The sequence below is a fragment of the Carcharhinus amblyrhynchos genome, unplaced genomic scaffold (genome assembly GCF_965287045.1).
Source record: "Carcharhinus amblyrhynchos unplaced genomic scaffold, sCarAmb.v2.hapA chromosome_249, whole genome shotgun sequence".
Classification (NCBI taxonomy): Eukaryota; Metazoa; Chordata; class Chondrichthyes; order Carcharhiniformes; family Carcharhinidae; genus Carcharhinus; species Carcharhinus amblyrhynchos.
In genome coordinates, this window is record NW_027649989.1 from 157,719 (window position 1) to 229,807 (window position 72,089).

General features: G+C 48.7%; 1 protein-coding gene across 1 annotated transcript; it reads left to right on the forward strand.

Moving 5' to 3' along the window:
- The first annotated feature begins 21,990 nt into the window (after positions 1–21,990).
- On the forward strand, positions 21,991–58,013 carry LOC145338926 (uncharacterized). The gene is made up of 7 exons (XM_080183324.1): positions 21,991–22,079; positions 22,161–22,234; positions 47,874–48,142; positions 49,506–49,781; positions 50,149–50,424; positions 50,931–51,206; positions 57,825–58,013. Exons 3-7 carry the CDS (start codon positions 48,017–48,019, stop codon positions 58,011–58,013), a joined length of 1,143 nt encoding a protein of 380 aa, XP_080039450.1. The 5' UTR covers positions 21,991–22,079; positions 22,161–22,234; positions 47,874–48,016.
- Positions 58,014–72,089: the final 14,076 nt, after the last annotated feature.

Here is a 72,089-nt window from a genome sequence, read left to right on the forward strand (position 1 = left end):
GTGGCCCCCGTGTGACCACTTGCCGGTAGCTCCTGTCAATCACCTCATTTTCCCTAACAGGACGAAGGTCCTCGAGCTGTGGTTCCAGTTCCCTAACACGGTCCCTTAGGAACCGCAGCTCCACACACCCGGCACAGATATGGACGTCTGGGAGGCCAGGAGCCTCCAGAGCTTCCCACATCCAACACTGGGAACAACCGACTGGCCTCACACTCATAATTGCCCTTTTTATAAGGAACACGGGAAAAAGTAATGAAGAATTAAACTTACCTTGCCTCACCCTTATCACCTAAGCCCGTTGAAGCAAAGCCCTTACAGCTCACACTCTGCTCCCTGCTCACTCCGCTGCCCGCTCTATACTGAGGCCTTCCTTTTATATTTTGCCCGCTTGAAAAATCCCTTCCCAGCACACCCCACGTACCACTCAAATTTTAAATTAACTTTTGAAAAACAGAAATCCCGCGAAAAATTTACAGAACAGTCAGTCGCTCACCTCTCTCGCGCGCTAGTTTCTTGTGTGCTATACAGACAAAGCATACCGTTCATAGAGTACAGAGGGGAGAAGGAGAGGGTGCAGAATGTAGTGTTACAGTCACAGCGAGGGTGTAGAGAAAGATCAGCTTAATATAAGGTAGGTCCATTCTTAACTATAGTGTCGGCATGGCGGGGAGACCCAGGACAGGTTGTTGGTGATCTGGACACCGAAAACTTGAAGCTCTCTCGATCATTTCCACATCGTCCCCGTTGATGGAGACAGGGGCATGTTCTCCTTTACGCTTCCTGAAGTCGATGACAATCTCCTGGGTTTTGTTGATACTGAGGGGGAGATTATTGTCACTACACCAGTTCACCAGATTCTCGATCTCATTCCTGTACATTGCCACGTGTACTGGGATACAGTAAATGGTCAAATGGTTCCTTTCTTTCACACTGCTGCATTTGTTCATCTTGGAAGATGCTGCCTTTTCCAGAACAGCAGCAACCAGAGTTCTTGCCTTAACCCTTTCAGGGACAATGTCTTCTGAAAGTTAATGTTTATTCATAAATAGTCACTAATAAGGCTTACATTAACACTGCAATGAAGTTACTGTGAAAATCCCCTCGTCGCCACACTCCGGCGCCTGTTCGGGTTACACTGAGGGAGAATTTAGCACGGCCCAATCCACCCTAACCAGCACGTCTTTCAGACTGTGGGAGGAAACCGGAGGAAACCCGTGCAGACATGGGGAGAATGTGCAGACTCCACACAGACAGTGACCCGAGCCGGGAATCGAACCCGGCTCCCTGGTGCTGTGAGGCAGCAGTACTAACCCAATTTGACAATCCCAGTGGGTGAGTGATACCTGAGGTTCAGCGGCCCCTGAACACTGGAAGTATTGGACCGATTCCAATCCAAAATTCCTGTGAATCCATCAGCTCCAGTTCCATAAGGGAGCTCGTGTCCCACAGCAGCACCCAACACTGGGGACCCTCCAAAAACATCATAGACAGAGCCGCACCGTGGGAGGGTCAGGGCTGAGGGGGGTCAGTGACAGATTGAGGGGGGGTCAGTGTCAGATTGAGGGGGGGGTCAGTGTCAGATTGAGGGGGGGGTCAGTGTCAGATTGACAGGGGGGGGGTCTGTGTCAGATTGAGAGGGTGGTCAGTGTCAGATTGAGGGGGGGTCAGTGACAGATTGAGGGGGGGGTGTGAGAAACACAGCTCACAGTTAAACAATTTAGTCAAGTCAAGTTCTGAAGGAGCAAGATTTTATTTGACGTTCTTGCAAGACCGGGTGTCTAGTGAAATAGGCACACCTCACATAGATTTACAGCACATTTTATACCTTTTTACAAGCATTGTGATAGCTTTGCAACGTGATGTTCTCTCCTAATTGGTGGTCCCTGTCCCATCTATGTGTTGACATTTTCCTATTGGCTCAAGGTGTCTTAAGTTCCTATCACCTCTACTCCCATCTAACAATGTCTCCTGTTATCACAAGAGTGCATTAGCAAACTCATCCATCTTAGAACATAGAACATAGAACATAGAACATTACAGCGCAGAACAGGCCCTTCGGCCCACGATGTTGCGCCGACCAGTTACAAAAACAATGACCCACTAGCCTATACCAATCCCTTTTCGTCCATAAACCTATCCAGAGATCTCTTAAACGCCCCCAAACTAGACGCATTTACAACTGCAGCAGGCAGGGCATTCCAATCCCTCACCACCCGCTGGGTAAAGAACCTACCCCTGACATCCGTCCTGTAGCTACCCCCCCTTAATTTAAAGCCATGCCCCCGCGTGCTAGCTTTCTCCATCCGAGGAAAAAGGCTATCACTATCCACCCTATCTAAACCTCTAATCATCTTATATGTTTCAATAAGATCCCCTCTTAGCCGCCTTCTTTCCAACGAAAACAACCCTAAATCCCTCAGTCTCTCCTCATAGGACCTCCCCACCATACCAGGCAACATCCTAGTAAACCTCCTCTGCACCCTCTCCAACGCCTCCACATCCTTCTTGTAATGCGGGGACCAGAACTGCACACAGTACTCCAAGTGCGGCCGCACTAGAGTAGTGTACAGTTGCAACATTACACTGCGACTCCTAAATTCAATCCCCCTACCAATAAACGCCAAGACACCGTACGCCTTCTTAACAACCTTATCTACTTGATTCCCAACTTTCAGGGATCTATGTACACACACACCTAGATCCCTCTGTTCATCCACACTATTCAAAGTCCTCCCGTTAGCCCTATACTCGACACATCTGTTGCTCCTACCAAAGTGAATTACCTCACACTTCTCCGCATTAAATTCCATCCGCCACCTCTCGGCCCAGCTCTGCAACCTATCTAAGTCTCCCTGCAGACTATGACACCCTTCCTCACAATCTTATCCAATACTGTTACATGTCCAGTTCAGATTGGTAGTAATCAATCCTTTGCCAACTTAATCACTGCTGTCCCAACTATCTCAGTGACCCCTTCCCCCTTTTATGTTTAGTTGTATAAACAACACATCTTGCAGACCATTTGCTTTTTATAACGTGGGCCTCTTACATTCCTGCAGGATGTGGTGTATGCTTCACTGCCCATCACATCTCTGATGTTATCTCTACATTACAGGCAGTCCTTTTATTATCCCTAAGTATTGCTGTGTTAGCAGCATCGAACCTTATGTCCTATGTTTGTGACTAAACTCACAGTTGTTTCCATAAAGTGGGTTATCAATATGCCTAACAATATCCAATCTATTTGACTTCAAGCTATTTCTCTATGCTCTACAAATATATGTGTTAACAACATCTTTACCTATTGCTCACAATTCCCCCCTTTTCTTTTTAATTTGTTGTTGACACATCCATCCATCCTCATATTTCAAATTCCTGGAGCATTTGTTCTGCTATCTTAGTTACTTCATCATCCAGTTCATTTCCAATTTTCAATAAATTCATTCTCTCTCCGTGATCTACCATAGTCATTTTCTTTGTTAGTGTTGTTTCAATAAGCCTTTGGACCAATCCCCTTACACAGGGGATTATGCAACATCCCACGGTTATCAATATTCCTGCCATTATTATTAAGGAGGTTAGTACTGACACCACCATTCCTTTCCATTTTCCAAACCAGGACTCTAACCAGTCAGTGAATACGTTGTTTACCCCAGAGTTTTTTTGCTATTTCCTCTGCTAAGGTTGTTAGTCCTCGTAAGGCTCGGGTTATAGAGCCATCAGGGGCCGTATTATTTGGGATAAAGGTACAACACTTTCCCCCCAACATTACACATACACCTCCTTTTTCTGCTAACGTCATATCTAAGGCTATCCTATTTTCCCACGCCATTCTACTAGTGGCGTCTAGTTGTTCCGCTAACCCCTTGACAGCATCCCTGGTATAGTTAATGAATCTCTGTTGGTTATAATATATATAATTTATCCAATCCACATTCTTATTTATTGTCACCCACCAAAACAAGGATTCAAACCCAGCTGTAATCTGATTCCGAGCTTTAAATTCATCGGGGACTCCCCGAGGCACTCCTATGGGATCTAGATATATCTTTTCATCAAAAGAAATTCCTATCACTGATCTCTTGTTTTTCCTGATCCTTTTTGATTCTTCAAATGCCAAGGTAAATGGTATAGCCAATTGGACAATTGCACATGTACCTTTCCACTGGGGGGGTAGAGTTGGCCTCAGTACCCTTCCTCCACAATACCACCATATATCTGCTCTGGGGATTTTCAATGATGAATAGTTCCCTCCCATTCCGTTCTCTGTAATGCTCCTGATCTCTGAGCATGATTCTAACTCCCCCATATTATGAGTTAACTCTGCCCCTTGTCGGTTCACACATGAAGTGTGATTCACAATAGCAGTGAGAAACTGAGGGGGAGTTTTTAAGTTCTCTGCTTCCACGGGAGGGAACATCAGGGATAGGGATGTGCAGTTCGGATTGCCCCATGCTTCCTTTTCTTGATACAGGGCTAACATGCACTCCACACCTCTTCTGTCGCGTTTCCATCCCAGAGGGAAGGGTACTATTTGGGCCACTGGCCTCCCAGACGCACAGGCATAGCAATTGCTTTTATTTAAGCTTTTTACAATGTATTTGACCCATTCTACCCAGACATTGGTCTCCTCATACCCAGTCTCTATTTCAAGGGTTTGTTTCAGGTTATTTATTTCTACCATTTTTACTGCCCTTGGGTCGTTTTGGGGAACCTTATCATTCCGGTCAGGTGTTTTCAAATTTTTATCCACATAGATTCGGAAACAACATTTCAATTTGCTATCTTTTCCTCCCTCCTTCACCCTAATTCCAAATACTGCCTGGTGCAATTGGTAGTCTCTGGTCCAGTTAACCGTAAGGAAGGGTCCACCAGCTATGGAGTACCGGGAGAGGTTCTTAGGATATAGAACTGGACCGTTTATTTTTTTTTTCGGTCCATTTGGTCCCTTTTATTGTTTTATATATATAGGATTGCATTTTTTTTCTAAACATTCTGATCTGGACTGCATATATTTCTGATGAAGGGATATTATGGAAGGAAGTCTACCCCAAGGATACTTTCCATCAGTATAAAATTGTAAGGATTCCACCAAATATTTTCGCTGGCTCACCAGATCTCCACACACTACCAAAGAACATAGGTCAGTTTCTACCACCTGTGTTGTAGGGAGATCCAGAATCGTAATTGAGCTTATAATATTTTTCCTTTCCTTTTCTAACTTATCTGAATTATATCCCATACTTGTAAGTACTCTCTGGGACAAGAGGAAGGAAAGCATTATCCAGGTTACCCCTTCCATTCTATCCCTTTCTCGTTACCTTTTAGGAGAGAACTTATTCAAAACAGTTTCTTTCCCGCGCTCACGCCGCTACTAGAAATTGATTATTTAGAGTCTTTTAAATTTCAGCTTTAAAGGTTCTTCAGTCAGTTTGACCTTCCACGTGTTGGAATTATCTGGAGGTTTTACCAGTCCTTTTGATTCTAGTATGATGTGTCCACCCCTTTTCAGCAGTCCTGATTACTGTTTCAGTTGTTAGGAGTGCTTGATATGGTTCCTCCCATTCCAGTTGCAGCTTAGTTTCTTTCCATGACTTTACCAGGACCCAATCTCCCGGTCGAATTGTATGTACCGTGAAGTCGAAGGCTGGAGTCTGCGACAATAATCCTTGTTTCCTAAGGGAAGATATCGAGGAGGACAGGCCCAGTATATATTTCTTTACAAATTGATCATTCATTTCAGGAACCGGTAACTCCCCGACTGCTCCCATATAAGGCAGTCCAAATAGCATTTCATAGGGGGATAAACCCAAATCCTTTCGAGGAGGTGTACAAATACGCAAAAGCGCTATTGGTAAGCACTTAGTCCAAGGGAGTTTCGTTTCTATTATCAGCTTAGATCCTCTGTCCACTCTAAAACATTAGGTTCTTCTTCTAACAGTTTCAAATATAGTTGCTTAGTTTTCTGTGCATACCCTTCGATCCACAATCTACAGTATCCTACTAATCCCAAGAACCTCCTAAGTTCTTTTTTAGTCCGTAGTATATTTAGATCTAGGATTCCTTGTATTCTTTCTGGATCTATTCTTCTCCTTCCCTCACTGATTAGGTGTCCAAGGTATTTAACTTCCTTCTCTACGTACTGCAGCTTTTTCTTTGACACCCTTAATCCCTGTTGTCCCAGAAAATTCAATAAGCTATTTGTAGCTTCTATTACCTTTTCCTTTCCTCCTCCTGTTACTAGTAGGTCATCTACATATTGTAGTAACGTGATTTCATCAGGCTTTTTAAATCTTTCTAACACCTGCTCTAAGACTTGACCGAAAAGATTTAGGGACTCTGTGAACCCCTGTGGGAGCACTGTCCACCTGAACTGCTGTTCCCGTCCTGTGATAGGATTTTCCCACTCAAAAGCAAATAAGTCTCGACTTTCTTCCGCCAGTGGGCATATCCAAAATGCATCTTTTAGGTCTACTACACTGAACCATCCACGATCAGGAGGAATCTTGCTTAATAAAGTATAAGGATTAGGGACAACGGGGTGTCGCGTCTGCACTATCTGATTCAGGGCTCTTAGGTCCTGTACCATCAGGCTTCTTTACAGGCAATATAGGGGTATTATAAGGGGACATGCAGGGTTCCAGCAGTCCATCTCCAACCAATCCTTCAATTACTGGCTGTAATCCTTTTTTTCCCTTGCAAAGATATAGGGTATTGCTTAACACACACCGTCTCTCCTTCTTTTTTTAAATTTATTTGCAGAGGAGGAACGTCTACTCCCCCTCGGTTTCCCTCCCCTGCCCAGACTATCGGGTCTATTTGCTGTTCCTGTTCGTCTGTTAATATTGCCATGGTTACTGTTAATTGGTTCTTTTCTACTCCAATTGCCAAACCCAATTTAATTATTAAGTCTCTGCCTAATAAATTACTGCCAACTTCTGGTTTGTATAAGAGTTGACCCTCTATCCGCTCAGTCTGATATTTAAGCATAATCGGTTCAAACATGGGGACTGTAAAACCTTCCCCTTTCACTCCTGATACCATTAATTTCTTATCGATTAACTTTATTCCTCTCGGTATAAAATCCAGAGAGGATCTAGTGGACCCCGTATCCACCAGAAACACCGCATCTCCTTGTTGGGGACCCACCTGCAGATTTATCAAGGATTCCCGGGGGTAGGAACCCCTGACCTCCCTAATCTTCATCCATACTCATGAGAGGCACTACCCTCTCTTCTCTTTGTAATTCAGGGCACTGTCTTCTAAAATGTCCAACCATTCCACAGTGATAACACCCCTTTTGGGTTTTTTTTTGTGTTACCCCACCTTTTAGTGCCCCACCTTTTCTACTTCCGCGCACCTTCCGTTCAACATACTGATACCCTCGTGTCCTTTCCTCAGTTAGGGGATTTACCCTCTTTCTCACAATCTCATCTACGGTCGCTACCATTATCTTTGCCTTCTGTTTCTCTGTCTCATTATCTCTCTTCACAAATACCTTCTGTGCTTCTCTTAACAATTCATCAAGTGGCTTCTCACTCCACCCTTCTATTTTCTGAATTTTTTTTTATCCCCACTCCACTTCTTAGTGGAAGTGACTACTTGTTCAATTAGTCCAGCTAACTGATGTATTAACAATACTGCTATTTTCTTTGTTTGTTTTTTCTTTTCTAACTCTCTAATCTGTGATTCTGACGTTTCAATTCTCTCTTTGTCGTCAGCCCAATTTTTTTTCTTACCCAAGACTGAGATGTGTTCAATTAATCCAGTTTAAACCTGTTTAATTAATTCAAACTAAGAGAATTCCAATTATCTTAGTTCCGTCTTTTTTCCAATCATTTCCATTGTTGATCTAGTGGGTGAAATGGATCCCACCCCTAGGTCGCTCTTATCACAGTCCGGTGATACCTATCAGGGGTGATCAGTCCCCTCCGTACCACCGCTTACACTCGTGGGCTTACACCCTTAAGCTCACACTATTAAGCCGACTTTCCCTTCTACTCCGGCGATCTCTCAGACAGATTCTTTCTTACTCTCATCTGAACATCACATCCCAGGTATCCTTTTCTAGCCTTTACACTCACTTCAAACTTCTGAGCTTCGCATAGGGGGCTACCCCTCTTAACAACTGGTCTAAGGCTGGGTGTAAAGACAGACACCTCCTTATCTGCACGTGCTCAGCTCAGACCTCTCACACACTCTCACACTCTTTCATCACAGATGTGCACCTACTGTACTTTGATTCACTCCCTTAAATTCGGTAATCTATTCCGGAGTTCCGGTTGTGGCCATTCAACCGGACCCGTAAACAGATCCCAGGTTTCAGCACCAATTCTTGTAGGTAAAGATACCTCTGAGACTAATTGTGAGTCAAAGTACAGCAGTTTAATTAACTAAAGCCTGATTCAGAAAATCCAAAATAAGATTTATTTTTATCACCTTTAAATATCCTCACTAAATCAAGACCCTTGCACCTTCTTACAATTCTGGTACAATAAAACAAAACATCACTTGGAACACAGATGCACAAAGAAATACTGAAAGCATTCTAATGTGCAATCTATATGTTTAATTATTTCTACAGCTCTGCCTTTGTAACCAACACAGGCAAGTACAAAATCAAATCTACTGTGTGCCTAAATGGTTAACTCTCCTCACAACTTTAAGATGCAATGTAATGCCACCTTTCCCACTTGGCAGAATTCAAATCTCTGTCCGATCCCTACATAATTTAGTAAACTTAAAGCAATTCACTTTGATTGGCTATATCTATTACATCACCTGAGGGTCTCAATTACACAGTTACACCCTCTCTCTCTCTCTGTACCATACAGAGTCAGCCTGCTTGTCTCTTTTTAACCCTTTACTGGTGGGAGCTCACTGGCCTCTAATAAATTTGACCTGTTTGATTTGGGTGCCTCACGTCGTGACAAATCCCCTTCTCTCTCAAACAGTCATATAGTCATGCACAATTCCAAATACATAACCGCTATTAGCGTTCACCCCGCACCTCAGTAAAAGCCCATGTCAGGGTTCCCAGTTCCACTGACATACTTCTCTCTACTCTTTCTGCTCCCTCATCACATAACCTCCCCCGCAGCCCCGAAATTAACATTATCCAGCAACTTGCATAGTCAATTCCTTTCTGGGACACCGGCTGCTTCTATCTCACATATTCATTAAGAATATGACAAACCCAATCCTCCTCCGATCCGTACTTTGGCCAGAAGACAGACGGACTCCGGATTGCTTCTTTCACCCAAACAAGACAACAATATCCTCTCATTGTCGTCTTGTTTTTATCCCTAGTACAAGTACTAGTGCCCAAACCTTCCAACATCCTTCCCAACGGACTTTCTGGAGGGATGTTACCTGGGGCCCCAATCCTGACACCTTTCCCGGGGGACTTCTTCCAACTACCCCCATTTTTCCATGGTTTACCGACCACGACCCGGTCGCCAAGGCAATACTTAAAAGTCACTTTTCTTACCTTGGTCCGTGCACAGCGTTGCCCGACCACACGACGGTGCCTATCGTATCCCACTTACTCGTTCAGAACAACTTTCCTAGGATTCTTAACAGTCAGTGGCAGAGAGGCCCACCGATGAGCACCTGGGACCGTTCAATTTGGAACGGGACGCGTCTTCCCAGTTGCCACCGGCAACCCCCCTACCAGGGATGTTAGGATCCCGGACGAGCCCCCAATTGTGAGAAACACAGCTCACAGTTAAACAATTTAGTCAAGTCAAGTTCTGAAGGAGCAAGATTTTATTTGACGTTCTTGCAAGACCGGGTGTCTAGCGAAATAGGCACACCTCACATAGATTTACAGCACATTTTATACCTTTTTACAAGCATTGTAATGGCTTTGCAACGTGATGTTCTCTCCTAATTGGTGGTCCCTGTCCCATCTATGTGTTGACATTCTCCTATTGGCTCGAGGTGCCCTAAGTTCCTATCACCTCTACTCCCATCTAACAATGTCTCCTGTTATCACAAGAGTGCATTAGCAAACTCATCCATCTTATCCAACACTGTTACATGTCCAGTTCAGATTGGCAGTAATCAATCCTTTGCCAACTTAATCACTGCTGTCCCGACTATCTCAGTGACCCCTTCCCCCTTTTATGCTTAGTTGTATAAACAACACATCTTGCAGACCATTTGCTTTTTATAACATGGGCCTCTTACATTCCTGCAGGATGTGGTGTATGCTTCACTGCCCATCACATCTCTGATGTTATCTCTACATTACAGGCAGTCTTTTTATTATCCCTAATTATTGCTGTGTTAGCAGCATCGAACCTTATGTCCTATGTTTGTGACTAAACTCACAGTTGTTTCCATAAAGTGGGTTATCAATATGCCTAACTATATCCAATCTATTTAACTTCAAGCTATTTCTCTATGCTCTGCAAATATATGTGTTAACAACATCTTTACCTATTGCTCACACTGCCTCTCTCTGTTTGTACAGTTTAATATGTTTAAACACTGAGAGCTCTTGCTCTTGTTGGGAATATCAGTGCGGTTTATAAATTCCCAAACACTGAACCCAAACTAAACTGTCCCTTAAAACAGGACTGTTTGTCTCTGTCTCTCTCTGTGTCCCTGTCTCTGTGTAAAAAACAGACACACACTGCCCCACACACACACCCTGAACCAGTAACTGTACCCCACACACACTGTCCCACACACACACACACACCCTGAACCAGTAACTGTACCCCACACACACTGTCCCACACACACACACACCCTGAACCAGTAACTGTACCCCACACACACTGTCCCACACACACACACACCCTGAACCAGTAACTGTACCCCACACACACTGCCCCACACACACACACACCCTGAACCAGTAACTGTACCCCACACACACTGCCCCCCACACACACACCCTGAACCAGTAACTGTACCCCACACACACTGCCCCACACACACACACACCCTGAACCAGTAACTGTACCCCACACACACTGCCCCACACACACACACACCCTGAACCAGTAACTGTACCCCACACACACTGCCCCCCACACACACACCCTGAACCAGTAACTGTACCCCACACACACTGTCCCACACACACACACACCCTGAACCAGTAACTGTACCCCACACACACTGCCCCACACACACACACACCCTGTACCAGTAACTGTACCCCACACACACTGCCCCCCACACACACACACACACCCTGAACCAGTAACTGTACCCCACACACACTGCCCCACACACACACCCTGAACCAGTAACTGTACCCCACATACACACCCTGAACCAGTAACTGTACCCCACACACACTGCCCCACACACACACACACCCTGAACCAGTAACTGTACCCCACACACACTGCCACACACACACACACACACACCCTGAACCAGTAACTGAACCCCACACACACACACACACCCTGAACCAGTAACTGTACCCCACACACACTGCCCCACCCCACACACACACACCCTGAACCAGTAACTGTACCCCACACACACTGCCCCACACACACACACACACACCCTGAACCAGTAACTGAACCCCACACACACACACACACCCTGAACCAGTAACTGTACCCCACATACACACCCTGAACCAGTAACTGTACCCCACACACACTGCCCCACACACACACACCCTGAACCAGTAACTGAACCCCACACACACACACACACACCCTGAACCAGTAACTGTACCCCACACACACTGCCCCACACACACACACCCTGAACCAGTAACTGTAGCCAAACACACTGCCCCACACACACACAGACTGCCCCCCCCGACACACACACATACTGTACATCCCCACACACACACACACGCACACACTGACCCCCAACACACACACTGCCCCTCCCACCACACACAGACAGACACACACATACACACACACACACCCTGAATCAGTAACTGTCCCCCACACACACTGCCCCACACACACACCCTGAATCAGTAACTGTCCCCCACACACACTGTCCCACACACACACACCCTGAACCAGTAACTGTACCCCACACGCTCTTCCATGTCCAATTCCCCCTCATGGGGGCTAGTTTAGAATTCTAGTGTCAGGTTGATTGAAGTTTTAGTTTGACTATAATAACTAGACTAGATTCAGGTGATTATAAAGTGCCTGATATATATAGTGAGAATTCACAATGTGCCTGGAACAAAATATACAAAGGTATTATAAACTGTGAAGTTATTATAAACTGCAAAGGTATTAGAAACTGTAAAGTTATTAGAAACTGCATGACCACACATTAACCAAGTATTCTAAGTTTCAATTGTATCTTCATTGTCTGTGTCTTGTGCACCTTGGAGAACTTTGTTCTGAATGCAGCATGATGGGGAAACAGAGTGGGAGACAGACCAAATTCTTTTAATACAATGGGGCACAGAAAGGCAGCTTCTCTTCTCTGTTTCTGGATACACGACAGCAAGGGTAAATCATAGGCCTGTTATTGAAGGGGGTAAATTCGTTGCTGGGTAGTGAGGCTGGAGCAATCTCTCCAGCTGCTAAAGGAGGCCCAGGTTCCAGTGAAAGAGTGACTCCTTTCACCAATTAAAAATTACAGATGTTAATAATGGCCTTGGTGACTGGATAAGGTTCCCCAGGGTAAAGGGGACAGAACCTACATGGGCAAGAAGCTAATAATCTCCCATTCCTGTTGGCAGATGGAACGTTGTTGGCTACGGTAATAATGTTGAATATTGTGGTTGGGTCTCTGGTCTGATTGACGAGACTGTCTTGGATATTGAAATGTTCAGAATAATACAATGATTTTACCGAGCAATATTATACCCTCAGAGACTGTGTCTCTCTCTCCTGATGTATCCATTATCAAATAAATTCCTTTGTGTTCTTTAATTATAAACTATCTTTCACTGTCTATGTATTGGTTGATAGCTGAGAACATTCCTCTTCAACCCCTAAGCTACAGGTCATTGGCACAGTAAGTAGTCTCACAACACCAGGTTATACCATGGCTACACATCTTTGGAGACGAAGGGACAATTTAGCATGGCCAATCCACCCTAACCTACACATCTTTGGACACTAAGGGACAATTTAGCATGGCCAATCCACCCTAACCTACATATCTTTGGACACTAAGGGACAATTTAGCAAGGCCAATCCACCCTAACCTACAAACCTTTGGACACTAAGAGACAATTTAACATTTACAACAGGAATTTACAACAGATATCACTGTCAGTACAGGGCAGAAATTCAGAACAGATTACTTGAGTTTCTTTGGGACATTCTTTCCCCTCTCATTGCCCCAGAAGCTGTAAATCTCCATCCCACATACTCTCCCTCCATCCTCACTCTGCTGTATCTAATATTCACCCTCCCAATTCTTCTGGCTGATTGACAGCTTCCTGTCTTGGACACACAGAGAGGTGAAAATCTCCACGCAGACAGATATATGTCAATGTGAATAAAAATAAATGTGTTTTACGGATAGGATTGTCAGAGTTGGTTCAGATACAGGGGGGTTGTGATTGGTCCTGATGTTGAACTTGCTGCCTGTGAGGGTAGTCACAGTAAGAAGTCTCACACACCAGGTTAAAGTCCAACAGGTTTATTTGTCACAAAGGCCACTAGCTTTCGGAACTGTCTGTCGCTCCACATTGTGAGGGGAGTCGAGCAGAGGTGGTCAGTGATCTGTAAATCAGATTGGATGGTGCTGCAGGGTTACAGAATGGGAGCCATTCCAGACTGACAGAATTGATGGACAGAGAGTCAGCAGGGAGCACAGTTGTTCAGATGGACTCCCCCTGGGCTGTAATGATTCTGACTGCAATTTTCTAACCTCATTACAGCACTATATTACAAACTGAGGAAATAATCATCAATATACTTTAATCACAGAACCATCCAATATTGGTCACATATCCACACTGGTCATATTTCTGCCCTCGGAGTTTAAAACACAGCAAGAGGCCCTTCTGCCCACGGTCTTTGTGCTAGCTCTCAATCTGTTCTCATCCCACCTTCCACCACTCCACACATCGACCCCACTGTCCACCCACTCCACACATCGACCCCATTGTCCACCCACTCCACACATCGACCCCATTGTCCATCCACTCCACACATCGACCCCATTGTCCATCCACTCCACACATCGACCATATTGTCCGTCCACTCCATACATCGACCCCATTGTCCGTCCACTCCACACATCGACCCCCATTGTCCGTCCACTCCACACATCGACCCCCCATTATCCGTCCACTCCACGTATCGGCCGACAGCCGCAGCTCTCGTCCGCCATCTAGCGCCCATCGGCTGTACCGCGCTCCGCCATTGAAGCGGCTGCAGCTCTGCGCCTTCCCCGGACCGTGAGCATTCAGATTGGGGTCGGTGATGGGGTTGGGCTCGGGGTTGGGGGGTGTCTTCCCCGGGAGAGGGGGTTTCAGATTCGGGTGGGTGAGGGTGTTGGAGGGAGGGGGCCGAGTTGCCCAGCTGCCCCCCCGCCTCTCTCTCCCTCCCCCCGGCAGCAGCTCTCAGGTTGGGGTCGGTGACCAGTCTCTGAGCCCAAGGCGCAGAGCTGCTGCCGGAGCGCGGTACAGCCGATGGGCGCTAGATGGCGGACGAGAGCTGCGGCTGTCGGCCGATACGTGGAGTGGACGGACAACGGGGGTCGATGTGTGGAGTGGACGGACAATGGGGTCGATGTGTGGAGTGGACGGACAATCCAGCTGCTCAGAGGGTTCAATCATTCACAAAGATGTGTAGGTTAGGGGGGATTGGCCGGTGCTAAATTGTCCCTTAGTGTCCAAAGATGTGTAGGTTAGGGGAGATTGGCCATGCTAAATTGTCCCTTAGTGTCCAAAGATGTGCAGGTTAGGGTGGATTGGCTGTGCTAAATTGTCCCTTAGTGTCCAAAGATGTGCAGGTTAGGGTGGATTGGCCATGCTAAATTGTCCCTTAGTGTCCAAAGATGTGCAGGTTAGGTGGATTGGCCATGCTAAATTGTCCCTTAGTGTCCAAAGATGTGTAGGTTAGGGTGGATTGGCCATGCTAAATTGTCCCTTAGTGTCCAAAGATGTGTAGGTTAGGGTGGATTGGCCGTGCTAAATTGTCCCTTAGTGTCCAAAGATGTGCAGGTTAGGGTGGATTGGCTGTGCTAAATTGTCCCTTAGTGTCCAAAGATGTGTAGGTTAGGGTGGATTGGCCGTGCTAAATTGTCCCTTAGTGTCCAAAGATGTGCAGGTTAGGGTGGATTGGCTGTGCTAAATTGTCCCTTAGTGTCCAAAGATGTGCAGGTTAGGGTGGATTGGCCATGCTAAATTGTCCCTTAGTGTCCAAAGATGTGCAGGTTAGGTGGATTGGCCATGCTAAATTGCCCCTTAGTGTCCAAAGATGTGTAGGTTAGGGTGGATTGGCCATGCTAAATTGCCCCTTAGTGGCCAAAGATGTGTAGGTTAGGGTGGATTGGCCGTGCTAAATTGTCCCTTAGTGTCCAAAGATGTGTAGTTAGGGTGGATTGGCCATGCTAAATTGTCCCTTAGTGTCCAAAGATGTGTAGGTTAGGGTGGATTGGCCATGCTAAATTGCCCCTTAGTGTCCAAAGATGTGTAGGTTAGGGTGGATTGGCCATGCTAAATTGTCCCTTAGTGTCCAAAGATGTGTAGGTTAGGGTGGATTGGCCATGCTAAATTGTCCCTTAGTGTCCAAAGATGTGTAGGTTAGGGTGGATTGGCCATGCTAAATTGTCCCTTAGTGTCCAAAGATGTGTAGGTTAGGGTGGATTGGCCATGCTAAATTGTCCCTTAGTGTCCAAAGATGTGTAGGTTAGGGGGGGATTGGCCATGCTAAATTGTCCCTTAGTGTCCAAAGATGTGTAGGTTAGGGTGGATTGGCCGTGCTAAATTGCCCCTTAGTGTCCAAAGATGTGTAGGTTAGGGTGGATTGGCCATGCTAAATTGTCCCTTAGTGTCCAAAGATGTGTAGGTTAGGGGGGGATTGGCCATGCTAAATTGTCCCTTAGTGTCCAAAGATGTGTAGGTTAGGGTGGATTGGCCATGCTAAATTGTCCCTTAGTGTCCAAAGATGTGTAGGTTAGGGTGGATTGGCCATGCTAAATTGTCCCTTAGTGTCCAAAGATGTGTAGGTTAGGGGGGGATTGGCCATGCTAAATTGTCCCTTAGTGTCCAAAGATGTGTAGGTTAGGGTGGATTGGCCATGCTAAATTGTCCCTTAGTGTCCAAAGATGTGTAGGTTAGGGTGGATTGGCCATGCTAAATTGTCCCTTAGTGTCCAAAGATGTGTAGGTTAGGGGGGGATTGGCCATGCTAAATTGTCCCTTAGTGTCCAAAGATGTGTAGGTTAGGGTGGATTGGCCATGCTAAATTGTCCCTTAGTGTCCAAAGATGTGTAGGTTAGGGTGGATTGGCCATGCTAAATTGTCCCTTAGTGTCCAAAGATGTGTAGGTTAGGGGGGGATTGGCCATGCTAAATTGTCCCTTAGTGTCCAAAGATGTGTAGGTTAGGGTGGATTGGCCATGCTAAATTGTCCCTTAGTGTCCAAAGATGTGTAGGTTAGGGTGGATTGGCCATGCTAAATTGTCCCTTAGTGTCCAAAGATGTGTAGGTTAGGGTGGATTGGCCATGCTAAATTGTCCCTTAGTGTCCAAAGATGTGTAGGTTAGGGTGGATTGGCCGTGCTACATTGCCCCGTGGGGTCCAAAGATGTACAGGTGAGGGGGATTACATAGAACATAGAACATTACAGCGCAGAACAGGCCCTTCGGCCCACGATGTTGCGCCGACCAGTTACAAAAACAATGACCCACTAGCCTATACCAATCCCTTTTCGTCCATAAACCTATCCAGAGATCTCTTAAACGCCCCCAAACTAGACGCATTTACAACTGAGGGATTTAGGGTTGTTTTCGTTGGAAAGAAGGCGGCTAAGAGGGGATCTTATTGAAACATATAAGATGATTAGAGGTTTAGATAGGGTGGATAGTGATAGCCTTTTTCCTCGGATGGAGAAAGCTAGCACGAGGGGGCATGGCTTTAAATTAAGGGGGGGTAGCTACAGGACGGATGTCAGGGGTAGGTTCTTTACCCAGCGGGTGGTGAGGGATTGGAATGCCCTGCCTGCTGCAGTTGTAAATGCGTCTAGTTTGGGGGCGTTTAAGAGATCTCTGGATAGGTTTATGGACGAAAAGGGATTGGTATAGGCTAGTGGGTCATTGTTTTTGTAACTGGTCGGCGCAACATCGTGGGCCGAAGGGCTTGTTCTGCGCTGTAATGTTCTATGTTCTATGTTCTATATCACAAAAAGCAGAAGCCCCAGTACAGAGCCCTGTGGAACACCAGTAGTCACAGACCTCCAATCAGAAAAAAAAATACCCCTCCACTGCTACTCTCTGTCTTCTATGGCCAAGCCAGTTCTATATCCATCTAGCTAGTTCACCTTTGATCCCGTGAGGTTTAACCTTTTGCACCAGCCTGCCATGAGGGGCCTTGACAAATGCTTTACTAAAATCCATATAGACGAAACCCACAGCCCTTCGTTTGTTAATCATTTTTGTCACCTCCTCAAAAAACTCAATCGAATTTGTGAGGCATGTCCTCGCTCATACAAAACCATGTTGTCTATCGCTAATGAGACTATTCAGTTCTAAATGTGTATAGATCCTATCTCTAAGAACCTTCTCCAACAATTTTCCTATCACAGACGTCAAGCTCACTGGCCTAAAAATTCCCGGGTTATCCTTGCTACGCTTCTTAACTAACGGGACCACATTCGCTGTCCTGCAATCCCCTGGGACCTCACCTGTGTCCAATGCGGAAATAAAGATATTTGTTAGAGGCTCAGCAATTCAATATCTTGTCTCTCAGTAATCTCGGACAAATGTCATCTGGCACTGAGGATTTGTCTACCATCATGCTTCCTAAAACGCTTAACACTCCCTCCCTTATAATGGTGATTTGTTCTAACAGGTCTACACATCCCTCAGACACTACCAATCAACGTATCCCTCTCCTTTGTGAATACTGATGCAAAATATTCCTTTCGGATCTCACCTACTTCCTTGTATTCTAAGCATAATTCCCCTCCTTTGTTCTGGAGAGGTCCAACTCTTTGTCTGACAACCCTCTTGTCCTGAATGTATGTTTCAAATGCTTTGAGATTCTCCTTAATCCTGTCTGCCATGGACATTTTGTGACCCTTTTTGCCCTTCTAAATCCCTGTTTCAGTTCATTTCCACTTTCTCTGTATTCCTCCAGTGCTTCAGTTGTTTTAGTTGCCTGGACCTTATGTATGCCTCTCTTTTTCTGTCATTAAATCCACAATTTTTCTGGTCATCTGTGGTTTTCGGTTCCTACCTTTCCTGTCCTTCCTTTTTATAGGCACACATCAACTGCTCCTTAAAACACTACCATATTCCAGATGTGGATTTACCCTCGAACAGCCTCTCCCAATTAACAGCCAACAAATCCTGCCCAATCCGGCAGTCGTTAGTCTTCCCCAATTCAACAGCTTACCCAAAGGACAACATTCATCCTTTTCCATGATTATCCGAACGTTTACAGAATTGTGGTCACTGTTCGCCACGTTCTCCCACAAAAATTTGATGATCTGACCCGGCTCGTTCCCCAGTACTAGGTCCAGTTTAGCCCCCCTCTCTAGTTGGGCTATCAACATATTGTTCCAAAAAAGCTTCCTGGACATATTTTACGAATTTCTCCCCATTTGGACCCCCCCGCCCTAAGGGATTTCCAGTCGATGTGAGAGAAATTAAAGTCTCCCATTACAACAAATCTATTTTTTCCACACTTGTGCAGAATCTCCTTAATTATTCATTCTTCAACTTCTCATGGGCTGTTGGGAGGCCTGTAGTACACCGCCAGCATTGTAACTGCACCCTTCCTGTTTCTGAGCTCTATCCACAGTATCTTGTTGCATGATCTTTCCAAATTATCCATCCCCTGTACCACTGTAATGTGCTCCCTAACCAGTATTGCTACTCCCATCTCTTCTAGTCCCTCCTCCGTCTCGCCTAAAATACTTATATCCCAAAATATTCAGCTGCCAGTCCTGTCCTTCTTTTAACCAAGTCTCTATCACTGAATCTACATCCAAGTTCTGCGCATACATTAAGGTTCTAAGTTCATCTATCTTGCCTGTTACGCTCCTTGCGTTTAAGCAGATGCATTCCATTCCTCCAGACCCACTGAGTTCATCCTCTCTAGCTTGCTCTTCTTCTTAAGTACCCTTGTCTTTGCCCCATGCTCGTCCCCAGTCTCTACGATTCCCATTCCCTGCCACATTAGTTTAAACCCACCTGAACCACACCAGCAAACCTCCCAGCCAGGACACTGGTGTCCCTCCAGTTCAGGTGCAACCCATCCTTCTTGTACAGGTCCCATCCTCCCTGGAAATGTTTCCAGTGATCCACGAAGCTGAAACCCTCCCTTCTGCACCAGTTCTTTTGCCACATGTTCAGCTGCACGTCACGGGAAGGAATCCAGAGATTGCTACTCTAGAGGTCCTGTTTATTCGCCTTTGACCTACCTCTGTAAATTTCTCTCCAAGGACATCCCTGCTCGTTCTCCTACATCATTTGCTCCGCTGTGGACAATGACGTCTGGCTGATTACCCTCCTCGTTTAGGATGTTTTCTATCCGCTCAGAAACATACAGGAGCATGGCACCAGAAAGGCAGGCTGGAGTCGCATTCGCAACCACAGAACCACCTGTCTGTGCCTCTAACTATTGAGTCCCACAGTAATATGGTTCTCCTATTCTCCCTCTTCTCCTTCTGAGCCACAGAGCCCGACTCCATGCGAGAGATCTGGTGACCATAGCTTACCCATGGAAGGTCATCTCCCATCCCCGCACAGTATCCAAAACGACATGTTTATTTTGTAGGTGAACAACCACGGGGATCCCTGCACTGACTGCTTCCTCCCCTCCCCTCTCCTGACTGTCACCCAGCTAGCTTCATTTTTAGGTGTTACCACTTCCCGATAACTGTTATCTATCACCCCCTCTGCCTCGCGATTAATCCAAAGTTCATCCAGGTCCAGTTCCAATTCCCTAAGGCGGTGTTTGAGGAGCTGGAGGTGGGTGCACCTCCCGCAGGTGAAGTCACCAGGGTCACTAATGGTGTCCCTTATCTCCACATCCTGCTGGAGGAGCAGTGAACTGCCCAAAGTGCCATCCTCTCCACCCAAACTCACAACAAGAAGAGTTAGAAAAAGAAAAAGAAAGGAAAATCTGACCTTTTCTCAACACCGAGTGTTTGTTTTAGGTTGGAGGAGGAGGGAGGCTGGGAGACAGTCCGTGTTCAGTGTCTCGGGTTTCCTCACCGTTCAAATTTTGGGTAAAACAAAATTACCCAGGTCTCCCCAAGACGGATTTCCGGTTTCCTGCTGCTCTGAAACAAAAGCTCTGAAAAACCAAGTTAACATCGAAAACTCAGCTTACCTTCCAGCTCTCTTCTCCATAATCGCTCCCTCTCTGCCTGCTCCTCAGGAAGAATGTGCAGACTCTGCACAGACAATGACCCAAGCCAGGAATTGAACCTAGGTATCTGACGTTATGAGGCAGCAGTGCTAAGCACTGTGGCATCTCGTCTATAGTGATACTTTTGGGTAAAGACATTCCAGAAGTACCTGCATGTGAGGCAGCCACATTGGAGCGGCAGAGAGCAGCTGATTGTGGAAGAGGACATTCTCCTAATGGGGTTCTAGAGTGTCATCCTGAGCCAGCTTCACCATCCCATCTTGGCTGAATTTTACTATGGCCACCCAGGAGTGACAAACTGAAAATCCTTCAAAGTTGCCATGTGTGGTGGCTAGGTGTGGATACAGATTATTGCTTGTGGATCAGTGTTGACAATATCAATAAGGGCCGAACGATTACCAGTCACTGCACTTCACACTTGAGAATGACCAGGCTGGCCACAGACGTGGCTGCACATGGACCATTCAAGGGGTCAATATTCCTGATAATGGTAGATGCTGATTCAATGGCCATACACAGGGTGAGTAAATCAAACACAAGGACAAGAGTGGAGAAACTTCAAGCCTCTTTCTTCACACCCGGCATCCGACAGGTGTTGGTTTCTGAAAATGGGCCACCCTTCATCAGCCAGGAATTTGTGCATTAGATGAAGTTAAACAGAATTTGGCACGTTAGGACAGAGCCATATTACCCATCATCCTACAGCCTGGGAGAGACAGCGGCCCACAGTAAAAGCAGGTTCAAAAACAAAGGAAAAGCCCACAGCCTCCTTGGACTCCAAACCATCCAGATTCATCTCCAATTACCGGAAGACACCGCCCTACCCCACCCCCCTCATTCAACGACCGAAATAGCCCCAGCAGAGTTGCTCATGGGAAGATGACTCCGCCCAAGGTTGAATCTGTTCTTCCCGAGGATGGGAGGTTGGCAAGGCATCAAGACATCCAGTGCTGATCCTACCAGCCGGGAGAGGCACTTAAAATCAGTTGATAGGTTATTAGTAAATAACCACATGGATCCAGTGTCATGATTATGAAGTGCGTTCGAGTCCGGAACATGGTCAGTTCCATATCAAGTCCGCTTGGGAGATACCCAATCATTTCCAAGCCATGAAGTCCCAAGCCGTGCCTGACAAATCAATTTCCAGCACACCAGGATCCTTGGAAGGAATTCCAAGCACTCCAGCTACGGCTCTGCATCTCCGCAGTGGGAATCTCGGAGGCTGAAATGTACACAGCGGTCTTAAAACTCTCAACCACATTGTCTCCCGATAAAGGGAACTCGGGACACAACATTCATGGTGGAAGAGATGAGCTCCACTCACTTCCAAGGCTGAGCAGGAGGAACCAGAGCCAGCATTGAAACTCCAAAGAAAAGGCTTCCAAGGGGCTCACCCCTCGGCGGTTACTCAGACCTAGAGAGGGAGGGGTACAATGACTTCAAACAGGTTCGTGAGTTGGATATGCGCAAATATAAACTACCAAACTGACGCCTGTTGACTCTGCCCCACTTAGGGAACTCTACAGAGTGCAAGCTGCAGAGAGTGAAGGACTGAGAGTTTGGGTAAGTGTGGGAGTTTAGGGAAGTAGGTGGAGATGTGTTGCCTTATCTTCTGTCCCTTACTATGCCATCTCTTCCGAACAGATCCAGCGTGGGCAGGTATCAGCCAGACATTACAGTTCAGAAAGTGACATGGGACCAATGGAAGCAGCTGATTGGTGAGTAAGTTTTTGGAAGGAACACTGACAGAACATTGAGTATCTCCTGCTGACGTCATACCTTCTGGAAGGGCTCCCTATATTGATAAAGTTCCGGGTGGCACGGTAGCACTACTGCTTCACAGCTCCAGGGTCCTGGGTTCAATTCCTGGCTCGGGTCACTGTCTGTGTGGAGTTTGTACATTCTCCTCGTGTCCGCGTGGGTTTCCTCTGGGTAAGAAGAATTGTTTGATAGAAGGAGTACAGTGGATGTTTACCAGGCTGATTGCTGGAATGGTAAGTCTGTGATGTGAAGAGAGACTCAGCCTGTTAGGGCTTTATTGATTGGAGTTTATTAGGGTGACACATATAATACTGGAACAGTTTTAGATCGGGTAGATTCGGAAAGAATGTCTCCGATGCTCAGGACTGGGGGACATAGTTTCAGGATAAACATCATCCACATTACAGGAAGGATGTAGAGGCTTTGGAGAGGGTGCAGAGGAGGTTTACCAGGATGTTGCCTGGTATGGAGGGGAGATCCTATGAGGAGAGACTGAGAGATTTGGGGTTGTTTTCGCTGGAAAGAAGGTGGCTAAGAGGGGACCTTATTGAAACATATAAGATGATTAGAGGTTTAGACAGGGTGGATAGTGATAGCCTTTTTCCTAGGATGGAGAAAGCTAGCACGAGGGGGCACGGCTTTAAATTAAGGGGGGGTAGTTATAGGACTGATGTCAGGGGTAGGTTCTTTACCCAGAGGGTGGTGAGGGACTGGAATGCCCTGCCAGCTGCAGTTGTAAATGCGCCTAGTTTGGGGGCATTTAAGAGATCTGTGGATAGGTTTATGGACGAAATGGGATTGGTTTAGATTAGTGGGTTAGTGTTGTTTTTTTTTTAAAAAGCTGGTCGGCGCAACATCGTGGGCCGAAGGGCCTGTTCTGCGCTGTAATGTTCTATGTTCTATCAACCTTTTAGAACAGAGGTGAGGAGACATTTCTTCACCCAGATAATCTTTGGACTTCACGACTATCGAAAGTAGCTAAGGCCAAAGTCTTTAGTGATTTCAAAAAGAAATTACATCTAGCTCTTGCGGCTAAAGTAATCACGGGAGGAAGGGATGATCAGAATATTGAATTTGATGATCAGACATGATCAAAATGAATGTCGGAGCAGGTTCGAAAGTTCGAACAGCCTGCTCCTGCTTTTCCTATATTTCAATGCTTCTAAGATTGTGAATCTGATTGGGCCTGAACGTGGTGCAGGTCTGAACCTGAAAATGTTGATTGTTTGGACATGTTGGCTGAGCGATTTTGGTGCGGATATGTATCTGGAGATGTTTTGAACATAGAACATAGAACATTACAGCGCAGAACAGGCCCTTCGGCCCACGATGTTGCGCCGACCAGTTACAAAAACAATGACCCACTAGCCTATACCAATCCCTTTTCGTCCATTTTTTATGGGTATTCCCCTAACCTGTACCTGATCGGACTCACGTGGTTGGGGCGGGATCTCAGTCCGGCCCTGCTTCCCTCCACTGGACTTCGTCACCCTCCAGTTCCTCTTCATTCCAGCCCCGCCTCCCGCGCTCCAGCCCCGCCTCCCGCGCTCCAGCCCCGCCTCCAGCGCTCCAGCCCCGCCTCCTGCGCTCCAGCTCCGCACCCCGCGAACCAGCCCCGCCCTCTCCCGCGCTCCAGCCCCGCCCTCTCCCGCGCTCCAGCCCCGCCTCCCGCGCTCCAGCCCCGCCCTCTCCCGCGCTCCAGCCACGCCTCCCACGCTCCAGCCCCGCCGCTTCCGCTCTTGCCCCGCCCTCCCCGCGCTCCAGCCCCGCCCCAATGTCACTGCCCTCCAGCTCCGGACACCCGCGCTCCAGCCCCGCCCTTTTCTGCGCTCCAGCTCCGCCCCCCCCGCGCTCCAATGCTGCCCACCGCGCTGAGCTCCGCCCCGCGCTACAACACCGCCCCTGCGCTCCAGCCCCGCCCCCCCGCGCTCCAGCTCCGCCCTCTGCCGCGCTCGAGCCCCGCCTCCTCTGCTCGAGCCCCGCCTCCTCTGCTCCAGCCCCGCCCTCTGCGCTCCCTTCCCTCCCCGCCCCGCAGCCCCCTCCCCGCGGCCCTCCAGCACAGCCCCCTGAGATCGAGCTCCGCCCTCCTCCCTCCAACACCGCCCTCCCGGCCTCCCTCCCAACCTCCCCCAACATCACTCCGGCCGCACGCCCAACGTCCCAGCCCCGCCCCCCCCGTTCTCCAAGCCGCTCCCGGGCTCCAGCCCCGCCCACACACAGTTTTCCCGCCCTTTTCCGCCGCTCGCGCTTTGACCGTTAGAGAGGGAGAGAGAGATAGTGAGGGAGAGATAGTGAGGGAGAGATAGTGAGGGAGAGAGAGTGAGGGATAGTGAGGGAGATAGTGAGGGAGAGGGAAATAGTGAGGGAGAGAGATAGTGAGGGAGATAGAGATAGTGAGGGAGAGGGAAATAGTGAGGGAGAGAGATAGTGAGGGAGAGGGAAATAGTGAGGGAGAGAGATAGTGAGGGAGATAGAGATAGTGAGGGAGAGGGAAATAGTGAGGGAGAGAGATAGTGAGGGAGATAGAGATAGTGAGGGAGAGGGAAATAGTGAGGGAGAGAGATAGTGAGGGAGAGAGATAATGAGGGAGAGAGTTAATGAGGGAGCAAGATAGTGAGGGAGAGAGATAGTGAGGGAGAGAGATAGTGAGGGAGAGAGAGATAGGGAGGGAGAGAGAGATAGGGAGGGAGAGAGATAGTGAGGGAGAGAGATAGTGAGGGAGAGAGAGATAGTGAGGGAGAGAGAGATAGTGAGGGAGAGAGATAGTGAGGGAGAGAGTTAATGAGGGAGCAAGATAGTGAGGGAGAGAGATAGTGAGGGAGAGAGAGATAGTGAGGGGGAGAGAAAGAGATAGTGAGGGAGAGAGTTAGAACGAGAGAGATAATGAGGGAAAGACAGATAGTGAGGAAGAGAAACATAGGGAGAGAGATAGTGGGAGAGAGACACGGAGGGAGAGACAGTGAGGGAGGGAGAGAGTGAGGGAAGGAGAGATAGTGGGAGAGAGATAGGGAGGGAAGGATAGTGAGGGAGGGAGAGAGATAGTGAGGGAGTGAGATAGTGAGGGAGTGAGATAGTGAGGGAGTGAGATAGTGAGGGAGATCGTGGGGGGAGAGAGATCATGAGGGAGAGATCGTGAGGGAGGGAGAGATTGTGAGAGAGGGAGAGATTGTGAGGGACAGAGATAGTGAGGGACAGGGGGAGTGACAACAGACAGTGACGACAGAGGTACTGAGTGATGAGGTAGTGAGGGACGACAGAGGGATGGGGAGTAAGGGACAGGGAGCGAGCGACAAGGGGAGCAAGGGACAGGGAGTGAAGGACAGTGCTATCTGAAGGACTGGGGAATTGAGGGAGGTACAGAGGGAGGTGAGGGACAGAGGGAGATGTCGGACTCCGTGTGTCGATCAGCAATGTAATTTATCCAGCAGAGAGATGTCACGTGCTGCATTTGGAGATGGGAAGCTTATCGTAGGCCGGTGAGAAAGAGCTGTTCCCTTCTTCATGTGTCGTTATGAAATGCCACAGCCTGAGTCTTAACTTTGTTTAGAAAAGTGAATGATGGCAGTGTCGAGATTCGACAAGGCGAGCGAACATTCAACAGTGTGACTGGCAGTCTGTTACTGCTGACAAATGGCAAGAGAAAGAGTGGGGTTGCCAAAGTGGAAATGTCGTCATGTACTTTAACCACTGGATAAAGTGCCACAATACATCAATCAGCATTCTCATTGAGCAGAGAAATCCAAGGTGACAGGGACTGGGAGCTGAATGTCCAGGGATATCAAGTGTTTAGGAAGGATAGGCAGGAGGGAAAAGGGGGGGGTGTAGCTCTGCTGATTAAGGATAGCATCAGGGTGGTAGCAAGGGATGATATTGGAGCCAAGGAGCAGAAAGCGGAATCGTTGTGGGTAGAGATTAGTAACAGCAAAGGGAGGAAGACACTGGTAGGTGTCGTCTATAGGCCCCCGAATAATGATCTGGAGGTGGGGCGGGCTGTTAACGCGCAAGTAAGTGCGGCGTGCAGGAATGGGACGGCCGTAGTTATGGGGGATTTCAATCTACATATAGATTGGTCGACCCATGTTGGACGCGGGGGGCTCGAGGAAGAGTTCTTGGAATGCTGCCGGGATAGTTTCCTCAAACAGTGTGTGTTGGAGCTGACGAGAGAGCGAGCTATCTTGGATCTGGTGCTATGTAATGAAGCGGGTAGAATTAGGGACCTTGCGGTGAAGGATCCTCTTGGGGAGAGTGATCATTGTATGGCGGAGTTTCTGGTACAGATGGAGGAGGAGAAAGTGGGTTCCCGGACACGCGTCCTTTGTTTGAATAGAGGGGAGTACAGTAGGATGAGAGAAGAATTGGCGAATGTGGAATGGGGGAGCGCGTTGGAGGGAGGGTCTGTTGAGAAGCAGTGGAGGATCTTTAAGGAGATCTTTCTTGGTGCTCAGCAGAAATTTATTCCAATGGTCAAAAAGGATAGTAGGAGGAGAGGTAATAAGCCATGGATAACAAAGGAGGTGAAGGAAAGTGTTAAACTAAAAGCGGAGGAATTTAGAGTAGCTAAGAGTAGTGGGCGAGAAGAGGATTGGGAGAGGTTTAAATGTCAACAAAGATTGACAAAGAAGTTGATAAAGGAGGGTAGGAGAAACTATGAAGCTGGGCTAGCACTTAATATAAAAAAGGATAGCAAGAGTTTTTATAAATATATAAAAAGGAAGAGGCTGGCTAGGGTGAATGTTGGTCCTTTAGAGGATGAGAAAGGGGACCTAGTGGTAGGGGATGGGGATATGGCTGAGGTCCTGAATAACTTTTTTGTTTCTGTCTTCACGGAGGAGGACGTGAATAATTTGCCGGGTGTTAGAGATGGAAAGGTGGTAGGACTGGAGGGTCTTAATGACATTACTGTTACTAGAGAGGTGGTGCTCGACAGACTGGAGGGACTGATTGTGGACAAGTCGCCAGGACCGGATGGAATGCATCCGAGGGTTCTGAAAGAAATGGCGGAGGTGATAGTGGATGCCTTGGTGGTTGTTTTCCAGACGTCGCTGGATTCCGGGGAAGTGCCGGAAGATTGGATGGCGGCTAATGTTACGCTGTTGTGTAAGAAGGGTGCCAGGCAAAAGGCAGGGAATTATAGGCCGGTTAGTTTAACGTCTGTTGTAGGTAAAATGTTAGAATCTGTCATTAAGGAGCAAATAGCGAGGCATCTTGAAGGGAATTGCTTGATAGAGCAGACGCAGCACGGTTTCGTTAAAGGGAAGTCGTGTCTGACAAATTTACTGGAGTTCTATGAGGATGTGTCTAGGGCGGTGGATAGAGGAGAGCCGGTGGATGTGGTCTTTCTGGATTTTCAGAAGGCGTTTGACAAGGTACCTCACAAGAGGTTATTGCAGAAGGTCAGGGGACAGGGAGTTGGGGGTAGGGTGTTAGCGTGGATAGAGGATTGGTTGTCAAATAGGAGGCAGAAGTGGGGGTCAATGGGTGCTATTCGGATTGGTGGATGGTGACTAGTGGAGTGCCTCAGGGGTCGGTGCTGGGGCCTCAGCTATTTACCATTTATATAGATGATCTGGAGGAGGGAACCGAGTGTAGGGTGTCGAAATTTGCTGATGACACCAAGATTGGAGGAAAGGCAAATTGTGCAGTGGGTGTGGAGAGTCTACAGAAGGATCTAGATAGGCTGGGCAAATGGGCCAAGAACTGGCAAATGGAATTTAATGTTGGCAAGTGCGAGGTGGTCCACTTTGGTAGGAAGAATGGTAGGAAGGATTATCACTTACGTGGCGAAAAACTGCAGCAGGCGACGGTGCAGAGGGACCTTGGGGTCCTTGTGCATGAGTCGCAAAAACCCAGCTTGCAGGTGCAGCAAGTGGTCAGGAAGGCAAATGGGATGCTGGCCTTCATAGCGAGGGGGATTGAATATAAAAGTAGGGAGGTCTTGCTGCGGCTGTATAGGGCATTGGTGAGGCCGCAGCTGGAGTACTGTGTGCAGTTTTGGTCGCCGCACTTACGCAAGGATATTTTGGCCTTGGAGGGAGTGCAGAGGAGGTTTACTCGGCTGATGCCGGAGTTGAGGGGGTTGAGCTATGAGGAGAGGCTGAATAAACTAGGCTTGTACTCATTAGAGTTTAGAAGAATGAGGGGAGATCTCATTGAGACGTATAAGATGATGAATGGGATGGATAGGACAGAGGTGGAGAGGCTGTTCCCGCTCAGAAAGGATAATAGGACTAGGGGACACAGCCTCAAGATAAAGGGGAGGCAGTTTAGAACGGAGTTGAGGAGGAACTTCTTCACTCAAAGGGTGGTGAATCTCTGGAATTCTCTGCCTGTTGAAGTGGTGGAGGCTACCTCGCTAAATATTTTTAAGACGCGGGTTGATGGGTTTTTGATAAGAGAGGGGATTAAGGATTATGGGGAGAGGGCGGGAATGTGGAACTGAGCCACGACAGATCAGCCATGATCTTATTGAATGGCGGGGCAGGCTCGAAGGACTAGATGGCCTACTCCTGCTCCTATTTCTTATGTTCTTATGTTATATTCAATCCATGACTTCTCTCCCTCCATCATTTCCACCCATTAAAAAAGCGGGCAGAAAATTACCGCCTCCCTCACTGGCTCGATGCCCACCCCATCCTACTGTGTGTGTGCATTAGCCTATAACCAGATCATCCTCTGGGCTTTTGACCAATAAAATTGAAGGAAAAAATTGGCAGGATTTCTCTGCTCAATGAAAATGTTGATTGATACAGAACGGCACTTTATCCATTGGTTAAATTACCTGACGACATGTCCATTTTGGCAAGAATCCGATATTACGCATGCTTCTGTACAGCAAAGTGCCCGAGCAGATGTCCACCGGGAACGCAGGCCTGTCCTCACATGAGGGAACTGTAGATCACAGCATTGAAACCCTACAAACCTGATCATGTATTAGATAACTCCAATCCTCTACAGCCCATTCCTGCAGAAGGACCCTTTTCTGAGGGAGCGCAGCACTGTTGGAGGGTCAGTGCTGTCCTTTGTGTGTGTGTGTGTGAGTGTGTGTGTTCAGGTTGGTATATTGGTGGGAGGAGGGAGGATTAAGAAGGGATAAATAGTTACACTGCCGGATTACAATTGTGTGTAAACCAGGACTCCCTCTGCACCGACCCTCCCACAGTGCGGCGCTCCCTCAGCACTGACCCTCCCACAGTGTGGCGCTCCCTCAGCACCGACCCTCCCACAGTGCGGCGCTCCCTCAGCACTGACCCTCCCACAGTGCGGCGCTCCCTCAGCACCGACCCTCCCACAGTGCGGCGCTCCCTCAGCACTGACCCTCCCACAGTGCAGCGCTTCCTCAGCACCGACCCTCCCACAGTGCGGCGCTCCCTCAGCACTGACCCTCCCACAGTGCGGCGCCCCCTCAGCAGCGACCCTCCCACAGTGCGGCGCTCCCTCAGCACTGACCCTCCCTCAGTGCGGGACTCCCTCAGCACTGACCCTCCCACAGTGCGGCACTCCCTCAGCACTGACCCTCCCACAGTGCGGCGCTCCCTCAGCACTGACCCTCCCACAGTGCGGGACTCCCTCAGCACCGACCCTCCCACAGTGCAGCGCTCCCTCAGCACTGACCCTCCCACAGTGCGGGACTCCCTCAGCACCGACCCTAGCACAGTGAGGCAGAGCAAGAGCTCGTAGTACTGTAGCTGACGTGTTCACAGGAATGTGTCCATTTAATTTTCTTAGTGCATATAGATTTCAATAGTAACTACTATACTGTCATATTATATCGTCTATCAGCTTTGCTTTTTTCCAAGTCTGGTTTCAGAATAAACTAATAATTCTGTTTGTTATTGAAGAAACATGGACATTGAGCAGCCTGAGATTCATGGTAACGGCACAGCTTTGGCTGTGTAGCTTGCCAGGGAAGTCATTTCAACGTACAGCACAGGCTTGGAGGGCTGAAGGGCCTGTTCCTGTGTGTACCGTTCTTTGTTGTGGCCCACGGAGCAGCGCCGCTAGCAACAAAGCAGTGAGCCCCTCCCATCTCAGTTGTAACACCCTTCGTTTCCCACATCACAAAATATGACTCCTGCTCTGCCAAGACATTGTTTGCTGGAGCAGATGAGTGAAGGAGCAGAGAGACAGATAAAAAATTACCTGTTAAAAACCTGTTTAAATAAGTTTAAAGCACTTTCATAGTAAGAACTTACCTTGTAGAACTGCTTAAATCATTTAAAAGCATTTTTGCGGGCTTTTTGCATCTACCACTTTAAGAATTCTGAGGGAGTGGATAGCAGGGAGTTGTCGGGGAGCAGGCTTTAAAACAGCGCCAGGTTTAAAAGGAGGCCTGGTGTAGACAGCAGGCAGCGTCGGAGCGGGCAGCGGAGTGAGAGGGAAGCAGAGTGAGCTACTAGGGCTTAGGAGCAAAAGGGCTGGGGAGAAAAAGGGCCAGGTAAATTCGTGTTGAAATTTTCAATATTACTACAGTGATGTGTTGTTTCTGTATGATGTGGGAGCTGGTGGACCCCAGGGTCCTTCCCAGTGACCATGTCTGCAGTAAGTGCAGGTTGCTGGAGAAGCTCCAGCTCAAGGTAGATGAACTGGCCTCTGAGCTACAGACACTGAGGCTCATCAGGGGGAGAGAGGGTGCCATTGTCAATGGGGTGCAAGTGACATCCACCCCCCCTAGACTGGCTAACTCTAAGGGTCAGGAACAAGAGGGGGCTGCCGAGAGGAGGAAGAGGGTGGGGAGCGGAGGAAGGAGGGTGGGGAGCAGAGGAAGGAGGGTGGGGAGCAGAGGAAGGAGGGTGGGGAGCAGAGGAAGGAGGGTGGGGAGCAGAGGAAGGAGGGTGGGGAGCGGATGCCTCAGCCTCTCAATCTGCATAACAGGTTTGAGGTTCTTGCTTCCAGTCTGGATGAGAACGAGGGAGGTGAGGTTGGTGAGCAAACTGCACGCAGTACAGTGATGCAGACGCAGGACATAGGCAAAGAGCAGGTGAAAAGGAACGTAGTAGTAATTGGGGATAGTGGGGTGAAGGGTATTGACACTGTCCTTTGTCACAATGACAAAGTGCACAGAAGGGTGTGTTGTCTGCCTGGTGCTCGGGTCCGGGATGTCACATCTGGGCTGCAGAGGAACCTGGAGTGGGAGGGTGAGAATCTGGTCGTTGTGGTACATGTGGGTGCCAACGACGTAGGCAAAATGCGAACTGAGGATCTGGGGAGGGAGTATGAAAAGCTGGGAATGGAATTAAAAAGTAGAACCGACAAGGTGGTTATCTCTGGGCTACTGCCTGAACCGAGTGCAGACAGGCGTAAGGTAGATAAGATTAAAGAAGTGAATGGGTGGCTCAGGGATTGGTGTGGGAGGAATGGGTTTGAATTTATGGGGCATTGGCATCAGTATTGGGGTAGGTGGGACCTGTTCAGGTGGGATGGGGTTGGTCTGAACCGTGCTGGGACCAGAGTCTGGCGAATCGTGTAAATAGGACTGTAGACAGGGCTTTAAACTAATTAGGGGGGGAGGGTGCGAGGGTAGGTGACATTACGGGGTCTAAAGTTAAGGAGAGGGTACAGGTTAGGGAAGAGGCCGAGGATGTCCCAATAATAAATGGAGTAGGGGGCGTGAGTATGGTTGGTGGCATTCTGACAAATAGGGTCCAGGTGAAGGCTGGGATGAAGGCACTTTATCTGAATGCACGAAGCATTCGGAATAAAGTGGATGAGCTGGTGGCGCAGATCGGCACAAATGGATATGATCTGGTGGCCATTACAGAGACGTGGCTGCAGGGTGACAGGGACTGGGAGCTGAATGTACAGGGCTATCAAGTGTTTAGGAAGGATAGGCAGGAGGAAAAAGGGAGGGAGCGTAGCTCTGCTGATTAAGGATAGCATCAGGGTGGTAGCAAGGGATGATATAGGAACCAAAGAGCAGAAAGTGGAATCGTTGTGGGTGGAGATTAAGAACAGCAAAGGGAGGAAGACGCTGGTGGGTGTCTTCTATAGGCCCCCAAATAATGATCTGGAGGTGGGGCGGGCTGTTAACGCGCAAATAAGTGCGGCGTGCAGGAATGGGACGGCCGTAGTTATGGGGGATTTCAATCTGCGTATTGATTGGTCGACCCATGTTGGACGCGGGGGGCTCGAGGAAGAGTTCTTGGAATGCTGCCGGGATAGTTTCCTGGAACAGTGTGTGTTGGAGCCGACGAGGGAGCGAGCTATCTTGGATCTGGTGCTATGTAATGAAGCGGGTAGAATTAGGGACCTTGTGGTGAAGGATCCTCTTGGGGAGAGTGATCATTGTATGGCGGAGTTTCTGGTGCAGATGGAGGAGGAGAAAGTGGGTTCCCAGACACGCGTCCTTTGTTTGAATAGAGGGGAGTACGGTAGGATGAGAGAAGAATTGGCGAATGTGGACTGGGGGAGCGCGTTAGAGGGAGGGTCTGTTGAGAAGCAGTGGAGGATCTTTAAGGAGATCTTTCTTGGTGCTCAGCAGAAATTTATTCCGATGGTCAAAAAGGATAGTAGGAGGAGAGGTAATAAGCCATGGATAACAAAGGAGGTGAAGGAAAGTGTTAAACTAAAAGCGGAGGAATTTAGAGTAGCTAAGAGTAGTGGGCGAGAAGAGGATTGGGAGAGGTTTAAATGTCAACAAAGATTGACAAAGAAGTTGATAAAGGAGGGTAGGAGAAACTATGAAGCTGGGCTAGCGCTTAATATAAAAAAGGATAGCAAGAGTTTTTATAAATATATAAAAAGGAAGAGGCTGGCTAGGGTGAATGTTGGTCCTTTAGAGGATGAGAAAGGGGACCTAGTGGTAGGGGATGGGGATATGGCTAAGGTATTGAATAACTTTTTTGTTTCTGTCTTCACGGAGGAGGACTTGAATAATTTGCCGGGTGTTAGCGATGGAAAGGTGGTAGGGCTGGAGGGTCTTAATGACATTACTGTTACTAGAGAGGCGGTGCTCAACAGACTGGAGGGGCTGATTGTGGACAAGTCCCCAGGACCGGATGGAATGCATCCGAGGGTTCTGAAAGAAATGGCAGAGGTGATAGTGGATGCCTTGGTGGTTATTTTCCAGACGTCGCTGGATTCCGGGGAAGTGCCGGATGATTGGAAAACGGCTAATGTTACGCCGTTGTTCAAGAAGGGTGCCAGGCAAAAGGCGGGGAATTATAGGCCGGTTAGTTTAACGTCTGTGGTAGGTAAAATGTTAGAATCTGTCATTAAGGAGGAAATTGCGAGGCATCTTGAAGGGAATTGCTTGATAGACCAGACACAGCACGGTTTCATTAAAGGGAAGTCGTGTCTGACAAATTTACTGGAGTTCTATGAGGATGTGTCTAGGGCGGTGGATAGAGGAGAGCCGGTGGATGTGGTCTTTCTAGATTTTCAGAAGGCGTTTGACAAAGTACCTCACAAGAGGTTATTGCAGAAGGTCGAGGGACATGGAGTTGGGGGTAGGGTGTTAGCGTGGATGGAGGATTGGTTGTCAAATAGGAGGCAGAGAGTGGGGATCAACGGGTGCTTTTCGGATTGGCGGATGGTGACTAGTGGAGTGCCCCAGGGGTCTGTGCTGGGGCCTCAGCTTTTTACCATTTATATAGATGATCTGGAGGAGGGAACCGAGTGTAGGGTGTCGAAATTTGCTGATGACACCAAGATTGGGGGAACGGCAAATTGTGCGGAGGGTGTGGAGAGTCTACAGAAGGATCTAGATAGGCTGGGCGAATGGGCCAGGAAATGGCAAATGGAATTTAATGTTGGCAAGTGTGAGGTGGTCCACTTTGGTAGGAAGAATGGTAGGAAGGACTATTACTTACGGGGCGAAAAACTGCAGCAGGCGACGGTGCAGAGGGACCTCGGGGTCCTTGTGCATGAGTCGCAAAAACCCAGCCTGCAGGTGGTCAGGAAGGCGAATGGGATGCTGGCCTTCATAGCGAAGGGGATTGAATATAAAAGTAGGGAGGTCTTGCTGCAGCTGTATAGGGCATTGGTGAGGCCGCAACTGGAGTACTGTGTGCAGTTTTGGGCGCCGCACCTGCGCAAAGATATTTTGGCCTTGGAGGGAGTGCAGAGGAGGTTTACTAGGCTGATACCGGAGTTGAGGGGGTTGAGCTATGAGGAGAGGCTGAATAAACTGGGCTTGTACTCGTTAGAGTTTAGAAGAATGAGGGGAGATCTCATTGAGACGTATAAGATGATGAATGGGATGGATAGAATAGAGGTGGAAAGACTCTTCCCGCTCAAAAAAGACAGTAGGACTAGGGGGCACAGCCTCATGATAAAAGGGGGGCGGTTTAGAACGGAGTTGAGGAGGAACTTCTTCACTCAAAGGGTGGTGAATCTCTGGAATTCTCTGCCCGTTGAAGTGGTGGAGGCTGCCTCGCTAAATATTTTTAAGACGTGGATTGATGGGTTTTTGATAAGAGAGGGGATTAAGGGTTATGGGGAGAGGGCGGGAAAGTGGAACTGAGCAGCGACAGATCAGCCATGATCTTATTGAATGGCGGGGCAGGCTCGAAGGGCTAGATGGCCTACTCCTGCTCCTATTTCTCATGTTCTTATGTAAGACTGTATAAACTTACAAAGGGTGGTGAATGTAACCCAACCCATCACGCAAACCAGCCTCCCATCCATTGACTCTGTCTACACTTCCCGCTGCCTCGGGGAAAAGTAGCCGACATAATCAAGGACCCCCCACGTGCACCCCGGACATTCTCTCTTCTTCCGTCGGGAAAAAGATACAAAAGTCTGAGGTCACGTATTGACCGACTCAAGAACAGCTTGTTCTCTGCTGCTGTCAGACTTTTGAATGGACCTACCTCGCATTAAGCTGATCTTTCTCTACACCCTCACTGTGACTGTAACACTACATTCTGCATTCTCTCCTTTCCTTCTCTATGAACGGTATGCTATGTCTGTGTAGCAAGCAAGAAACAAAACTTTTCACTGTATCCCGATACACGTGACAATAATAAATCAAATCAAATCAAAATCATTGACGGAGTTTTTTCAAATGCAGAGAACCCAACTTTGCATTCAGGAGGAAGTCCTGTTGCCGTTACATTCATCTGCAAAACACTCAAGTTAATCATCAATGGAAATTTACTGGAGGATGATGTGCCAGACGTAAGCTAGTGGAAGCAAGTTCTGATAGGATGAGTGTGTGGGGGTGTAAGGACTGGTGGGTCAGTGGTCCTGCAGTCAGTACAAAGGTCTGGAGTCGAACACAATCGTGGGTTGTTGTATGTATAACCTTCTGTATTATATTGTGGATGTTATATTGCTACACTCACAGGCTGTTTATTGCTCAGGCCTCATTATATCCAGAGCAGAACATTTGGATGTTCTCACATTGCCTCTGCCACTGAAGTTGGCAGAAGTATTGTTTTCACCTTTCTCTTTTGATTTATATTTCAAAAACCCTCTGACAGATCTCAACGAAAGTTGAATGTCAGCTGTAAGAATCGGAACCCGAGATTTTTTTTAAAGGAGCTGTATACACGTTGTGAGATAGGACAAGTTAAAAAGGGTGGCACGGTGGCACAGCGGGTTAGCGCTGCTGCCTCACAGCATCAGGGACCCGGGTTCAATTGTCTGTGATCCAAGATTTCCTCCGGGTGCTCCGGTTTCCTCCCACAGTCCGAAAGGCGTGCTGGCTACGTGCATTCGCCACAGTAAATTGTCCCTTGGTGCACCCAAACAGCAGTGTGGTGACGAAGGGATTTTCACAGCAACTTCACTGCAGTGTTAATGTGAGCCTACTTGTGACACTAATAAATGAACATTAAGCATTGCTTTAGAATTGTGGAACAGATAGTTGGACGTGGATCAGACTGAAGCCTCCTCAATGAGCTGGTAGCTCTTAAGAAGCAGATTCTTCTTCTAACTTTGGAGAACATGAGGGCGTTGTTACTTTGCTTCAACTGATTAAAGCTGGGCGGAAGCAGAGCGCGGCTGGAAACCCCAGCTGATGTTTTCTCCTGCTTGTGTTTTTGTTCTGGGCTGAATACAGTTTCACTTTCGGAGGTCAGAAGATTAGCTCAAAGGACAGAAATGTTACAACACTGTCCAGTGTTAAAACGTAAAAAAAATCTATTTATAAATATTTATTTATTAGTCACAAGTATGACTATGTAAGTCTCCTATGAGGAGAGACTGAGGGATTTAGGGTTGTTTTCGTTGGAAAGAAGGCGGCTAAGAGGGGATCTTATTGAAACATATAAGATGATTAGAGGTTTAGATAGGGTGGATAGTGATAGCCTTTTTCCTCGGATGGAGAAAGCTAGCACGAGGGGGCATGGCTTTAAATTAAGGGGGGGTAGCTACAGGACGGATGTCAGGGGTAGGTTCTTTACCCAGCGGGTGGTGAGGGATTGGAATGCCCTGCCTGCTGCAGTTGTAAATGCGTCTAGTTTGGGGGCGTTTAAGAGATCTCTGGATAGGTTAATGGACGAAAAGGGATTGGTATAGGCTAGTGGGTCATTGTTTTTGTAACTGGTCGGCGCAACATCGTGGGCCGAAGGGCCTGTTCTGCGCTGTAATGTTCTATGTTCTATGTTCTATTTCCCTAGTCGCCACCCTCAGGCACTTGTTCGGGTTACACTGACACAGAATTTAGCACGGCCAGTCCACCCCAACCAGCACGTCTTTCAGACTGTGGGAGGAAACCAGAGCACCTGGAGGAAATCCACGCAGACACAGGGAGAACGTGCAGACTCTGCACTGACAGTGACCTGAGCCGGGAATCAAACCCAGGTCCCTGGCGCTGTGAGGCAGCAATGCCAACCACTGTGCCACCCCCATTTGTCCAGACGCCCCTTAAAAGTCACTATCATATCTGCTTCCACAACCTCCCCCAACAGCGAGTTCCAGGCACCCACCACCCTCTGTGTAAAAAAATCTGCCTCATACATCTCCTTTAAACCTTGCCCTTGGCACCTTAAAACTGTACCCCCCTAGTAATTGACTCTTACACCCTGGAAAAAGCATCTGATTTTCCACTCTGTCCATGCCTCTCATAATTTTGTAGACTTCTATCAGGCCTCCCCTAAACCTCGTTCGCTCCAGTGAGATCAAACCAAGCTTCTCGAATCTCTCCTCATAGCTAATGCCCTCCATACTAGGCAACATCCTGGTAAATCTTTTCTGTACCCTCTCCAAAGCCTCCACGTCCTTCTGGTAGTGTGGCGTAAAAGAATTGAATACTATATGGCAACTAGGGGATTTTCGCAGTAACTTCACTGCAGTGTTAATGTAAGCCTAATGTGTGCACTGGTCTGTATACTATGCGTATACAATGCATGAGAGGTCGGAGCACCAGTGCAATGGCGCCCCAAGAACTCAGCAGCCAGGTTCCCACCAAGAATATGCCTTGCTGTGAGAATATGAGAAAATATAAGAGAGAGAAAGAGGACTGAGTGACCCCAGTCAGTGTTCAGATATCTCCCTGAGAGAGGGAGGGGACTGACAGACACCAGTCAGTGTACAGATATCTTCCTCAGAGAGTGGGGACTGAGAGACACCAGTCAGTGTACAGATATCTCCCTGAGAGAGAGAGAGGACTCAGAGACACCAGTCAGTGTCCAGATATCTCCCTCAGAGAGTGGGGACTGAGAGACACCAGTCAGTGTACAGATATCTCCCTGAGAGAGAGAGAGGACTGAGTGACCCCAGTCAGTGTTCAGCTATCTCCCTCAGAGAGAGGGGACTGAGAGGGACTGATGAAGGGTTAAAGACATTAAGCAGGCACTGACTTTCAATGCAGACAGCTCCATGAAATTTAAACTTACAGTACAGACAGTTATTTAAAATTAAACATACAGGGAACAAATACTGCAGGAAGCCAGGCACCTTAAAGATAAAGATAGTCCTGAGACAATGGGGTCTGATAGAGAGGTTAGCCACGAATGGGAATGGGACTATATAAATGCAGGAAAACCAGTTACTATATGAATAGACTGAAATTAAGTGATTGATAAAGAGGAAATGTATCTTTTCATGGAACAATGTGATATTGAAATGCTCATATCTGTATCTGTCTATAACGATGTGTTAAACAATCGTTCACCTACTTGATTACAACGGTGTGTTAATGATGTCCGGTCCATCTATTGTGTAAAAGGTATAAAGATGGACTGCTCCTATTGTATCATTGAGAGAAGGTAGCTGCCCAGTACTGCGGAGTGCCAGTGCCTTTTCTCCTCAAAGCTTCATTAAATAAAACTGTATTGTTGCATCCCCAGTCTGACTCCAAAGTGGTAATTTTCCCACAATTGGCATAGTCGGCAGGACCCTATTACTGGTGAGACCAATTGGCCACGATCAGAACCGGAGTAGAGATCACTGAATCTGTGAGAGTTGGTCAAGGTCAAAAATACAGTTTGCAAGGGGTTAAACTTAAGGGGTATTTGTAGTAATAAGTATTGTTGTATATGGTATGGTGATAAGTACTAACTGCTGATAGTGATAAGTAACTGTGACTTGTGCTAACCGACAAGAGGATAAGTAGTGCCTATCTCTTTACCTGAGAACCGGAGGAACCACAGGACCTCCGGGGTCAGCAAGATTGATGCTCTGCAGCCCCCATTCAGAAGGAGTAAGGTTAAGAAACAGGGAAGGATTTATGTGTCTGCGCTATTAGGGGGCAGGCAATGTGAGATGCTAGTGGACACAGGAGTATCCATATCTGTCACCAACCTACCCTTACCCAGTACAAATAAAATGATTTACCTGACTGGGATAGGAGGGAACAAAACACCCGCCTACCTGAGCGAGAGCACATTGGTAGAGATAAATAATCTGTTTACCAATGAGGTTTTATGTGTGCAAGAATAACGAGGGTACAATAATGGGAAATGATTTAATGAAAGAATATGAGATTCTGATAGACTGGAAAAGGAGAATTCATTTGGCCAAGACAGGATGGTCGGAAAACTAGAATAGGGAAACTCACAAGTCACCTCAAAACCATTAAGGTGACCACAGTCACCACCAGAAATTGGGAATTAGAAACAGGAGAGTTCGGAGCCATCTGTGTTTCCGTTCCCGAGGTATGGGCTAAAACAAAGTTAGACACCAGTTTGACTAAAACGGACCCAATAAAGGTACCGGGACCGGAGCATAAACCACACCGACAATACCCAATAAATCCAGAGGCAGAGAAAGCTGTAGTGTAGATAGTGAAAGGGTTAGTGGAAAGGGGGATTCTGAGAGAAACCACAAGCACCACTAATTCCCCAACATGGCCAGTGAACAAGTCTGACGGAAGCTATAGGCTCACGATAGATTACACCGGACTCAATAAAGTCAGGTCATTGTAGGCACCCCATTGGAGCAAGTCCTTCAACAATCCTGAACGAACTGTCACAGGAGCACAAAATATTCACAGTATTGGACATAGCCAACAGATTCTGGTCCTTACCATAGGATCCCGAATCCCAAGACAAATTCACCTTTACAGTGGGAGACAAACAGTCCACTTGGACTCGTTTACCACAGGGATTCCACAACAGCCCCGCTATCTTCCATCGAGTAATGAGTGACATCCTGAACAGGGGAGAACTGCCAGAGGGTAGTACGGTCCTACAATATGTAAACGATATCCTAATAGCTTTGGAGTCCAAGAAGGTGGTACAACAAATGCTGTGGCCAGTCACCATAACAGGGGTCAGAAAGGTGCTAGGATTATTCAACTATTGCCGGAGTTTCATCCCAGGGTTCGCAATTTTAGCAGAACCCACACAAAGATTAGTCAAAGGGGGAAAACCAGCTTTAGATCCCATAGAATGGGGACCTGAGCAGGAAGAGGCTTACAACAAACTAAAAACAGAACTGATATCAGCCCCTGGACTAGGATTACCTGATTCTAATAAGGATTTCCACATCCATTGTAGTAATGAGGGAGGGTTCTATTCTGCAGCGATAACACAGGACCATGGTGACAGAAAGAGACCCATAGGGTATTATTCCACCGCAGAAAGGGCCGGCAGTCACCGGACTACCAAGGTGCAATGCCACCTTGGATTGTACTGCCTGGGCTGTAACGGTTAGTGAGCCAGTAATCATGATGGGGAATATAATCTTTCACACAAAACACACCCTAGTGGAGATGTTGAACACGGGAAAACTAAGGTCAGTCTCAAACATGAGAAGGGCGAAGCGGGAAGCTGTCCTACCTCCAAGCAAGTCCGTGATAATAATAAGGGATACAGGGAATAACCCAGCAGAAGGGATTTTCGACACAGGAGAGCCACACAATTGTGAGGATATAGATATGGACAAAGGAGAGGGTAGGATAAAGGATAGACCCTTAATAACAGCTGAGCAGACCCTTTTTGTCGATGGGTCATGCAAATATGTGGAAGGATTACCCCGGACAGGGTGGGCAGTAGTGAATGACAAATTAGAGACAGTAAGGTCAGGAAAGATTGACGGAGATCTATCGGCGCAAGTGGCAGAACTAGTGGCACTCACACAGGCCCTAGAGTTACCTGAAGGTGAAACGGTGAACATCTATACAGATAGTCGCTATGCATTCAGAGTCATACATGACTATATGACAGCCTGGGGAAGAAGAGTGTTCATAACCACGGGAGGAACCTCTCTTAAGCCCCAGCAAAGAATTGAGGCATTGTTGACAGCTCGTGAGAAACCGAGAGAAGCTGCAGTAATCCAAATTAAAGAACACCAGAAAGAACCAGGAAGAGATAACCTGGACTGGTTAAATTTCAAAGGGAACCAAGCCACAGATAGGGCGGCACAGTTAGCCTTAGGACAGGACAATCGGCGAACAGGCAGGAGACAAAATAGATATTCGGGACTTACATGAGGACACCTCGAAAGAGGAAAAGGGGAAATGGGAAGCACAGGGAGCAGTCAAAGGGACTGATAACATCTGGAGATGGGAAGATAAGGGAATAGCACCAGAGTGCATACAAAACTATTGGAACTACACCATGGACTCTGACATGTGGGTAGAGAGGCCGTGATAACTAGTGTAGGAAAGGAATTGTGGTGGAAAGGAATGGGAAGAGATATAGTCCAACACTGTCACCGATGCGTGACGTAGGTGCAACACAACCCTGCTCAACCCATAAAAATTAAAATGGGACACCAGCCGAGACCAAAGGGACCCTGGGAACATCTGCAAATAGATTTCACAGGGCCACTACCACAATCCCACGGTAAAACCTATTGTCTGGTTATTATAGTCCAGTTCACCAGGCGGGTAAAGCGTTCCCTACTACAAATTGTATTGCTACCACGGTGGCTAGGATATTGGCAGAAGAGGTAATCACGAGATGGGGAATACCCCTACAAATCGATTCGGACCAAGGGATGCACTCCACTGGAAAGGTGGTAAAAACAGTGTGCCAATTAATGGGGATAAAACAAAAATTCCACATCCCTTACCACCCACAGAGTTCTGGAATAGTGGAACGTATGAACAGAACACTCGAAAACGCACTAGTTGAAGCCACACAGACATCGGGAAACATGTGGACAGAGGTATTGCCCACTATACTAATGAGATTAAGAGTCACCACAAACTGGACAACTGGATTAACCCCTTATGAACTAATGATACAATTACCCAAAAGCATCATAACAGGTGGGACCGATGTCGGTCCACTGAAAGATAAAATCAGGAGATATGTTTTGGAATTAAGTACCCAACTCAAACGGATGCTCAAATTGGTAAAAGACAATCGGGAACAAAGAGATGCAGAGAGAGAGCTTGAAATGCTCCCTGACGTCCCAACAGCGGGAAGTCCCGCCCTAGTGAAAACATTACCCAAAAAAACAGGGTTTGCACCAAAATGGAATGGGCCATATGAAGTTATAATTAGTGGAGACACCGGTGCCTGTATAGACATAAGAGGGAAAGGTGTATGGAAACATTGGACACTGCTGAAACGACACAAAGAAATGTATGAATGAGTGAAGGAACAGAACGGCTTTCCTCAACACAGGCAAAGACTGCAAGCAAGAACAACTGGTCCATGTAGGTCAATATAACTTCTGGAGATTATATAAATTATAGTGTTAGATTTGATATCTGATCGTTGTGGATATGGATGTAATCGTGTATGTAACTGTACTTTGCGTTGTTGCGATTGTAAATTTGACTGGATTGGAGGATGATCTATTTTAAAAAGCTCACGTACATTTACACGAGAATCGAACTGTATGTTACCCGTAAGCACAATCGGTAAAAGCCCTATATGTAGCCCCCCTGGGTGGACCCCTCATGACTTATAAACTGTCGATACATCAGATGCACCCTGTAAGGGACAAATTGGCAAATATAAAAGAGGTATACAGGGGGAATGTGTGGACCTTGTAAACTCCACAGACCCTGTGTGCAGGGGGGTTCCAACAGGTGGGAGGAAAAGCTTGTTCAGATTCTGCAAGCTATCTGCTTTGTTTTACAGGGCAGGGATGGGGATTTGCCTTTCTCTTTGTAGTGTATATAAATGACTTGGAAGAGGGAGTAAGTGGTGTGATCAGCAAATTTGCAGATGACACTAAGATGGCTGGATTGGCGGGCAGAGAGGAGCAGTGAGGGATAGTGATAGGCTGGTATATTGGGCAGATATATGGCAAATGGAGTTTAATCCAGAGAAATGTGAGGTGATGCATTTTGGCCGGAATAATGTAGGGGGGAGTTATATGATAAAGGGTAAGCCTATAAAGAGTATAGAAACGCAGCGAGACCTGGGGGTGCTCCGGTTTCCTCCCACACCCCAAAGATGTGCTATTAGACTGATTGGCAGTAATAAATTGTCCCTAAATTAGTTTCCCTCAATGTGGATTGCCATAAACAATAGATAAGGGCCATGGGTGGAGGGGGGGATTGGTAATGTTGAAATGGCGGCGTGGGCTCGTTGGGCCGAAGGGCCTGTTTCCCAGTCTGTTTTTGTTCTTTGTTAAGAATGATTCCTGCGTGCAGACGCAGCGTGTCCATCAACATTGTCGGGTTAATAAGGGACAGTTTACTTGCACTTGTGATGAACAGGAATGTCTGAATATAACTGCGGGAAGACAGCTCATTTGTGGACAGTGTAATGGAACTCACGTAATGCTCAGTGAAATGGACAGAGCCATTTGATACTTACCAGGTAGTGGGATCAAACGGGGAGTCAAGTAAACCGAACATTTGGCAATATGAACAAACTCATAATCGAGACACTAAGTGTTACCGGGCTAAGAAGGGAAATGTGTTCCTCTTCAGTGTTACTTACACAACAGATACACCAAACCTCCCAAACCGTTCTGCAGTAGGAACAATAGGACCACTGACTGTTCCATGCCCTCAGAAGGGGCATATTCGGAGGAGAATAGTAACCCGGGCTATCAGCAAAGAATTCTGTGCTGATTGGGAAGCCCCGGGCACAATGGGATCCTCACTGAGATGTGGGTTCCTTGGAGCCTTCGCTCTGTGGACGGGAACTCGACAGGAGTGATTAGTGCAAAGAATAGGAATCATATTGTTTATGGACTAACAGTCCTGGGAAACAGCACTTCAAAAGCACTGGAGGCTGTTAACCAAGAGATGGCTGAACTGAGATGATACGCACAACAAACACAACACGCAGCAGACTACCGGTTAGCACAACAAGGGGGAGTGTGTACAATCCTAGGCAATAAATGTGTAACCCATGTCACAGACGAGTATTATAACATTACACAAGTCATCAATAACATCAGAGAACTACTTGATAGCTTCAGACAGGGACACAAGCAAGGAAGTAACTGGCTAGAATGGAAGGCGGGATCCTGGGAATCTTATTTATTACATGGATTGGTCATAATAATTTCAATTGTAGTTGCCTGTTGTCTAATTGTAGGCTGCCGAAAAGTCAGGTTATGGTAACGAGAATTGTGCCAGGAGCCAGTGTATCCATCGAGGAAGAACCCATGATGAAGATCCACGAAGACATCAGAAGAAACAAAGAAGGAAATTGACCTCGACATGTGAAGATGCAGCTGTGAGGGATTATTAAAAATAATAATAATCCAGATCAAAAGAGGGGACTGTAGTGGGAAAAATCACAAAGATGGCTGCCTGGCACATAAAAATGGTTCCCTGGGAGAGAGACATAATGATGTGGGTATGCCGGCGTTGGACTGGCGTAAACACAGTAAAAAGTCTGACAACACCAGGTTTTAGTCCAACCTAGCCAGAATTCTGGCCAGAACTCTCCATTCACCTGACGAAGAGGCAGTCCCCTCGAAAGCTTGTGAGTATATTATCAAATAAATAGGTTGGACTAAAACCTGGTGTTGTCAGACTTTTTAGAGAGACATAAAGCAGGCACTGACTTTTAGCTCAGACAGCTACTTGAAATTAAAAACATGCAGGAAAGTGAAACATGCAGGAATCAGATCTACAGGAAGCCAATAGAGAGCTTGAGGCACTTTTAAGATAAAGACAGACCGAGGAGAATACGGAGATTAGCCATAAATGGGAATGGGAATACATCCATGCAGGAAAACCAATTTCTGTGTGCATAGACTGAAACAAAATCATTCACAGTCACTGAAGGAGGAAATTTATCCATTCTATGAAACAATGCAATGTTAAATGCCAATTTCTGTATCTGTCTGGCTGTAACAGTGTGTTAAACTATCAATCCCACTCAACGATAACAATGTGTTAAATGGCAAATGTCCAGACTATCCATTGTCTGAAAGGTATGAAAATAAACCTATTATATTATTGAGAGAAGGGAGCTGCCCAGTACTGCGGAGCGCCAGTGCCCTTTCTCCATGAAGCTTCAGGAGATAAAACTGGAATGTTGCACCCCGAGTCTGACTCTGAAGTGGGAATTTCCCAAAACACACTTCTGGGAGTGTTTATTGGAGGGACAGTGTCGAGGGACCTTTACTCTGTATCTAACCCCGTGCTGTACCTGTCCTGGGAGTGTTTGATGGGGACAGTGTAGAGGGAGCTTTACTCTGTATCGAACCTCGTGCTGTACCTGTCCTGGGAGCGTTTGATGGCGGGACAGTGTAGAGGGAGCTTTACTCTATCTAACCGCGTGCTGTACCTGTCCTGGGAGTATTTGATGGAGGGACAGATTGGGGGAAAGGCAAATTGTGCGGAGGGTGTGGAGAGTCTGCAGAAGGATCTAGATAGGCTGGGCGAATGGGCCAGGAAATGGCAAATGGAATTTAATGTTGGCAAGTGTGAGGTGGTCCACTTTGGTAGGAAGAATGGTAGGAAGGACTATTACTTACGGGGCGAAAAACTGCAGCAGGCGACGGTGCAGAGGGACCTCGGGGTCCTTGTGCATGAGTCGCAAAAACCCAGCCTGCAGGTGCAGCAGGTGGTCAGGAAGGCGAATGGGATGCTGGCCTTCATAGCGAGGGGGATTGAATATAAAAGTAGGGAGGTCTTGCTGCAGCTGTATAGGGCATTGGTGAGGCCGCAGCTGGAGTACTGTGTGCAGTTTTGGGCGCCGCACCTGCGCAAGGATATTTTGGCCTTGGAGGGAGTGCAGAGGAGGTTTACTAGGCTGATACCGGAGTTGAGGGGGTTGAGCTATGAGGAGAGGCTGAATAAACTAGGCTTGTACTCGTTAGAGTTTAGAAGAATGAGGGGAGATCTCATTGAGACGTATAAGATGATGAATGGGATGGATAGGATAGAGGTGGAAAGACTCTTCCCGCTCAAAAAAGACAGTAGGACTAGGGGGCACAGCCTCAAGATAAAGGGGGGGCGGTTCAGAACGGAGTTGAGGAGGAACTTCTTCACTCAAAGGGTGGTGAATCTCTGGAATTCTCTGCCCGTTGAAGTGGTGGAGGCTGCCTCGCTAAATATTTTTAAGAAGCGGGTTGATGGGTTTTTGATAAGAGAGGGGATTAAGGGTTATGGGGAGAGGGCGGGAAAGTGGAACTGAGCCACGACAGATCAGCCATGATCTTATTGAATGGCGGGGCAGGCTCGAAGGGCCAGATGGCCTACTCCTGCTCCTATTTCTTATGTTCTTATGTTCTTATGACAGTGCAGAGGGAGCTTTACTCTGTATCTAATACCGTGCTGTACCTGTCCTGGGAGTGTTTGATGGCGGGACAGCGTAGAGCGAGCTTTACTCTGTATCGAACCCTGTGCTGTACCTGTCCTGGGAGTGTTTGACGGGGGGACTGTGTAGCGGGAGCTTTACTCTGTATCTAACCCCGTGCTGCACCTGTCCTGGGGGTGTTTGATGGGGACAGTGTAGAGGGAGCTTTACCCTGTATCTAACCCTGTGCTATACCTGTCCTCGGAGTGTTTGATGGGGGACAGTGTAGAGGGAGCTTTACTCTGTATCTAACCCCGTGTTGTACCTGTCCTGGGAGTGTTTGATGGGGGGACAGTGTAGAGGGAGCTTTACGTTTTATCTAACCCCATGCTGTACCTGTCCTGGGACTGTTTGTTGGGGGACAGTGTAGAGGGAGCTTTACTCTGTATCAAACCCCGTGCTGTACCTGTCCTGGGAGTGTTTAATGGGGGACAGTGTAGAGGGAACTTTATTCTGTATCTGACCCCGTGCTGTACCTGTCCTGGGAATGTTTGATGGGGGGACAGTGTAGAGGGAGCTTTATCCTGTATCTAACCCCGTGCTGTACCTGTCCTGGGAGTGTTTGATGGGGTCAGTGTAGACAGAGCTTTACTCTGTACCTAACCCCGTGCTGTACCTGTCCTGGGAATGTATGATTGGAACAGTGGAAAGGGAGCTTTCCTCTGTATCTAACCCCGTGCTCCACCTGTCCTAGGGATGTTTATGTGGATAGTGTTGAGGATCTTTACACTTTATCTAAACCCGTGCTGTACCTGTCCTGGGAGTGATTCATGTCTAAGATGCTGGCGTTGGACTGGGGTAAACACAGTAAGAAGTCTCATGACACCAGGTTATAGTCCAACCTATCCTGGGAGTGTTTGATATGACAGGGTAGAAGGAGATTTACTCATAACCTAACCCTGTGCTGTATCTGTCCTGGGGGTGTTTGATGGGGACAGTGTAGAGGGAGCTTTACTCTGTATCTAACCCTGTGCTGTACCTGTCCTGGGAGTGTTTGACGGGTACAGTGTAGAGGGAGCTTAACTCTGTATCTAACCCCATGCTGTACCTGTCCTGGGACTGTTTGATGGGGGACAGTGTAGAGGGAGCTTTACCCTGTATCTAACCCCGTGCTGTACCTGTCCTGGGAGTATTTGATGGGACAGTGTAGAGGGGGCTTTACTCTGCATCTAACCCCGTGCTGTACCTGTTCTGGGAGTGTTTGATGGGGAACAGTTTCAAGGGAGCTTTACTCTGTATCTAACCCCGTGCTGTACCTGTCCTGGGAGTGTTTGATGGGACAGTGTAAAGGGGGCTTTACTCTGTATCTAACCCCGTGCTGAACCTGTTCTGGGAGTGTTTGATGGGGAACAGTGTCGAGGGAGCTTTACTCTGTATCTAACCCCGTGCTGTGCCTGTCCTGTGAGTGTTTGATGGAGGGACAGTGTAGAGGGAGCTTTACTCTGTATCTAACCCCGTGCTGTACCTGTTCTGGGAGTGTTTGATGGGGAACAGTGTCGAGGGAGCTTTACTCTGTAACTGACTCTGTTTTGTATTTCAGCTGCGAGATACACAGGGTACTACACAACGACTGAAGACCAGTCCACGAGCAATGCAGGATCTTCTGGGGAAGAAAGTCACTGAGCTGAAGAGTGATTTTAAGAAACAGTGACTGAGGAGGAAAAATCCTCATATGTTAAAGAGATGGACCCGCGATTGCCTCATGTCTTTCACCGCTTCTGCTCCGAATGCCGGCTGCAATTTCAGACTGCGGTTCGGGATTTGGAGGAAAACAAGCTGACAGATTTTGAGCAATACTGCAAGCAACAGGTATGCTGAATTAAACATAAAATGTGCTTTTGAATGGAGCTGTGTAGAAGGAGCTTTACTCTGTATCAAACCCCGTGCTGTACCTGTCCTGGGGGTGTTTGATGGGGGGACAGTGTAGAGGGAGCTTTACTCTGTATCTAATCCCGTGCTGTATCTGTCCTGGGAGTGTTTGATGGGGGGACAGTGTAGAGGGAGCTTTACTCTGTATCTAACCCCGTGCTGTACCTGTCCTGGGAGTGTTTGATGGGGGGACAGTGTAGAGGGAGCTTTACTCTGTATCTAACCCCGTGCTGTACCTGTCCTGGGAGTGTTTGATGGGGGACAGTGTAGAGGGGGCTTTACTCTGTACCTATCCCCGTGCTGTACCTGTCCTGGGAGTGTTTGATGGGGGACAGTGTAGAGGGAGCTTTACTCTGTATCTAACCCCGTGCTGTACCTGTCCTGGGAGTGTTTGATGGGGGACAATGCAGAGGGGGCCTCACTCAGGGACTGACTGTATTTTGTGTTTCAGAAACAAGGTACACAGGAAACTAAGCAACTGTTGAAGACCAGTCCACGAGCAATGCAGGATCTTCTGGAGATGAAAGTCTCTGACCTGAAGAATGATTTTAAGAAGCAGCTGACAGTGTCTGAGGGGCAAATATCCTCATATGTTAAAGAGTTGGACCAGCGACTGCGGAAGGTAGTTTATGAGTTCTGCAGCGATTACCAGCGGCTGTTTGAGAGTGCAGTTCGGGAACTGAAGGTAAGCAAGCTGAAAGATTTTGACCAATACTGCGAGGGACAGGTACACTAAATTATAAACAAAATGTGCTTGTGAATTGAGCTGTGTGGACGTAGCTTTACTCTGCAGCTAATCCCATGCTGGACCTGTCCTGGGAGTGTTTGATGGGAGGACAGTGTAGAGGGAGGTTTACTCTGTGTCTAACCCCGTGCTGTACCTGTCCTGGGAGTGTTTGATGGGGGACAGTGTAGAGGGAGCTTAACTCTATGTAACCCCGTGCTGTACCTGTCCTGGGAGTGTTTGATGGGGGGACAGTGAAGGGGAACTTTACTCTGTATCTAAGCCTGTGCTGTACCTGTCCCGGGAGTGTTTGATGGGGACAGTGTAGAGGGAGCTTTACGCTGTATCTAACCCCGTGCTGTACCTGTCCTGGGAGTGTTTGATGGGGACAGTGTAGAGGGAGCTTTACTCTGTATCTACCCCTGTGCGGTACCTGTCCTGGGAGTGTTTGATGGGGGAACAGTGTAGAGGGAGCTTTACTCTGTATCTAACCCCGTGCTGTACCTGTCCTGGGAGTGTTTGATGGGAGACAGTGTGGAGGGAGCTTTACTCTGTAACTGACTCTGTTTTGTATTTCAGATGCGAGATACACAGGGTACTACACAACTATTGAAGAACAGTCCACGAGCAATGCAGGATCTTCTGGAGGAGGAAGTCACTGAGCTGAAGAGTGATTTTAAGAAGCAGCTGACAGTGACTGAGGAGGAAACATCCTCAGATGTTAAAGAGATGGACCCGCGATTGCCTCATGTCTTTCAGCGCTTCTGCCCCGAATGCCGGCTGCAATTTCAGACTGCGGTTCAGGATTTGAAGGAAAACAAGCTGAAAGTTTTTCACCAATACTGCAAGCAACTGGTACACTGAATTAAAAATAAAATGGGCTTTTGAACGGTGCTGTGTAGAGGGAGCTTTACTCTGTATCTAACCCCGTGCTGTACCTGTCCTGGGAGTGTTTGATGGGGACAGTGTAGAGGGAGCTTTACCCTGTATCTAACCCCGTGCTGTACCTGTCCTGGGAGTGTTTGATGGGGGACATTGTAGAGGGAGCTTTACTCTGTATCTAACCCCGTGCTGTACCTGTCCTGGGAGTGTTTGATGGGGGACATTGTAGAGGGAGCTTTACTCTGTACCTAACCCCGTGCTGCACCTGTCCTGGGAGTGTTTGATGGTTGACATTGTAGAGGGAGATTTACTCTGTAACTGACTCTGTTTTGTATTTCAGATGCGAGATACACAGGATACTACACAACGATTGAAGACCAGTCCACAAGCAATGCAGGATCTTCTGGAGATGAAAGTCACTGAGCTGAAGAATGATTTTGAGAAGCAGCTGACAGTGACTGAGGAGGAAAAATCCTCATATGTTAAAGAGTTGGACCAGCGACTGCAGAATCTAGTTCATGACTTCTGCAGGAATTACCAGCAGCGATTTGAGAGAGTGGTTCGGGAATTGAAGGAAAACAAGCTGAAAGATTTTGACCAATACTGTGAGCAACAGGTACGCTAAATTAAAAATGAAATATGCTTTTGAATGGTGCTGTGTAGAGGGAGCTTCAGTCTGGATCTAACCCCGTGCTGTACCTGTCCTGGGAGTGTTTGATGGGGGGACAGTGTAGAGGGAGCTTTACTCTGTATCTAACCCTGTGCTGTACCTGTCCTGAGAGTGTTTGATGGGGGACAGTGTCGAGGGAGCTTTACTCTGTATCTAACCCTGTGCTGTACCTGTCCTGGGAGTGTTTGATGGGGGACAGTGTAGAGGGAGCTTTACTCTGTATCTAACCCTGTGCTGTACCTGTCCTGGGAGTGTTTGATGGGGGACAGTGTAGAGGAAGCTTTACTCTGTATCTAACCCTGTGCTGTACCTGTCCTGGGAGTGTTTGATGGGGGACAGTGTAGAGGAAGCTTTACTCTATCTAAACCTGTGCTGTACCATCCTGGGAGTGTTTGATGGGGGACAGTGTAGAGGGAGCTTTACTCTGTAACTGACTCTGTTCTATATTTCAGATACGAGATACACAGGGTACTACGCAACTATTGAAGACCAGTCCACGAGCAATGCAGGATCTTCTGGAGAAGAAAGTCACTGAACTGAAGAGTGATTTTAAGAAACAGCTGACAGTGACTGACGAGGAAACACCCTCATATGTTAAAGAGTTGGACCAGCGACTGCAGAATCTAGTTCATGACTTCTGCAGCGACTACCAGCAGCGATTTGAGAGAGCGGTTCGGGAATTGAAGAAAAACAAGCTGAAAGATTTTGACCAATACTGTGAGCAACAGGTACGCTAAATTAAAAATAAAATATGCTTTTGAATGGAGCTGTGTAGAGGGAGCTTCAGTCTGGATCTAACCCCGTGCTGTACCTGTCCTGGGAGTGTTTGATAGGGGAGAGTGTAGAGGGAGCTTTACTCTGTATCTAACCCCGTGCTGTACCTGTCCTGGGAGTGTTTGATGGAGGACAGTGTAGAGGGAGCTTTACTCTGTATCTAACCCCGTGCTGTACCTGTCCTGGGAGTGTTTGATGGGGGACAGTGTAGAGGGAGCTTTACTCTGTATCTAACCCCGTGCTGTACCTGTCCTGGGAGTGTTTGATGGGGGACAGTGTAGAGGGAGCTTTACTCTGTATCTCACCCCGTGCTGTACCTGTCCTGGGAGTGTTTGATGGGGACAGTGTAGAGGGAGCTTTACTCTGTATCTAACCCCGTGCTGTACCTGTCCTGGGAGTGTTTGATGGGGGACAGTGTAGAGGGAGCTTTACTCTGTATCTCACCCCGTGCTGTACCTGTCCTGGGAGTGTTTGATGGGGACAGTGTAGAGGGAGCTTTACTCTGTATCTAACCCCGTGCTGTACCTGTCCTGGGAGTGTTTGATTGGGCTCAATGTGAAGTGATCTTTTAAACATGAAAACATCGAAAAACTACAGCACAAGCAGGCCTTTTGGCCCACAAGTAGTGCCGAACATGTCCCCACGTACCAGGCTTACCTATAACCCTCCATCTTACTAATTTCCATGTATTTATCCAAATGTCTCAAATGATCGGAGCGAATCCGCCTCCACCACCACAGCCGGCAGCCCATTTCACTCACCCACCACCCTCTGAGTGAAAAACCTACCCGTGACATCTCCTCTGTACCTACTCCCCTGCACCTTCAACCTGTGTCCTCTTGTGACAACCATTTCAGCCCTGGTAAATAGCCTCTGAGAATCCACTCAATCTATGCCTCTGAACATCTTGCACACCTCTATCAGGTCACCTCTCATCCTTCGTCTCTCCGAGGAGAAAAGACCGAGCTCCCAATCCAGGCAACATCCTTGTAGATCTCCTCTGCACCCTTTCTATGGCTTCCACATCCTTCCTGTAATGAGGTGACCAGATCTGAGCACAGTACTCCAAGTGTGGTCTGACCAGGGTCTTATAAAGCTGCAGCATTATCTCCCGACTCCTAAACTCAATCCCTCGATTGATGAAGGCCAGTACACCACACGCCTTCTTAACCACATCCTCCACATGCGAAGCTGCTTTGAGCGCCCTCTGAACCCGGACCCCAAGATCCTTCTGATCTCCCACACTGCCAAGTGTCTTAACCTTAATATTATATTCTGTCATCAGATTTGATCTGCCAAAATGTACCTCTACACATTTATCTGGATTGAAGTCCATCTGCCACTTCTCCGCCCAGTCTTGCATCCTATGTATGTCACGCTGCAACTTCTGACATCCCTGCAGACTATCCACAAGACCACCAACATGTGTCATCAGCAAACTTACTAACCCATCCCTCCACTCCCTCATCCAGGTCATTTATAAAAATCACAAACAGCAAGGGTCCCAGAACAGATCCCTGGGTCACTCCACTGGTAACCGACCTCCATGCAGAATATGACCCATCTACAACCACTCTCTGCCTTCTGCGGGCAAGCCAGTTCTGGATCCACAAAGCAATGTCCCCTTGGATCCCATGCCCCTTCACTTTCTCAATAAGTCTTGCATGGGGCACGTTATCAAATGCCTTGCTGAATTCCATATAAACTACATCTACTGCTCTTCCTTCATCAATGTGTTTAGTCACATCCTCAAAAGATTCAATCAGGCTTGTCAGGTACGATCTGCCTTTGACAAAGCCGTGCTGACTATTCTTAATCATACTATACCTCTCCAAATGTTCATAAATCCTGTCTCTCAGGATCTTCTCCATCAACTTACCAACCAGTGAGGTTGGACTCATCAGTCTATAATTTCCAGGGCTATCTCTTCTCCCTTTCTTGAACAAAGGAATCACATCTGCAATCCTTTGGAACAACTCCTGTCTCCATCGATGATGCAAAGATCATCGCCAGAGGTTCAGCAATCTCTTCTCTCGCCTCCCACAGTAACCTGGGGCACATCCCATCTGGTCCCGACGACTTATCTATCCTGATGCTATTCAAAATAAGAACATAAGAAATAGGAGCAGGAGTAGGCCATCTAGCCCCTCAAGCCTGCCCCGCCATTCAATAAGATCATGGCTGATCTGAAGTGGATCAGTTCCACTTTCCTGCCTTCTCCCCATAACCCTTAATCCCCTTGCCTATCAAAAACCTATTTACCCGAGTCTTAAATATATTCAGTGAGGTCACCTCCACCACTTCAACAGGCAGAGAATTCCAGAGATTCACCACCCTTTGAGTGAAGAAGTTCCTCCTCAACTCCATTCTAAACTGCCCCCCCTTTATCTTGAGGCTGTGCCCTCGAGTCCTACTGTCCTTTCTGAGCAGGAAGAGTCTCTCCACCTCTACCCTATCCATCCCTTTCATCATCTTATACGTCTCAATGAGATCTCCCCTCATCCTTCTAAACTCTAACGAGTACAAGCCTAGTTTATTCAGCCTCTCCTCATAGTCCAACCCCCTCAACTCCGGTATCAGCCTAGTAAACCTCCTCTGCACTCCCTCCAAGGCGAAAATATCCTTGCGTAAGTGCAGTGACCAAAACTGCACACAGTACTCCAGCTGCGGCCTCACCAATGCCCTATACAGCTGCAGCAAGACCTCCCTACTTTTATATTCAATCCCCCTCGCTATGAAGGCCAGCATCCCATTCGCCTTCCTGACCACATGCTGCACCTGCAAGCTGGGTTTTTGCGACTTATGCACAAGGACCCCGAGGTCCCTCTGCACCGTCGCCTGCTGCAGTTTTTCGCCACGTAAGTAATAGTCCTTCCTACCATTATTCCTACCAAAGTGGACCACCTCACACTTGCCAACATTAAATTCCATTTGCCAGTTCCTGGCCCATTCGCCCAGCCTATCTAGATCCTTCTGCAGACTCTCCACACCCTCCGCACAATTTGCCGTTCCACCAATCTTTGTGTCATCAGCAAATTTCGACACCATACACTCGGTTCCCTCCAACACATCCTCTATCTTAATGTTCACATGGCCAAGCTTTTCAGTCCACTGTAAGTCTGAACTACAACCACCAAGATCCTTTTCCACTGTGAATACTGAAGTAAAGGATTCATTGAGCACCTCTGCAATTTCTACCGGTTCGATATAAACCTTCCCACCATCACACTTGACAGGTCCTATTCCTTCTTATCCTCTTGCTCTTCACATACTTGTAGAATGCCTTGGAGTTTTCCTTAATCCTGCCTGACAAGCCTTCTCATGACCCCTTCTGGCTCTCCTAATTTCCTTTTTTAGCTCCTTCCTACTAGCCGTATACTCTTCTAGATCTCTAACATTACCTCGCTCCCTGAACCTTTTGGAAGCTTTTCTTTTCCTCTTCACTAAATTCATTACAGCTTTCGTGCACCACGGTTCCTGTAACCTACCATAACTTCCCTGTCTCATTGGAACATTACTGTGCAGAACTCCAGACAAATATTCCCTGAAAATTTGCCACATTTCTTCTGCACATTTCCCTGAGAAAACCTCTTTCCAATTTTTCCTCTAATTTCCTGCCTGATAGCCTCATAATTCCCCTCACTCCAATTAAACACTTTGCTAGTTTGTCTGATCCTATCTCTGTCCAGTGCTAGTGTAAAGGAGATAGAATTATGATCACAATCCCCAAAATGCTTTCCCACTGAGAGATCAGACACCGGACCAGGTTCATTTCCCAATACCTAATAGAGTACAGCCTCTCCTCTTGTAGGCTTATCCACATACTGTGTCAAGAAACACACCGAACAAACTCCTGCCCATCCAAACCCCTGGCCTTAGGGATATTCCAATTGATATTTGGGAAATTAAAATCTCCCATCACGATAACTCTGTTATTATTACATCTTTCCAGGATCTGCTTCCCAATCTGTTCCTCAACATCCCTGTTACTGTTGGGTGGCCAATAGAAAATACCCAGTAAAGTTATCAACCCCTTCCTGTTCTGAACCTCCACCCACAGAGACTCCATAGACAATCCCTCCACGGCATCCACCTTCTCTACAGCTGTGACACTATCTCTGATCAACAGTACCACTCCCCCACCTCTTTTGCCTCCCTCCTGAAACATCTGAAATGCGGCACTTGAAGTATCCAGTCCTGTCCCTGAGACATCCAAGTCTGTGTAATGGCCACCACGTCACATTTCCAAGTAGCGATCCACGCTCTAAGCTCATCTACTTTATACACTACACTCCTGGCGTTAAAATGGACACATCTCAAACCTTTGGTCTGAGCGCTCCCCTTCTCTATCACCTGCCTGTCCTCCCTCTCACACTGTAGACAATCCCTTTCTATTTAGGAGCTAACCTCCTCTCTCCCTGTCACTTCAATTTGATTCCCACCCCCCAACCTTTCTAGTTTAAACTCTCCCCAGTAGCCTTAGCAAACCTCCCAGCCAGGATATTGGTCCCCCTGGGATTCAAGTGCAACCCATCCTTTTTGTACAGGTCACACCTGCCCCTAAAGAGGTCCCAATGATCCAGAATCATGAATCCCTGCCCCCTGCTCCAGTCCCTCAGTCCATTCATCCTCCACCTCAGTCCATTCCTACTCTCACTGTCTCATGGCACAGGCAGCAATCCCGAGATTACTACCTTTGCGGTCCTTCTTCTCAACTCCCTTCCTAACTCCTTATATTCTCCTTTCAGGACTTCTCCCTTTTCCTACCTATGTTAGTGGGACCAACATGTACCACAACCTCTGAGTCTTCTCCCTCCGACTCAGGATATCTTGGCTGCGATCAGAAACATCCCAGATCCTGGCACCAGGGAGGCAAACTACCATCCGAGTTCCTTGACGGCATCCGCAGAATCTCCTGTCTGACCCACTCACTCTCAAGTCCCCTTCCTCTTTCTTTCCCTACCCTTCTGAGCCACAGGACCGGACTCTGTGCCGGAAGCACGGCCACTGTTGCTTCCCCCAGGTAGTCTGTCCCCCTCAGAACAGTACTCAAACAGAAGTGCTTATTGTTAAGGGGCACAGCCACTGGGGTACTCTCTGGTACCTGACCTTTCCCGTTCCTAACCATGACCCAGATGTCTGCCTTCCATGGCCCTGGTGTGACCACCTGCCTGTAAGTCCTCTCTATCACCTCCTCGTTCTCCCTGATCAGATGAAGGTCATCGAGCTGCAGTTCCAGTTCCCTAACGCACTCCCTTAGGAGCCGCAGCTCAATGTACCAGCACAGATATGGACACCCGGGAGGCTAGGAGACTCCAGGACCTCCCACATCCGATAAGGTGCCCCATGTAAGGCTTATTGAGAAAGTGGGGGGGGGCATGGGACCCAAAGGGACATTGCTCTGTGGATCCAGAACTGGCTTGCCACAGAAGGCAAAGAGTGGCAATAGATGTTTGATGAGGGACAGTGTAGAGGGAGCATTACTCTGTATCTAACCCCGTGCTGTACCTGTCCTGGGAGTGGTGGATGGGGGGAGAGTGTAGAGGGAGCTTTACTCTGTATCTAACCCCGTGCTGTACCTGTCCTGGGAGTGTTTGATGGGGGGGGACAGTGTAGAGGGAGCTTTACTCTGTATCTAATCCCGTGCTGTACCTGTCCTGGGAGTGTTTGATGGGGGGACAGTGTAGAGGGAGCTTTACTCTGTATCTAACCCCGTGCTGTACCAGTCCTGGGAGTGTTTGATGGGGGGACAGTGTAGAGGGAGCTTTACTCTGTATCTAACCCCGTGCTGTACCAGTCCTGGGAGTGTTTGATGGGGAGAGTGTAGAGGGAGCTTTACTCTGTATCTAACCCCGTGCTGTCCCTGTCCTGGGAGTGTTTGACGGGGGACAGTGTAGAGGGAGCTTTACTCTGTATCTAACCCTGTGCTGTACCTGTCCTGGGAGTGTTTGATGGGGGGACAGTGTAGAGGGAGCTTTACTCTGTATCTAACCCCGTGCGGTACCTGTCCTGGGAGTGTTTGATGGGGGGACAGTGTAGAGGGAGCTTTACTCTGTATCTAATCCCGTGCTGTACCTGTCCTGGGAGTGTTTGATGGGGACAGTGTAGAGGGAGCTTTACTCTGTATCTAACCCCGTGCTGTCCCTGTCCTGGGAGTGTTTGATGGGGGGACAGTGTAGAGGGAGCTTTACTCTGTATCTAACCCCGTGCTGTCCCTGTCCTGGGAGTGTTTGATGGGGGACAGTGTAGAGGGAGCTTTACTCTGTATCTAATCCCGTGCTGTCCCTGTCCTGGGAGTGTTTGATGGGGGACAGTGTAGAGGGAGCTTTACTCTGTATCTAACCCCGTGCTGTACCTGTCCTGGGAGTGTTTGATGGGGGACAGTGTAGAGGGAGCTTTACTCTGTATCTAACCCCGTGCTGTACCTGCCCTGGGAGTGTTTGATGGGGGACAGTGCAGAGGGAGCTTTACTCTGTATCTAATCCCGTGCTGTACCTGTCCTGGGAGTGTTTGATGGGGGACAGTAAGGGAGATTATGCTTCATCTCACTCTGTTTATTATGTGGTTTTCAGAAGCAGGGTTGTATACCCAAGAAGAAGAAGAAGACCAAACTTAAGAAAAAGGCGAAGAAGATTCTCCGTGATTTTGGGCGCTGTCTGTGTGACGATTACCCTGAGAAGCAGTCAGTGGTTGCTGAGCTTCATGAAGAGATGTGGAGATTGATCGGAGAACTACACAGGGTCGATCCTGTTAAATTCTGAAATGTTTTTGTGATGATGGTTGGAGCTGTGGGACTGATTGTGTGTCTTTCCTCACTGTCCCATGGTCACGGGCACTGCTGCTTTTGCCAATATGATTGAGGGAGGTGGTGAGGGTTCCTGGTTCAGTTCAGGGGGTTTGATGGTGAGTGACTCGGGGAGAAGGTTGGTGAAAACACGATGTGGAACAAGAACTGCTGAAGTGACAGGGTTGGACTGGGATGTAACCACTGACCGGATGAGATGACCACCTTCAATAAAGATCGAACCTCAATTGGAACTGGGAAATTAGACAGCTTGTGTCTTTATAAAACCGGCTTTCAGTCCGTGAATTAAATATTCAATGTTAAAATGAAGAGAATCTTGGGATATTTGTGATTTGGAAATACTGCATCATGTGAAGGAATCACCGAATAAAGAAAATATTCTCAATTTAACCAAAGCTTTCAGTCTGTCATTCATTTCCATTTCACACACCGAGTCTGAGGCTGGGAGGACCAGTTCCTCCCTTTCATAAAACTGTACTGGCAACTGGAGGTTGATTCAGTGCTGAGAGAGTCCCGCACTGTGGGAGGGTCAGTGCTGAGAGAGTCCCGCAGTGTGTGAGGTCAGTGCTGAGGGAGCGCCGCACTGTGGGAGGGTCAGTGCTGAGGGAGCGCCGCACTGTGGGAGGGTCAGTGCTGAGAGAGACCCGCACTGTGGGGGGGTCGGTGCTGAGGGAGTCCCGCACTGTGGGAGGGTCAGTGCTGAGGGAGTCCCGCAGTGTGGGAGGGTCGGTGCTGAGGGAGCGCCGCACTGTGGGAGGGTCAGTGCTGAGAGAGTCCCGCACTGTGGGAGGGTCTGTGCTGAGGGAGCGCCGCACTGTGGGAGGGTCAGTGCTGAGGGAGTCCCGCACTGTGGGAGGGTCGGTGCTGAGGGAGCACCGCACTGTGGGAGGGTAAGTGCTGACCTCTCCCTCTCTCACGCACACACTGTCTCTCTCACACCCTCTCTCTAGCACACCCTCTCTCACACACACCCTCTCTCTCACACTCACACAGTCTCTCTCTCACACACACACACTCTCTCTCTCCCACACACACACACACACTCTCTCTCTCCCCCACACACACACACTCTCTCACTCACACACACTCTCTGCCTGATAGGCTCCCCTGGAAACTCCCAGCCACCTGATGAAGGGACAGGCTGTCCCAAAAGCTAAAAATAAACCTGTTTGGACTTTAAACTGGTGTGGGATTTCTTTGTGTTTTACCCCAGTCCAACGCCGGCATCTGCACATCATGACCTTGGAACCACCTCAGCAGTGAAATAAGTGAAGCTAATTTCGGAATGTGAGTTGATGTATAACCAGCACCATTCCGCCCTGGCAAGTACGAATGGTTGTGAGAGTCAGAAATTTGGCATTTTTGTATTTGTCCTAAAGAGCGTCAAAGAGACAACTTTGGATACATGTCCCATCTTGTCAGCAAAGGATAACTTGCCAAGGAGAAAATGAACAGTGTTTGGCCCACAGTGCTTTTTAATCATTTGTTACAGTAAAGGTTTGTGAAATCTTGACCGGTTAGAGGATAGAGGTGAGAGAATTTAACACCACAACATTCAGGAAAAGACAATGACAGTATGGACAGGACGGGGACAAGGAGAAGGCTGGCGGTTCGAATCCCAGAGAGTGCTCATCTTCGTGGGTTCAAACGGGGAAGAGTAGGAGGTCCGTCTGTCTGGAAGACAGTCGGCGAATCCCGGGAATGCCCCGACCTCAGGCCTGATCGCGCGTCTTGTAAAGTTGAGCCAGGACTTCTTGTGCCTCGTTCACCCCGTGTTCCGCCGCCCTGGAAAGTAGTCCCTCCATCTCCCTAGAACCGAGGAGGAGGGGTGGAATTGCGAGGGTGAATCACTCGGAGAGTGGGATTTCCCATCTCAAATCCAGCTCAGTCACTCATACCAACCCTTCCCAAACCCCAGCTTTCCCACTCACTCCAACCCCCGACACCCCCTCCCATTCTCTGTAACCTCCTCCAACCCCCTACACCCCCTCCCTATCTCTGTAACCTCCTCCAACCCCCTACACCCCCTCCCTATCTCTGTAACCTCCTCCAACCCCCTACACCCCCTCCCAATCTCTGTAACCTCCTCCAACCCCCGACACCCCCTCCCATTCTCTGTAACCTCCTCCAACCCCCTACACCCCCTCCCTATCTCTGTCACCTCCTCCAGCCCCCTACACCCCCTCCCTATCTCTGGAACCTCCTCCAGCCCCCTACACCCCCTCCTTATCTCTGTAACCTCCTCCAGCCCCCTACACCCCCTCCCTATCTCTGTAACCTCCTCCAGCCCCCGACACCCCCTCCCTATCTCTGTAACCTCCTCCAACCCCCTACACCCCCTCCCATTCTCTGTAACCTCCTCCAGCCCCCGACACCCCCTCCCTATCTCTGTAACCTCCTCCAACCCCCTACACCCCCTCCCATTCTCTGTAACCTCCTCCAGCCCCCTACACCCCCCTCCCTATCTCTGTAACCCCCTCCATCCCCCCTACACCCCCTCCCTATCTCTGTAACCTCCTCCAGCCCCCTACACCCCCTCCCTATCTCTGTAACCTCCTCCAGCCCCCTACACCCATTCCCTATCTCTGGAACCTCCTCCAGCCCCCTACACCCACTCCCTATCTCTGGAACCTCCTCCAGCCCCCTACACCCCCCTCCCTATCTCTGGAACCTCCTCCAGTCCCCTACACCCCCTCCCTATCTCTGTAACCCCCTCCATCCCCCCTACACCCCCTCCCTATCTCTGTAACCTCCTCCAGCCCCCTACACCCCCTCCCTATCTCTGTAACCTCCTCCAGCCCCCTACACCCCCTCCTTATCTCTGTAACCCCCTCCAGCCCCCTACACCCCCTCCCTATCTCTGTAACCTCCTCCAGCCCCCTACACCCACTCCCTATCTCTGGAACCTCCTCCAGCCCCCTACACCCCCCTCCCTATCTCTGGAACCTCCTCCAGTCCCCTACGCCCCCTCCCTATCTCTGGAACCTCCTCCAGACCCCCTACACCCCCTCCCTATCTCTGTAACCTCCTCCAGCCCCCCTACACCCCCTCCCTATCTCTGTAACCCCCTCCAGCCCCCTACACTCCCTCCCTATCTCTGTCACCTCCTACGACCCTCCGAGATCTCTGTGTTCCTCCAATTCCTGCCTCTCGAGCATCCCCCGATTCCCATCACTCCCCCATTGGTGGACATGCCTTCAGCTGCCCTCTGGTTGGGAATTCCATCCCGAAACCTCTCCATCTCTCTCTCCCTCTCCCCACCCCCCCACCCCAACCATGTCTCTCTCCCTGTTTCTCTCTGTCTCTCTGCCAGTCTCTCTGTCTCTCCCCTCTCTCTGTCTCTCTCCACTCTCTATCACCACTCTCTGTCTCTCTCTGTGTGTCTCTCTCTGTGTCTCTCTCTCCCCCTCTGTCTCTCTCTCTCTGTGTCTCTCTCTCTGTCCCTCTGTCTCTCTCTGTCTCTCTCTCTCCCCCTCTGTCTCTCTGTCCCTGTCTCTCTGTCTCTCCCCTCTCTCTGTGTCTCTCTCTCCCCCTCTGTCTCTCTCTGTGTCTCTCTCTCCCCCTCTGTCTCTCTCTGTCTCTCTCTCTCCCCCTCTGTCTCTCTCTGTCTCTCTCTCCCCCTCTGTCTCTCTCTCCCCCTCTGTCTCTCTCTGTGTCTCTCTCTCTCTCTGTCTCTCTGTCCCTGTCTCTCTGTCTCTCCCCTCTCTCTGTCTCTCTCCCTCTCTCTGTGTGTCTCCCTCCCTCTCTCCACACAGGGAGATTCAGTTTCTCACACAGGAATTATTTCCCAGGGGGACAGAGACTGACTCACCGATCTTCCACAGAGCTAGTTATCTGTTTCAGTTTACCCACAGCGAGGTTGTAGGAGGACAGAGGATGGCCCTGATCGGCTGCTTTCCTGGGGAGAGAGAGACGCACTGTCACATCTTTCTATTCAAAACAGTCAGAGTGCACAGCACACAGCCCCCACAGTGCGGGACTCCCTCAGCACTGACCCTCCCACAGTGCGGGACTCCCTCAGCACTGACCCTCCCACAGTGCGGGACTCCCTCAGCACTGACCCTCCCACAGTGCGGGACTCCCTCAGCACCGACCCTCCCACAGTGCGGGACTCCCTCAGCACCGACCCTCCCACAGTGCGGGACTCCCTCAGCACCGACCCTCCCACAGTGCGGGACTCCCTCAGCACCGACCCTCCCACAGTGCGGGACTCCCTCAGCACTCACCCTCCCACAGTGCGGGACTCCCTCAGCACCGACCCTCCCACAGTGCGGGACTCCCTCAGCACTCACCCTCCCACAGTGCGGGACTCCCTCAGCACCGACCCTCCCACAGTGCGGGACTCCCTCAGCACCGACCCTCCCACAGTGCGGGACTCCCTCAGCACCGACCCTCCCACAGTGCGGGACTCCCTCAGCACTGACCCTCCCACAGTGCGGGACTCCCTCAGCACTGACCCTCCCACAGTGCGGGACTCCCTCAGCACTGACCCTCCCACAGTGCGGGACTCCCTCAGCACTGACCCTCCCACAGTGCGACGCTCCCTCAGCACCGACCCTCCCACAGTGCGGGACTCCCTCAGCACCGACCCTCCCACAGTGCGGGACTCCCTCAGCACCGACCCTCCCACAGTGCGGGACTCCCTCAGCACCGACCCTCCCACAGTGCGGGACTCCCTCAGCACCGACCCTCCCACAGTGCGGGACTCCCTCAGCACTGACCCTCCCACAGTGCGGGACTCCCTCAGCACCGACCCTCCCACAGTGCGGGACTCCCTCAGCACCGACCCTCCCACAGTGCGGGACTCCCTCAGCACCGACCCTCCCACAGTGCGGGACTCCCTCAGCACCGACCCTCCCACAGTGCGGGACTCCCTCAGCACTGACCCTCCCACAGTGCGGGACTCCCTCAGCACCGACCCTCCCACAGTGCGGGACTCCCTCAGCACCGACCCTCCCACAGTGCGGGACTCCCTCAGCACCGACCCTCCCACAGTGCGGGACTCCCTCAGCACCGACCCTCCCACAGTGCGGGACTCCCTCAGCACCGACCCTCCCACAGTGCGGGACTCCCTCAGCACCGACCCTCCCACAGTGCGGGACTCCCTCAGCACTGACCCTCCCACAGTGCGGGACTCCCTCAGCACTGACCCTCCCACAGTGCGGGACTCCCTCAGCACTGACCCTCCCCACAGTGCGGGGCTCCCTCAGCACCGACCCTCCCCACAGTGCGGGACTCCCTCAGCACTGACCCTCCCCACAGTGCGGGACTCCCTCAGCACTGACCCTCCCCACAGTGCGGGACTCCCTCAGCACTGACCCTCCCACAGTGCGGGACTCCCTCAGCACTGACCCTCCCACAATGCGGGACTCCCTCAGCACTGACCCTCCCACAGTGCGGTGCTCCCTCAGCACTGACCCTCCCACAGTGCGGGTTTTGACCGCTGCCCAGATTTGTGAAGATGAGATAAATGAAAGAACAGGAAGACTGGGTGTAATTCAGACGTGTTTTATTTGGAAAGTAGTTATTCACACAGATTGTGTTGATAAAACAAGCAGCGATAGCTGGGAGGCCCAAACCCCTCTCATTTCACACCCTGATTTTCCATTCTCACTCCTCAGTTCATGGAAATTATTGGTTTGATGGATTCTGTGGAGTTTGCTGTTGTCTGCAGACATTTCCCTTGTTTTTGGACCCAGCCATTCAGATTCTAAAGCACAGAGTGCCCACTGCCCGCAGTGTCCACATCCGCATCATTCCCCCGCTCAATATATTACAGCAAGGACATCAGATTAAACCCTGTAAAATCCCCCAGACCTGCCCTGGTTAACGCCCCGAAAAGAAGATCCTTCACAGGAGACCGATGCGCAATCCCATACCCACACGCGCCAGGGGATATATCACAAAAGCTAAGCCGTCTATCAACCAGGGAGCTATCCATGCTCCAGCACCCAGAATCCCCAGAACTATCATCACCCAAGAGACACCGAACATAAAAGCTGTGATTATTATATACAGACTTCCTGCATCAAATGCAATCGCCATCAGGAACATCACCCAGTTCAATATGTATTTCTTGCGGTATTCACGACAGAACAAATCGACTTCAGATTTGATAGATTTCTCAAGTTCCTGCGTCTGATCCTCCTTTTCCCTTCCATTCCCGTCCACACTCCTTCCAAAATCAGCCAACAGCTCCTCGGCCTGGTTCTCCACTTCACGTCTCATAAAACCCAGACAGACCGTCATGTTTCCAAAGTAACGGTGTGGAGAACACTACCGAACAACACAAAACACAGGGTTAGATACAGAGTAAAGCTCCCTCTACACTGTCCCCCCATCAAACACTCCCAGGACAGGTACAGCACAGGGTTAGATACAGAGTAAAGCTCCCTCTACACTGTCCCCCCATCAAACACTCCCAGGACAGGGACAGCACGGGGTTAGATACAGAGTAAAGCTCCCTCTACACTGTCCCCCCATCAAACACTCCCAGGACAGGTACAGCACGGGGTTAGATACAGAGTAAAGCTCCCTCTACACTGTCCCCATCAAACACTCCCAGGACAGGTACAGCACAGGGTTAGATACAGAGTAAAGCTCCCTCTACACTGTCCCCCATCAAACACTCCCAGGACAGGTACAGCACGGGGTTAGATACAGAGTAAAGCTCCCTCTACACTGTCCCCCCATCAAACACTCCCAGGACAGGTACAGCACGGGGTTAGATACAGAGTAAAGCTCCCTCTACACTGTCCCCCCATCAAACACTCCCAGGACAGGTACAGCACGGGGCAAGATACAGAGTAAAGCTCCCTCTACACTGTCCCCCCATCAAACACTCCCAGGACAGGTACAGCACGGGGTTAGATACAGAGTAAAGCTCCCTCTACACTGTCCCCCCATCAAACACTCCCAGGACAGGTACAGCACGGGGTTAGATACAGAGTAAAGCTCCCTCTACACTGTCCCCATCAAACACTCCCAGGAAGGTACAGCATGGGGTTAGATACAAAGTAAAGCTCCCTCTACACTGTCCCCATCAAACACTCCCAGGACAGGTACAGCACGGGGTTAGATACAGAGTAAAGCTCCCTCTACACTGTCCCCATCAAACACTCCCAGGAAGGTACAGCATGGGGTTAGATACAAAGTAAAGCTCCCTCTACACTGTCCCCCCATCAAACAGTCCCAGGAAGGTACAGCATGGGGTTAGATACAAAGTAAAGCTCCCTCTACACTGTCCCCCCATCAAACACTCCCAGGAAGGTACAGCACGGGGTTAGATACAGAGTAAAGCTCCCTCTACACTGTCCCCCCATCAAACACTCCCAGGACAGGTACAGCACGGGGTTAGATACAGAGTAAAGCTCCCTCTACACTGTCCCCCATCAAACACTCCCAGGACAGGTACAGCACGGGGTTAGATACAGAGTAAAGCTCCCTCTACACTGTCCCCCATCAAACACTCCCAGGACAGGTACAGCACGGGGTTAGATACAGATTAAAGCTCCCTCTACACTGTCCCCCATCAAACACTCCCAGGACAGGTACAGCACGGGGTTAGATACAGAGTAAAGCTCCCTCTACACTGTCCCCCCATCAAACACTCCCAGGACAGATACAGCATGGGGTTAGATACAGAGTAAAGCTCCCTCTACACTGTCCCCCATCAAACACTCCCAGGACAGGTACAGCACGGGGTTAGATACAGAGTAAAGCTCCCTCTACACTGTCCCCCCCATCAAACACTCCCAGGACAGATACAGCATGGGGTTAGATACAGAGTAAAGCTCCCTCTACACTGTCCCCCCCATCAAACACTCCCAGGACAGATACAGCATGGGGTTAGATACAGAGTAAAGCTCCCTCTACACTGTCCCCCATCAAACACTCCCAGGACAGGTACAGCACGGGGTTAGATACAGAGTAAAGCTCCCTCTACACTGTCCCCCCCATCAAACACTCCCAGGACAGATACAGCATGGGGTTAGATACAGAGTAAAGCTCCCTCTACACTGTCCCCCCATCAAACACTCCCAGGACAGGTACAGCACGGGGTTAGATACAGAGTAAAGCTCCCTCTACACTGTCCCCCCATCAAACACTCCCAGGACAGGTACAGCGCGAGGTTAGATACAGAGTAAAGCTCCCTCTACACTGTCCCCCATCAAACACTCCCAGGACAGGTACAGCACGGGGTTAGATACAGAGTAAATCTCCCTCTACACTGTCCCCCCATCAAACACTCCCAGGACAGGTACAGCACGGGGTTAGATACAGAGTAAAGCTCCCTCTACACTGTCCCCCCATCAAACACTCCCAGGACAGGTACAGCACGGGGTTAGATACAGAGTAAAGCTCTCTGCACACAGCTCCATTCAAAACCACATTTGATTTTTAATTTAGCCTACCTTTTGCTCACAATATTGATGAAACTCTTCCAGCTTGACTTCTTTCAAATCCCAAACTGCACTCTCAAATAATCCCTGGTATTCGCGATTGAAGTCATCAAATACATTCCGCAATTGCTGGTCCAACTCTTGAACATATGAGGATTTTTCCCCCTCAGTCACTGTCAGCTGCTTTTGAAAATCATTCTTCAGCTCAGTGACTTTCTTCTCCAGAAGATCCTGCATTGCTCGTGGACTGGTCGTCAATCGTTGTGTAGAATCCTGTGTATCTCGCATCTGAAATAGAAAACAGAGTCAGTTACAGAGTGAAGCCCCACTAAACTGTCCCCATCAAACACTCCCAGGACAGGTACAGCACGGTGTTAGATACAGAGTAAAGCTCCCGCCACACTATCCCTCATCAAACACTCCCAGTTCAGGGATAGCACGGGGTTAGACAGCGATTAAAGCACCCTCTTCACTGCCCCGATCAAACACTCCCAGGACAGGTTCAGCACTGCGTTAGATGCAGAGTAAAGCTCCCTTGACACTGTCCCCAGCAAACACTCTCAAGGACAGGTACAGCACAGGGTTCGATACAGAATAAAGCTCCTTCTACACTGTCCCCCATCAAACACTCTGAAGACATGTACAGCACAGGGTGAGATATTGAGTAAAGCTCCCTCTACACTGTCCCCCATCAAACACTCCCAGGACAGGTACAGCACGGGGTTAGATACAGAGTAAAGCTCCCTCTACACTGTCCCCCATCAAACACTCCCAGGACAGGTACAGCACGGGGTTAGATACAGAGTAAAGCTCCCTCGACTCTGTCCCCCATCAAACACTCCCAGGACAGGTACAGCACGGGGTTAGATGCAGAGTAAAGCTCCCTCTACACTGTACCCCATCAAACACTCCCACGACAGGTACAGCACTGGGTTAGATGCAGAGTAAAGCTCCCTCTACACTGTCCCCCATCAAACACTCCCAACACAGGTCCAGCACTGGGGAGGATACAGAGTAAAGCTCCCTCTACACTGTCCCCCCATCAAACACTCCCAGGACAGGTACAGCACGGGGTTAGATACAGAGTAAAGCTCCCTCGACACTGTCCCCCCATCAAACACTCCCAGGACAGGTACAGCACGGGGTTAGATACAGAGTAAAGCTCCCTCTACACTGGCCCCCCATCAAACACTCCCAGGGCAGGTACAGCACATTTTTAGATACAGAGTAAAGCTCCCTCTGCACTGTCCCCCATCAATCCTTCCCAGGACAGTGCAGCACGGGGTTAGATACAGAGTAAATCTCCCTCTACACTGTCCCCCATCAAACACTCCCAGGACAGGTACAGCACGGGGTTAGATACAGAGTAAATCTCCCTCTACACTGTCCCCCATCAAACACTCCCAGGACAGGTACAGCACGGGTTTAGATACAGAGTAAAGCTCCCTCTACACTGTCCCCCCATCAAACACTCCCAGGACAGGTACAGCACGGCGTTAGATACAGAGTAAAGCACCCTCTACACTGTCCCCCCATCAAACACTCCCAAGACAGCTACAGTATTGGGTTAGATACAGAGTAATGTTCCCTCGACACTGTCCCCTCATCGAACACTCCCAGGACAGGTACAGCATGGGGTTGGATACTGAGTAAAGCTCCCTCTACACTGTCCCCATCAAACACTCCTAGGACAGGTACAGAACTGATGCTATACACTTTATACATCGATGACATTTTCTTCCTTTGGATTCATGGTGAACAGTCACTGAAACAACTATATGATGATATCAACAATTTCCACCCCACCATCAGACTCACCATGGACTATTCTCCGGAATCAGTTGCATTCTTGGACACACACACCTCCATCAAGGGTGGTCACCTCAGCACCTCACTGTACCGCAAGCCCACAGACAACCTCGCAATGCTCCACTTCTCCAGCTTCCACCTGAAACATGTTTAAGAAGCCATCGCCTCAGGACAAGACCTCCAGAAACACAGGATCTGCTCAGATGAGGAGGATCGCGACAGACACCTCCGGACGCTGAAAGATGCCCTCTTAAAAGCAGGATATGGCTCTCGATTCATCGATCCACAGTTCTGATGCGCCACAGCGAAAAACCGCACCAACCTCCTCATTAGACAAACATGGGATGTGGTGGACAGAGTACCCTTCATCGTCCAGTACTTCCCCGGAGCAGAGAAGCTACGACATCTTCTCCGGAGTCTTCAACATGTCATTGATGAAGACGAACATCTCGCCAGGGCCATCCCCACACCCCCACTTCTTGCCTTCAGACAACCACACAACCTCAAACAGACCATTGTCCTCAGCAAACTACCCAGCCTTCAGGAGAACAGTGACCACAACACCACACAACCCTGCCACAGCAACCTCTGTAAGACATGCCAGATCATCGACACGGATACCATCATCACACGTGAGAATACCATCCACCAGGTACACGGTAAATACTATTGCAACTCGGCCAACATTGTCTACCTGATACGCTGCAGGAAAGGATGTCCTGAAGCATGGTACATTGGGGAGACCATGCAGACGCTACGACAACGGATGAATGAACATCGCTCGACAGTCACCAGGCAAGACTGTTCCCTTCCTGTTGGCGAACACTTCAGTGGTCACGGGCATTCAGCCTCTGACCTTCGGGTAAGCATTCTCCAAGGCGGCCTTCACAACACACGACAGCGCAGAGTCGCTGAACAGAGACTGATAGCCAAGTTCCACACACATGAGGACGGCCTCACCCGGGATCTTGGGTTCATGTCACACTATCTGTAACCCCCGTGACTTGCCTGGGTTTGCTAAACCTCACTCACTGTACTGTCTGGAGACAATACACATCTCTTTAACCTGTGATCAGTGCTCCTTCCACTCACATTGTCGGCCACTTTAAGACTTGAACAGCAGGTTAGGTGTAAAGATTCGCATTCTAACCAGTAATCTGTAAACTGTCTGTGCTTTATATGCTCTGTCTGAGGCCAGAACTCTCCATTCACCTGACGAAGAGGGAAACCCCGACAGCTTGTGAGTCTATTATCAAATAAATCGGTGGCACTTAAACCTGGTGTTGTCAGACTTCTTACTGTGTTTACCCCAGTCCAACACCGGCATCTCCACATCAAACACTCCCAGGACAGGTACAGCACGGGGTTAGATACAGAGTAAAGCTCCCTCTACACTGTCCCCCATCAAACACTCCCAGGACAGGTACAGCACGGGGTTAGATACAGAGTAAAGCTCCCTTTAGAATATCCCAGTACTAAAACACTGATCTGAATATAAAGTACCGTCTGATTGAAGAAATTCTGAAACTCCGCTAGTTTCTGCTGCTTCAGGCATTCAATCAGAGAATTGAACATGGGTGTGAAACTCTGAATCCAGGTCTCCATCTGAGACACAAGTTCTGCCTTGAGTTTCGAAATCTCCGGTTCCATCTCGCCCGCACTTTCACCCAGAGATCGACGAAAATTATCAAGTAGCTGCTTGGATTTGGTTTCCAAAGGTTTCCTCATCAAATTTGGAGTGTTCGTAATTGAGTTTGATTCAGTGTTCATACATTGTACCTGAAATTAGATACAGCGCGGGGTTAGATACAGAGTAAAGCTCCCTCTACACTGTCCCCCCATCAAACACTCCCAGGACAGGTACAGCACGGGATTAGATACAGAGTAAAGCTTCCTCTACACTGTCCCCCCGTCAAACACTCCCAGGACAGGTACAGCACGGGGTTAGATACAGAGTAAAGCTCCCTCTGCACTGTCCCCCCATCAAACACTCCCAGGACAGGTACAGCACAGGGTTAGATACAGAGTAAAACTCCCTCTGCGCAGCTTCGGAAAAGCAGCTGCCATAATCAAGGACACCGCAATGCACCCCTTTAAACTAATTAGTTGAATAAATCAATCTGTGAATAACTAATAAACTAATTAGGGCTTTAAACTAATTCGTTGGGGGCAAGGTGCAGGGGTGGGTGAAATTACAAAATCTAAAGTAAAGGAGAGGTTACGTGTGCAGGTTAATGTTGAGGATGTTTCACTAATAAAAGGAGTAGGGGGCATGAGGGAGATTAGTAGCGTTTCTGCAAATAAGGTTCAGATAAAGGCTGGTGTGAAGACACTTTACCTGAATGCACAAAGCATTCGGAACAAAGTGAATGAGCTGATGGCGCAGCTCAGCATAAATGGATATGATCGTGTGGCCATTACGGAAATGTGTTTGCAGTGTGACTGGGACTGGGAACTGAATATCCAGGGGTATCGTGTTTAGGAAGGATAGAGGGGAGGAAAAAGGGGGTGGGGTAGCTCTGTTAGTTAAGGATAATATCAGGGCGGTAGTAAGGGAAGATCTCGGCTCCAAAGAGCAAAACTTTGTGGGTGGAGATAAGGAATATTAAGGGGAGGAAGACACTGGTGGGTGTGGTCTATAGGCCCCCAAATAATAACTTTGAGGTGGGGCGGGCTATAAACAAGCAAATAATTGATGCGTGCAGAGACGGAACGGTGATAATTATGGGGGATTTTAATCTGCATATTGATTGGATGACCCAAGTCGGACGGGGTGGACTTGAGGAAGAGTTCTCGGAACGCTGTCGGGATAGTTTCCTCGAACAGTATGTGACGGAACCTATGAGGGAATGAGCTATCTTAGATCTGGTACTGTTACTGAGGAAGGTAAAATTAGGGATCTTCTTGTGAGGGATCCTCTCGGGACAAGTGATCATAGTATGATTGAATTTCTGATGCAGATGGAGGGTGAGAAAATAGGTCCCAAACCTGTGTCCTGTGTTTGAAGAGAGGGGAGTACGATAGGATGAGAGCAGAATTGGCGAATGTAGATTGGGGGCGCAGATTGAGGAACAGAGGAGGATTTTTAAGGAGATCTTTTTCGATGCTCAGCAGAAATATATTCCGATGGTGAAGAAGGACTGTAGAAGAAGAGATAACCAGCCATGGTTATCGAAGGAAATAAAGGAGAGTTGTAAATTAAAAGCTGATGCGTACAGAGTGGCTAAAAATAGTGGGCAATTAGAAGATTGGGAAAGATTTAAAAAACAACAAAGAATGACTCAGAAAGCAATAAAGAAAGGAAAGATAGTAATGAAGCTAAACTAGCTCTAAATATAAAAAATGATAGTAAAAGTTTTTACAAATATATAAAGAAGAGGAGACTGGCTCGAGTGAATGTTGGACCCTTGGAGGACCAGAGGGGGGATTTAGCGGTGGGTAACAAGGAAATGGCTGAGGCTTTAAATAAGTTTTTTGTGTCGGTCTTCACAGAGGAGGACACAAATAGTTTGCCGAATATTAAAGACAGAAGGATGGTAAGAGATGAGGTCCTTAATGCGATTACTGTCACTAGAGAGGTAGTGCTTGATAGACTAACGGGACTGAAGGTGGACAAGTCCCCGGGACCGGATGGAATGCATCCCAGGGTTCTGAAAGAAATGGAAGAGGTGATAGCAGATCTTTATGCTGCTGTTTAAAAAAGGTAGCAGGCAAAAGGCAGGAAATTATAGGCCGGTTAGTTTAACGTCTGTTGTAGGAAAAATGCTTGAATCCGTCATTAAAGAAGAAATAGCGAGGCACCTTGAGGAGAATTGTTTGAT

Excerpts from the sequence above, each read along its gene's own strand:
- LOC145338926 (XM_080183324.1), top strand. The coding sequence starts at position 48,017 with ATGGACCCGCGATTGCCTCATGTCTTTCACCGCTTCTGCTCCGAATGC. Across the intron at positions 48,143-49,505 it reads AGCAATACTGCAAGCAACAG|ATGCGAGATACACAGGGTAC; the intron begins GTATGCTGAATT and ends TTTGTATTTCAG. Across the intron at positions 49,782-50,148 it reads ACCAATACTGCAAGCAACTG|ATGCGAGATACACAGGATAC; the intron begins GTACACTGAATT and ends TTTGTATTTCAG.